General features: G+C 48.6%; 1 protein-coding gene across 2 annotated transcripts; it reads right to left on the reverse strand.

Annotated features, from left to right (window-relative positions):
• Positions 1-2,582: 2,582 nt before the first annotated feature.
• Mras (muscle RAS oncogene homolog) lies at positions 2,583-55,327 on the reverse strand. Of its 2 annotated transcripts, none has more exons than XM_032910138.1 (6): positions 54,902-55,327; positions 30,231-30,440; positions 11,623-11,776; positions 9,977-10,076; positions 6,826-6,905; positions 2,583-5,600 (listed from the first exon to the last, which is right to left on the reverse strand). In XM_032910138.1, the coding sequence occupies exons 2-6, from the start codon at positions 30,421-30,423 to the stop codon at positions 5,501-5,503; spliced, it is 627 nt and encodes a 208-aa protein (XP_032766029.1). In that variant the 5' UTR covers positions 30,424-30,440; positions 54,902-55,327; the 3' UTR covers positions 2,583-5,500. The 2 variants fall into 2 exon arrangements, with proteins under 2 accessions (XP_032766029.1, XP_032766030.1); XM_032910139.1 differs by lacking the exon at positions 54,902-55,327 and adding an exon at positions 51,924-52,008.
• Between the last annotated feature and the right edge of the window lie 14,873 nt (positions 55,328-70,200).

Raw genomic sequence — 70,200 nt, forward strand, 5'->3', positions numbered from 1 at the left:
AGAGGGAACTGGGAAAAAGGCAGCTTGACCCCTGTCCCTCCCTCAGGATGTCGTGGGAGGGCACGCAGGGACATGTCCACTCAGTTAACAATTTTGTCAGCGCTTCTTCAGAGTAGCTGGATCTCCTCTCCTTTCGTTTCCTCTTCCTGTTCTCCGTGGCTGTGAGCCTGCCAGAAGAGCCTGACTGACATCAGAGAAGAGCGCTGGAGAGGCTGCTACATCTCCTCACAGCAGCACCCCAGGCCCAGTGAGAACCCAACACAATGTGACGGTCACGAACCCAGAGGTGTTCGCCATCCTACTTGCAACTGTGTGGAGTTAAGGTCAATAACCCTGCTCCTGGGAAGGATCTTTAGTTCCAGATGTTGGAGAATCCTTATTAGATGTGGGAAGGAAAGAGGTCCTCCCACAGGACCACAGCTGCCTTGCAGATGAATCACCCCTGTAGCTGTTCATGTCTGCAGGCTGGAACCGTGGTGACTGGGTGATTCTCAAACTTCAGGGAGCATCAGAGTGCCATGGAGGCCTTGTCAAATACAGCGCAGGGCTTCAGCTCAACTGGAGGTCTGGGGTGAGGCAGGATGGTGGATATTTCTAATAAGTAGGCTGTTGATGCTGAAGCCACTAGTCTGGGGGACACACCGAGAAGCACTTGTCCCAGGACCTTAGCTCTGCTTGTCAGCCCAGGCATGGGTTTGGGAAAGCGTGGTCAGCTGTTCCCTGTACTGAAAGCCCATAGCGTCTTCGCCTGGTGTGACTCAGTCCTCTGTATACGCTTAAATATCTGTATTTCCTGATAGTCCTTGGTGACCTCTGTGAAAGGTCATTGACTCCCGAAGAAGTCGAGAGCCACAGGTTGAGAGACAATGCAGGTTGGATATGGGGAGCTTGGCTCAGAGGCTGAGAGGCAGCAAACCTGGGCTGAATGTTGCTAAGTTACTGTGCACGCAAACCATTTCAACGCTTGCTGAAATGAAGATTCTGATTGAGAAATTTGTGACAGGGCCCAGGGTAATGACAATGTCAATGTCTGTGACCCAGGGTCCTTTTATCCACGGCCTCTTCAAACGAAATCAACGTGGACTCTTCAAATAGTCCTTCTGGCGATGCAGGGTGTCTCCGTTGGTAGTGTTCGTTGTGCGAGCATGAACACCTGAATGCCAGGGCCCGTGTGAAAGCTGGGTGAGCCGTGTGCCATCTGTCAGCACAGCACTGGTGAGGCAGACAACCAGAGCTTACCGGCCGGGTAGCCTAGCACAGCGGGTGAGTGAGAGACCCCGTCTCAGGACAAGTAGAGAGCAGTTGAGGAAGACATCTGCTGTTAACCGCTCCTCTTCAAAAGCACATGCACACAGTGCTTGTGCACCAGCATGTACATAGACCGTACAGATGGGGGAGGGAGGGAAGGAGGGAGGAAGGAAAGGAGGAAGGGAGGAAAGGAGGGGGGGAAAGAAGGGTGACTTTGAAGGCAAATCTTCACTCCTTAACAGTGATGTAATTAGCGAATCCAATGTGGCTGTGGTTTTCAACTAGTCAGGGGAACAACCTTCTGGTTCTGATGTCTCTGGGACCTTGCTGTGGGGCTCAGAACTCAGTGTTTGACATCAAGTGAAGGAACACGTTAGGCTGCTCTTCTAGCTAATGCCCACCTGCTCATTCCTTACTTATGTGCAATGGCATAGCCCACCTTGGCATGGCTGGAAAAGGGGATTGGGGGAGCTACTGGGTGATGGTGGGGTAGACAGAGTGGAGACGTGAATTCGCTTTAAAGTTCCCCAGAACTTCTGTGCTGGCTGTGTTGAGAGTGAACTGTGAGACGACAAGAGCAAGACATGAAGAGTAGCATCGTCGACTCACCTGTCCGCTGGGAGGTAGAGGAAACAGGTAGATTCTAGACACATTCGCAGGGTGACATCGACAACCTTCGCTTACAAGACAGGGTGGAGGGGGATGAGAGCAAGTCCAAGACTTGAGAACCAGAAGCAAGGAGCTGGGTGATATTGGCACGAAGAATGACAGGGATCAGGAATTCCATTTGAATACAAGAAAAACAGTTTCCCACAAGAGGCAGAGGGACAAGTGGAATCCCACTGAGGAAGTGGCCTTTATAGGAAAAAAAAGGGGTCTGGTTCTTTCTCTCAGCCACAAGCTTCCAGAAATCAAACTCAGACTTTAAATATATTTACAAATACCTTGGCCATATAGCTAGGCTCTTCTCTGACAAGTTATAACTGAAAATAACCCACTTGTTCTAATCTAAATTCTGCCACATGATCATCTCAGCACATCTTCCCTGGTGAAACTCCCGCCCCCAGAATCCTTCTGTCTCCTGGATGTCCCACCTCCTATTTCCTGTCAAGGCATAGGCCATCAGATTTATAAATGACAGGTGCCACGTCCATACAGACATAAGATATTCTCTCTCGGGCTCCTGCAGGGAAAGATACCTCCATGGCCACCAGTAGGCTCCCTCTTTACCTGAGGTTTGACTAAGTCCAAGGCTGTGCTCTGAAAGAGGTTCATGTTTTAGTAAAGAGCTGAAAACTCCTCGCAAAGCCAGGAGTGTTTGAGGAAGAGGAAAGAAGACAGGATCTCTGTTTGTTTCTTTATTAATAAGTGGAGATACACAAAGACTTGATAAAAAGTACATAAAAGGCTCAAGCATCAACAAGATGTCCAGGCATCATCATTCTTGCTTGCCGCACAACAACGGCCACCTGCTAATACTGTCACACAAAGGGCTCAGTGTTTCAAGTATCTGGCATTCTGGGTAAACCCGACCCAATGTGGAGTCTCCAACCAGGTGGGCTGCTAAAAGAAGAGACCCCTCTGTGGCTCTGGACTTAGTGTGGTGGGTCTGAGGGGCTTTGGGATTAGAGCTGGCATGGTCAGTGGGTCATCTCTCCTGGGAGGCAAGACAGGCCGCACTAATCCAATCAGGTACTCCACGTCGAGAGTCATGGGGAGATGGGGAAGTCCTAAAGGCAACATCCAGATGTTCCCCATGTGGCAAGGTGCTTGAGAAGGAGGGGGTCACAGCATAGCCCTATACTTGGGGAGAGGGGATGGCTAGGGGGAGAAACGAACCTATGAAGAAATGGCAGAGTAATGGAAGAAAATCAGCACACAATAGAAGCCAGGGGTGAGGGGATCGCAGGGGTGCATCGGATGTGATGGGAACACAGGTTTCTGGCTAGAGGGGACCTCGGAATGACAGCTCAATACAGACCCAAAGGATCCTCAGTCCTATGGTGTCCCGGCCAACAGTTTCCCGATGTCCCCTGTCAGCTGGTGATGGGGACTCACTGGGCATACTCTGCCTCCCTGGAAACTCTGTCAGAGGGCTCATTTCTAATTCTGATGTGTCAGCTATGCATGTCACACACGGGGGGTGGGGGGATTGTGGAAAATGAAAGCCCTGCTCTAGAGACTGCACAAGGCGGGATGTCAGCCGGTTTGTCCATCCGCATGTGCAGTCAGTTTAGGACGTGGGCAGTTTAGAATGGATGCCCTGGATGATGGGTCTGAATGCACTGCTGCTTCGGAGAGGGGCGGGAGTGCTGGGAGCCTCCCTTCTGGTTATCTGTGTGACTTGGGGGCTTTGGTCTAGGCAACTGTTCTGCTTCCGGGGAGACTCCCCACTCTGCACAGTGGAGGTGCTGGTCCACAGAAGCAGGGGTGTGCCGGGAGCAGGTGGCAGGACATGGCTTCTCTGGCAGTGGCTGCTGCCCTGAGTGTAGACTATCCTGACCTTTCTTCCATCTGTCCTCTCTCCAGGCTGCAGCTACTATGGGTGTGGCCCGAGGCTGGAGAAAGCCTGGTCCTTTTAGTGTTGAAAATAATCGTAAGGATTACAGGATCCGAGAAATGGTGTGGTACCTCACCTGGCATCCTTTTAAGGAATAGAAATAAAAATCGGGGTGGGTGGCAGTTTGGTAAGTAGGAAGTTTGACCTCTAGCTGGCACAAGCGTGGGGTCATTTCCTTCTGCAGCAGAATTGTCCCTTGAATGGGGGCCTTCTGTCCTGATGACCCTGTGTTTGAACAACTTAGGACTTTCTGGGTTGAAAAAGAATCACGAGGCTGGACATCCTTTCGGTGCCTGATTTCCTTGGACTTCCTTCCACCTGTTTCTTTCTCCACATTGGCCCAGCCACTGAGGGGAGCTGACAGGTCACTAACTACGCTGCCACCTCCGCTTCTGACCCCCTCACAGGGTGTACTTTGTTCTTGCTGTTCCTCCATGGGGATCTTAGCTGGAAAAAGGCAATCTCTACCCCACTAGCAGCACCAGAGAGGGAGGGGTGCATCATGGCGGGAGGTGTCCCTGCTGAAATAAGTGTATGGGCCATGTCACCGGCTCAGCTTTTCTTCCCCTTTGACCAAAGAGAGCAAAGGAAGTGTGTCCCAAAAGGCAGCCATACCACTCGTGCTAGAAGGCGCTTGCTCATTGGCCGGACCAATAAAGGTGATGGTCAGCTGACCCAGGTGGAGATGGCTTCAGTCCTGGGGCTTCCCAGACAGCAGTGCCTTCGGTTCAGAGCTGTCACATTCGATTCCTTGAACATGTCCCTATGTTTGTGTCAGAGGCACAGCAACACACAGTCTGAGAGCAAACAGGGACACTTTCGAGAAGCCCAAGGTCCTGTCCACATCTGAACACAGAATTTATCCACTGCCCAGAAAGCAGGAAAGCAAATGAGTACTTGTGCAAAACCAGTCAGTGGCCTCTCCACACTCAGGAGAGAGAATCCCCTCCAGGGGTGAAGCGGGTCCAGCTGGCTCTCACTTCAGTGTGGGCGGGGAGGTATTGGCGAGGGGGGTTTATTTTCTAATCTCTGACATTTTCAACCACACCAAAGCCCTCAAGGTAAATCCACCCCAGTCTCTGGGGTCTGTTTGCTTCCTGGGTTTGACTCCAGGCTTCTGATAAGAATCCACTCGCTTCGGCCGGCCGTCTTTCATCCATCCATGGAGTTTGGCACTGCTAGGAACACTCAGTTAAGAAGACAACAGCCCTGTTCCAGACATTTATCGGAGGTCTGCCAAAGACTTGGGGCTTTGCCAGGCAATGGGCACAGACCTCTTTAATAAAATAATCATTACTCAAATAATTTAAAAATCTACAAAAGACACAAGAGCTCAGACACTGGGGACGGGGTCAGGGAGGAAGCTTGCTCATGGCTTGTCTGGTGCGTTGAACGTGGATAAAAGCACTTCCACAGCAAACCAGCCCTATGGAGTTAAAAGAAACAACAAGCCCACCAAGAGACTGGGAACTGGGCTCACTCAACAACAAGGGTTTGGAAGCTGTCTCCATGTCTCCATGGGAGAGGCAGCGAAGCCAGCCCCTGCCTGCTCCTGCCCCTCCTCCCTTGTTCTCTTCCTGTGCCCAGTCCAGAGCCAAGGGCTGTGGTTAGAAATGGTTCTCAGTGCAGTTAGGCAGTGGGCTGGTCCCAGGGCTGGCAGTTCACGGTTGCTATGCCCAGGGCTTCAGGCTGTCACAAGATGACACACTGTAGTTTGTGAGTGCCGGTGGCCCTGTCCCCTCGCCATTTTGTCTTCTTTTTCTTCTTCTGGTTTTTCTCTGGAACCTGTTGCCTATTGAACAACAAAGGAAGCAAAGACGATGTCAGAGTAAGCCTTCTGCTTCCTTTGTACTGTGACTCCCTCTCTGTCCTCTCTGTGACTCCCAGTCTCTGACAGCCCTAGGCTGAAGGACAGCTTGAGGGTGCTGCTGTCCTAGCCACACAAGGAGACCAGGCTGGGTGGCATCTCTTAGTTGGAGAAAGCAAAAGCCAAAGAGGAAGGGAAGGGAAAATGAAACCCTCTGCCGTCTGGTGGTGACTACATTTATTCGTAGTGAGCCCACGGGCTTTATAACGGAGTTGGCGTTTGTGCCCAGTTCTCTTTTCCATAGTTTAGATAAAATAACTGGCCAACCGGGTACCAATGTTTTTCCATGTTTTCTGTTAACATTTCCTAGGCCCAAGGGTTGCTTTTGGTGTTACGGCTCCATGATCAATTCACGGCAGCATGGGAAGTCCATCAACAGCCAACACATACGTGAAGTGAGGGCTGTGCAGGGAAACGAGGGTGAACTCAGGCTGTGGAGGAAGCGTGTGTGGGTGTGTGCAGGGGTGTGCACATGGCAGGGGACCAAGAGGCGGTAAACAAGGGGCACCTTTACAGACCTAGGTCTGAGTCACAGCTGACCTGATTCAACAGCCTGAATCATCACATAAGGTACCGAAGACAGGGCTTTAACTGTTGGGGATGATAAAGGTTTAGAAACTGGATTGGATGTGGTGGGGCCAGAGCCAGGACTCAGCTTCCATCCTCCAGCCGGAAGTGAATACTGTCTTAAAGGAATGAACATCCAGAGTCTGTTCTCAGGGCTACTGGCACTTGAAGACCCCCAGGTCTTGGAAGGCACACACAGTGTCTCTGGAATTTGAGTTCAGGGACCATACTTGGCTATCTTGGGGCCTCTAATATCAAGGGCAGTAGAAAAAGGGGCTTGTTCTTTGCTGTGTTGGATATGTTGAAAGTTTGGGGTTCTAAGGTACTAGGATACCTGATCTCCACTGCATGCCTATAGCCCCACAACACCCCCAGCCCCCACTTATACCTGGGGGCAGTGTAGAGGTAGGAGGGCAAAGGGCAGAGGGGAACTGTAAGGTCACAGGAAATGGCGAATGAGGCCTGGGCATGCCCAGTCTCTCGGGAGTTCTGTTCCTCACGTGTTCCTGCTGTAGTCTGGCTTCCCCCTTTCCACCATAGAGGGTGTAGCCAGGGAGGAGCAAGGGGAGGGTACAGTGCTTACCTAATTACTCTAACTAGGTCATGGAAGGTTTTGTCCACGTTGAGAGGCGGGTCCTTGGCACTGGTTTCTATATATGGGATCTGGAAAGCAAAGCTCAGCTTGGTCAACCTGGCACCTTGACCCACAGGGCCCTCTTCCACCTTTAAATATACGGGTGTAAGCCGGGTGGTGGCTGCTCATACCTTCAACCCAGAACTCGGGAGGCAAGGGTAGGTGGAGCTCTGTGAGTTCGAGGCCAGCCTGGTCTACAGAGCTAGTGCCAAGACAGACAGAGCTGCACAGAGAAACTGTCCCAAAACCAAAACAAAACTCCAGAGGTTCCAAGGATCTGACAGAACCCCAAGGCTCTTCTTGCCTTGTAAGGCTGGAGAGTTTGGCTAATGGCTTCTCTAACTCTCTCTTGTTCTCTGGTCACAGAGAGATACTTAATAGCTCCCTAGAATGGAATCCAAACACCCTTTTTATTCTCAAGAGCAAACTGTTTCGCTGCGCACACTGAGTTCTCTCATTCTTTTGGGGATGACCTCTGACCTTTTCCCTGGACTCCTCCGGAGTGAACTTCGGTGGGGAAGGCAGGCTGAGGAGGTGTGAGCTAAGAAGGACCCTGGACCTAGGTCACCCTGGTCTCTTACCTCCAGCTCTCCAGCCCAGCCTTGCTCTTGTTTGCTCTAGAAGCCTAGGACCTTGGCCATGTTTACTCAAGGATGATGCTTTGATGATAGTCTCTCCCTGGAACCAGAGCTGCACCGGGAAGCTATGGCTGACAGGACCCCATGGGCCATGCCCCCACCAAACCTCAGACCAGCAGGGCGGAACAAAGGCTCAGGGAGGATAACACACAATTCTAGGTCCTGTGATGGGTATCCCAGGAAACTAGGAAGTCCTCCACACACAGGGCTTGGGAGTTCAAGAAAACATGCCCTGGCCTCCTGGATGTGAATGACTTTGCACCTTCCCAAAACTTATTGTTCCTGATCACAAAATTGGTGCCTTTTATTCTAATACATTTGAAGAAGCTAAGTATGGTGGAGAGGGTAAGTCATCCATTCCTTAAATGCATGGGGAGGGTGGCAGAGCAAGCTTCGTAGCTGATAGTTAGGGAGTTGACGGAGTTAGGGCAGTCAACGTTGCCTAGGGAAGCTTTGCCCAGGACACACAGGGGTCAATATCCATGTTACCACCCTGTGAGGTCAGATGCTAGCAGGTTGCAGGCTTCAAGCAGAGGTCTTACTGTAATGCAGAGACAAACAAAGGCCCCAGGTCAAGCCTTTGACATTTTTATTTGAGCCTCTGCTAACTCTAAAAGGACAGTGCCCTCCACAGTGGAATAACCATTTGGCTTCCCAGTCTCCCTTTCCCCACCTTTGCTGAATTAACCAGCAGAGGCAAGCACCGTCCTGCTGTGAGGAGACTGAACTCAGAAAGACAGGCCTGCAAGAACTCTACACTGCTGGGTCAACAGAGAATCAGTGTCAGCCTTCTACTTGGCCTCCCACAGGCACCTGTGTGGTAGGTCAGCTTTGGAGCGTCTCGTGAGCTGGGCACCACCCCTGCGCATGGCAGGCATTCCTGATAAGAACCAGGTAGAACCCTACCTATGGCTGGAGACACTGTGCAGCCCTGGATACATGCAGAAGCGAGGTAGGAAACCACGCACAGCCAGATCCCCTCAATAGCCCTCCCTTCTGGGAGTTCAGCCAGCCCCAGCATCTAGGGGTCTGCTATCACAGATGCCTGCGGATCCACCTTTCTCTCTCTTGCCCCATATCCAATCTGTGAGCAAATGCTGTGGGTTCTAAGACATTCAGCCCAAATCTTGCCACCCTCACGTGCTTCTCAGCCTCTCGTGGGGCACTGGGGCAGCCCCTGCATGACTCTCTGTGCGTCTCTTCTTTCCCAGCGGACTATTGTCAACAATGTCGCAGGAGAGAAGCTGCTCATCTACAAGTCACATCTCTCTTAAACCCTCCAGGGGCCATAACTGCTTCAGTCACACTGCACTTCTCGGGACTCACCCGCAGGTACCTGTTCCACCACCATGGCTGGTTTGCCGACTCGCAAACTCCAACCCTGGGGCTCACAGATAACAATCCTTTGCTAGGATGTTCTTTTCTCAGATACCTGTCTGGCCATTCCTCTGTCTCCTTAAGTCCCTGCTAAGGTGGACCCAACCCACCTGTTTAAAAAGGCACTTCCTCTTCCCATCCCCCCATTTGTTTGTTTCCGTAGGACCTGTCACCTCCAGACAAATGGTAATTTACTTTGCTTATTACCTGTCTCCATCACTAAGCACCTAAAGACAGGGAATCATTGCTCTCCAGGACCAAGGATGATGGAATTAATAAAGGAATTAATACAGAAGACAGACAGACAAAACTGCTCCCAGCATGCCTTTCTCTATGTGTAGTCCACTGGGTAGTGATAGGGCTACCCTGCAGCTGACTTTCCAGCTGGTAGGCAGGCCCCAAGGAGACCGGCGCACTGTGCCAACATAGGGTTGGGGAGCAGAGACCTGACCCAGCACTGTGGAGAGGGCAAGGACACTACAGTGACCTAAGAAAGCTAAAATTCTTATGATAGGGTACAGCTGAAGCAACCTCAGTGCCAATGTCTACCAAGTAGGGATAATGATGGCTGTAAGGGTAGAGGACTTGATATCTATGCTTCCCTAGTACACTGCTGGACCTGGAGGGGGCGGGGGCTCCTCAGTGAACACAGCAGGTAGCAGCAACTCAGCATAAGCAGGTGCTAGCTCTCAAGCAGGAAGAGCTGACACCTTCGTATAGCCCGTTGCTGGATACGTGCTACCTCAGGCAGGACGGCTCTCAGCCAGGAAAGCCCTGAATACCACAGCTACCAGGTCAATCTGAAGGCAGCTGTTCACACCTCTACCCCAGAGCCTCTCATGGCTGCAGAGGGTGTTTTCTCTGCTTGTTTCAAATAATATCCCTCAACACTGCACCCTGTGGCCTCCCTGTGGCGTCTCAGTAGGAGGCCTTGGTCCTATTTCCAAAGACCAGCACTGCAGGAGGGATGGCATATGGGCTTTCACACATAGCCCTGAGGCCCAAACACATAACACACAGGCACGCACGCACGCACGCACGCACGCACGCACGCACGCTCGCTCGCTCCCATGCACGTCACCTACATTGTATTTGGTCGCCATTTCTTTTCCTTGGTCCCTGGTGATTTTCCTTAGGTGCATCAGGTCCACTTTGTTGGCCACGAGGATCATTGGGAATGACTCCCTGGGAAGGAGGAGAATTCAGATAATAGCAGTGAGAGTCATGCGTCTACACCAGCAGGGGATGCCAGCCAGACAGTGAGCCAGCCTCCTCCCACAGCATTTCCCCAGTGGGCCTCCTCTTGTCCACAGGAGACAGGGGCCCAGGCAGGAGGAGCCTGGGTTCTGTTACGAGGCTAGCCTGGAGGTCGAGGCTAGCCTGGAGGTCGGCCTGAGGCTGTTGCTGTGGGACCTGGCTTCCCAGACTCTACTCAGCTCTCCAAGGCTCTGATATACAAACCATGCAGGCCTCAGCCAGGATCCATGAAGAGCAGCAGGGACAGGGGCTGGCACAGCACATAAATGGCAGCAGCAAAATGAGAACGGAGAAGAGAGACCTCCAGAAGTGGGGCACGGCGAGGCACGCCCCCATCAGCACCTTACTGACTTTTGAATGAAACAAAACAGCAGCCCATGGCATTTGGGGTAATGTTGAATATTTTCACATTAAAAAAAAGAAGAAACCTAAAATTTGAAATGTGAAAAGTGCTACTTTTTATTTCTTTGATTAGCGAGTAAATTAAGATTTTCCCACCTCTGGAACACTTAGGGTGTCTCGTTGGAGGGTGTCTTATATCTGTGGGCTGAACTCATGTTAATCAGCTGCCGATCACTCTGGGTGTCTGTGTCCCCCTGCCAGGCAACGTTTTAAGCCCTTCCTGCTGTGGAATGGCCATTGCCTGGGTTTCTCCATCTTTGCTGGGATTCAGTCAAAGCTTGTTCTTCTGCATTTACATTTTCGTTTTGCACTGCTTCTTTGACTGGCAGCATTAGACGGGCTTAAGCCAGACACTAGGCTTTGATTTGTTATAGATTTGATTTGATTATGTCATAGAGTATGAAGAAAAAAAAGCCGTTAACGAGGGACTTGTAAACCTTGTTGCCAAATGCAATTTAATCAATTTCAATGTGTTCCGGAGAGGAAATTCACTTTCTCTTTGCATATAATGCAATTGGGTTAAATCGGGCCTGGGTGGGAAACAGAGCTGTTAACAATGATTCCTTGATTGAGGGAGTTTATGAAAATGGGAGGGGCTAAGGCCTGGTGCCTTTGGAGCGGCTTAGAGAGCCAGGAAAGAGTCAGGGGAGACCTTAGAGCAGTGGTTCTCGACCTTCCTAATAACCCTTCAGTGCAGCTCCTCATGTTGTGGGGACCCTCCCCCTCCGACCAAAACATTATTTTGTTGCTACTTTGTAACTGTAATTTTGCTACCGTTATGAATCACAATGTAAATATCTGATATTCAACCCCCAAAGGGATTGTGACCAACAGGTTGAGAACTGCTGCCTTAGAGGAAATAACAGAGAAATCTGTAGCGGGAGGGAAAGAAGAGGAGAGGGAGGGAAGAGGAGAAAGAAGAGGGGGAGGAGGAGGAGGAGGAGGAGGAGGAGGAGGAGGAGGAGGAGGAGGAGGAGGAGGAGGAGGAGGAGGGAGGAGGAGGAGGAGGAGGAGGAGGAGGATCCCCATAAGCCAAGGAGGAGAGTAGGGAGGCCCTGTTTGCTGCCCTCACCTGTCCTTGACACGCAGAATGAGCTGGTGGAAGCGGTCCACGTGCTCGAAGCTGGCCTTGTCGGTGACAGAGTAGACGATGAGGAAGCCATCCCCTGTGCGCATGTATTGCTCCCGCATGGCACTGAACTCCTCCTGCCCAGCTGTGTCCAGAACTGGAGAGGAATGAGATCATTCAGAGACTGCCCCCGCTCCCATTGAAGTCACTACAGACTATAGAACCCCAAGCTACTGCTGCTGTCCCCACTGTGGCTGGCTCAGACCCAGCTGTCCTCACAGGAGGAGTTTCAGCCACCTCATAGCCTGCTTCAGTGTAAGCCTCTTCCTGGCTCATTTCAACCTCCTTGCTCACTGGACGGACCACAGTGCTGTGGCCCAAGGACAAACCTCATGAAGTCAGAGATCAACTTTCACAAGGCCCTCTGGGAAACCCCAGAGCTGGGTTTGGATTCCGAGGTTTAGCTCTTTCAAACGGAGGTTCTCTGTGGGGTGTGCCTGCCTCTCTGTGCTTCTACTTCCTCCTGCACAGGTATGGAAACAGGGCCTCCACCTTGAAGCTCTCAGGTGGGGAGGGCTCCAAAGACACCAGGCCAGTTAGAAGGGCCTCTTTAAGCCCTGTGTGTGTGGACGCATGCAGAGCTTGGAGGAGGACAAGCCTTCAGACGTCAAGGTCCACATCACAGGATGGAAATGGCAGGAAGAGGCATCTGGGGCAGGCATCAGGTATAGGTAGGAAGGCACTGCAACCCTCAGCCATCCTCAAGACTCCGCACTGCACAGACCCCTGACGCCCACTTTTCATTCCCTGACATACAGTGCTCGTGTCTAATTGAGACCTAACCCCAAATGTACCCATTTTGTATGTGAATAATTAAAGGCACATGCAGCTAGGCAACTTCGTCTATTCACTTAGGAGATATTTGAGAGCCTACTGTACGCCAGGCAGGCTGTGGGCCCTTTGGTTGCAGGGTGAAGGAGGCCAAAACTTAGCAACGAAGCCACAGAATGATTGCTATAACCTTACTACACATAAATACATAGACTAAATGTTGATCTAGTCAGGTGAAGGTCGGTGCAGATTTTATTATCGTTCTGGACAGGTCAAGAAGCTACTCTTCAGTAGGTGACCTTTGAGCAATGACTAAGTACAGGACGAATCAGAGCCTCATGATCTGGGGAGCAACATTCCAACAGGGGGATACCCCGAAACTTCAGAGGTAGAGGTGTGGTCAGTACCTGCTGGTCCAAGGTCAGAGTCTGTTGCCCTATGCCCTTCCTCCTGCTGAGCATGATAAGGCCCAGTGGAGAATGTGGGCAAAGAAAGATGTCATCCGGAGGACATTGTGCAAAGGCTAGCCCAATGCTGGGGGTCAGAGGGCAAGCCATGAGTGGAAGCGGAGAACTAGTTAGGAGCCTCATGGTAATCTAGGCAAGCCAGTGACTGGACCACGTTGGGAAGAGAAGTGACCAGATGCTGAACACTTTCTAAGACATAGCTGCACTGAGGGTGCTGCTGGGCCCTGAGCTGAGCAACTGAGGAAAAGACAATGAATCTTGTGGGGCTCAGATTCTCACATGCGCTGATCCTGGCGGACCACATGTAACCAGTCAGATCCCGAGAAGAAAAGAGGTGAGAGATTCTCGTGTAGAGTCAGTGGTGGGCAGGGGGCAAGGACAGCCACAGAGTGAGGAATCTGGGGACCCCCAGATTCTAAGGCAGGCTGGATTCCTCCAGTTCTGCCCCTTACCCTACACGGCAATCCACAAAATGTGTGAAAGTGAAATGGTTTCTCATGCACGGGAAGAGATGAATGCGAGATCAGAAATCATGATACTAATGTAGTTGATGTGCTCGCAGACTTTGAAGGTCTCTGTTATAAAAAGGCAGACATCATTCAAAAGTTAATATAAATCTAGAAATAAGAGCGACTCCTCTGAAGCCAGCATCCCTGTACCCCCAGCACTTGGGAGGTAGAAGGAGGAACGGGAGTTCAAGGTCGTTCTTGGCTACACAGGGATTTCAAGGCCAGCCTGGGGTACAAGAAAAGCCTATCTTCAAAACAGTAATGCCAACACAGGAACCCTCTGTGAAGGGAAATGCTCATGTCTGACATTGCAGGAACCCCCTCATGCTTTCTAGAGGGAACGTAAGTCATTAAAGTGAAAACTAAATCCACAGAAGAGAAACGGCAGCAGCAGCGGCGGGCAAACGGAAGGGCAAACATTTGGATGCAGTAAAACTTGTCACTCAATTAGAAGACTGTGGAAGCCAGCAGGCTTGGTGGTCGGGTGTGTCCTCTCCACCACTTATGAGGCTGAGAGAGGAGGATGAGACGTTTATGTTGATCCCTTGCAGGCAACTTACCAGGACCCCATCTCAAAATAAAGGTAAAAAAAAGTTAAAAGGGGGGTGGGGGGGCACTGGGATGTAGCTCAGTGGCAGAGAACTTGCCTGACATGTGTGAGGTACCAGGTTTAAACTGCAGCAGCATAGATACAGAGCAAGAGGATGCGTGATCATCTGAAACTGAAATCTACGGTGACTCCTGAGCGAGGGCCAGGAAACGGTGACGGTTACAGGCTGAACGGACCTAACCAGCAAGTTCGACATCTGAAGGGCTCTGAAGTAAGAAATGCCTTCTTTCCAAATATAAAACCCCCTCAAATCTAAAGCAATTATGGTATTTAAAAACCGCTTGTTGAGAAGAGGAGGGGAGCATTAGTTTAAATTTTTAAATTATTCTCATTTTTGTTTGTTTGGTTTTTTTTTTTTTTCCGGAGCTGGGGACTGAACCCAGGGCCTTGTGCTTGCTAGGCAAGTGTTCTACCACTGAGCTAAATACCCAACCCCAATTATTCTCATTTTTAATTGTCTGTCTGTCTGTCTCTGTGTGTGTGTGTTGGGGTTTCACTAGAGTACAGTGCCCAGAGGGGCCGTAAGCAGACATCAGAAGCTCTGGTCTGAACTCTGGCTGCCGTGAATCCCTCAGCATGAGCTCTAGGACCCCAACTCAGCTCCCTACAAGAGCAATCTTTTCCCTTACCTCCGAGCCATCTCTGCAGCCTCAAACCCTCTGGTCTCAATGTGCTGTCCTTATTCTGGTAATGGTTAAAGGGTATTTAGCCCCACCTGAAGGCCTCACTTTGTTGGGGAAGAGGCTCCGGGTCCTGATTATATCCTGATACTGATGGAAAAATACAAGTTGACACACTCTTGTGTCTGTGCCGTAACTTTCCGAAGAACAGAGATAAAGTCTCAAGCTTCCTAGTCAATAGAAGAGAGAGAGGCATAGAGACTCTCTCTCTCTCTCTCTCCCCCCCCCCCACACACACACACACACACACACAGACACACACACACACACACACACACACACGTAAAAAGGAGACTATCTGAAATTTTTAAAAAAGGGGTGGGGGGACAAGAGAGGATCATGGGAGTAATTGCATACGTGCATGAAGGTGTCATGACAAAGTCTGTTATTTTGTGCAATGTATGCTATTAACACTTAAATAATTATAGAAAATTACGAATGATCAAAACACATATGGCCTGATATACCAGTAACAACCAGTATATAAAACTGAAGACACACATGGCTGAAAGTTATTCTTGGCCCGAGGGGACATGCAGCCAGGAGGAGGTGGCAGCCTCTGCTTTGACTCACGTGCCTGGAAACACCTGAGACAGACCCGACTCCATGCCCTGCCACCCAGCCTTCCTGGGGCAGCTGAAGGTCCCCAACTTACACTCTCAGGAAAGCAACTCTGCCTGCTTCCCTCCCTGGCTCATGAAGGTGGGAGGCCTCTGGATAAGTAAGAAGCCTTAATCACTGTGGGGAAGAGGTGTTCTGCCAGCATGTGGTGGTGCAGGCAGCACTGGGAGGCAGAGAGAGTCTCCAGATGGAAAACACCAGAACAGCAGGATCATGTGGAGCTGCTCTAAGCTCTAATCCCACATGCTAACACTGCACAAGTCTCGGGTGGGCGGACAGCCAGCATGGGCACCCGCCAGACTGGGTCTTTGATGGATCTGTCAAGACTGGCTCCTCCCTTCCTACTTCCCTTTTTCCTTTCTCCTTTTCCCTTTCTCCTCTCTTCTTCCTGTTCTTTATCTAGGGTCTGGCCGCCTAGACCCAGACTGGTTGTCCAGATTCCAAACACATGCTGAAACTATGGCCTCCAAGCCTATTCCCTCCTCTCTGGTTTGTCCCAGCCACCCTTGCTCAGAGGCAGACCTATGAAGAGGTCTCCCTCATGGACATGGACCTGTGTCTCGTAACCTGGCTCAGCCCTGAACTTACTTCACAGTGAGTGGCAGAGATCAGGAGCCAGGCACTGTTCTCTCTCTCTCTCTCTCTCTCTCTCTCTCTCTCTCTCTCTCTCTCTCTCTCTCTGTCTCTCTCTCTGTGTGTGTGTGTGTGTGTGTGTGTGTGTACACATGGGTGATGCCCTCCCCTGAGGCCCTGGGGTCATGACACTGGGTGAGCTGGCCCTGTCTCTAGTGGCTGCACCACTTGGGAGAGCTGGCCCTGCTCCTGTCCTGGGCAGTACAGTGGAGCTGGTCCTAATGGCGAAGGCACAGGTGAGCCAGTGTGAGGGTGTGAGAGCAGGAGAGCTGATCCTGCTTCCTGCTGACGGCAGCATGATGGGTGAGCAAATCCGGGCTGGGCTCCACGTGGTAGTGTGAATAAGGGAGAGGGGGCCGGCTGACCAGCTCATCTACCACCTAGGCCCAGACCCAGGGCTCCGAGTTGGTCCACCCCAAAATCTCTATCATCTCTGAATGGTTGGGACTCAGGAAAGGCCAGTCCTGCTGACTCAAAGCTGCAGGATCTTCATGACGCAGGGTAACAACAGGATACTCGGGAGGAGTCCCAGTGAGGATTCAATATTGATGATGTCACGGAAGCCAGAGACCTCACTCGAACCAGACCAATGACTCATTGCAATGAGCACCTGCAAGTGAAGATGCGTGGCCAGAGGGATAAACTGTGGGACACACTGTGACACACTACAGATGATGACACACTTGATGACACACTACAATGAGATGTTTTCTGTGCTGTGCGTGTGTGTGTGTGTGTGTGTGTGTGTGTGTGTGTGTGTGTGTGCGCGCGCGCGCGCGAGCTATTTGGGGGGGACTGCAAGAGCAAAGGGTGGATTTGAAGGGATAGGGAGATGAGCAGGACTAGGGTGTATGATGTGAAACTCACAAAGAATCAATAAAAAGTTAGCATATAGATATAGATATATAGATTTCTAGAGATGATATATCCCCAAGGACCGCATCTAAAGTTTGTTCTTTCTGTAATCCAGGCCTACTATGGGTAGGGAGGACAATCAAGCCTATTTTCCAGGCAAGTTAGGTGGGAAAGCCTGTGTCTCCACAGCTATAATCCATCCGCATCAAGCCACAGCACCTCGCAGAGCATACATACACAGCGACAGGCTTGCTCCTTCCTGTCAGCACTGTGCTCCCTCTCTAGGTCAAGGTTGGGTGCCAGGAATCATGGCTGGGTGCACCAACCACTCACTATCCCTAAAGAGGAACTGCTTTTCTTTTCAGCTGCAAAGCCCTGGCAGGCTGTGAAAGCCAGGCCACCATGGACCGTCTCCAGGGAAGGAGCCAAATTTTTACAGAGCCTCCAGCTGGCTTCCTGGCCATGAGGAAGGATTCCCTCTGGCAAGGACACCAGCTTTCTCAACACAATGGCCAAAGGACAACAGTAAGTAATATTCCACAGCTACTAGCCCCAGGGATACCTGTTCACGATGCTATACTATTCCAACTGTGAGGAGACTATGGGGTAGGTGTGTATGAGGCCTGAGATTCCCCTAGGTTGGTGTACAAATTGTAGGTGTGAGCGCCCCCATTCTGGGAACTCCATGACTTTGCAGAGTTCTTAGAGGAGCCAGGGACACTCGTCCTCTGATGCTGCTCTCAGGGATGGGGATGTTATGGCTTGAATATAAAACACACTGAAGGCTCGGCTCCCAGCTGGTCGCTCTATTTTGGGAGGTGGTGAAAACTTCAGGCAGTAGGGCCTAGGTAAAGAAAGTAGGTCACTGGGGACAGGCCCTTGAAGGGACTCTTGCCCCAGGTCCCTTTTTCCCCCACCTCTCTCCCCCTCCTTGCTTCCTGACAGGGAGGAGGAGAAGGTGCAGAGGTCAGCAAAGGCCTCAGTGGCATGACCAGGATCCAGGAGCATCACGAGAACACAACAGAGCCCTGGCAGCTGGGAAGAGTGGAGAGACACCACGCCGGTCCGCAACCTGGATTCCGTCTCAGGGCCACTCTGGGAGGCCAGTCAATTACAGTGAGGAAACTAAGCCTGCTGAGCCCGGGAAACTTCAGGCTGGTGTGCCAATGAACCATGGAGGAGGTTTTGAACTCACCTTTGCATCTTGTTCCTGATGCCTTCCTGCCTCTGAGCATGTCCAGATCTTCACAGCAGACGGGTAGTAAAGGGAGGGTAAGGACAGATGCCTTGGCTGTGGAGGGCTTAAGGCTGCTCTCCCAACACCCACTCCCAAATAGCTTCACCACCCTCTCCCCAGACTTACACCTGTGGGCAGACATGTAGACCTGGGAAGAGAAGCTGTGTGGCTGTGCCTGGTGGAGTCCAGAGAGCCTAAGGATTCTAAACACAGTCGCCTCCATCTAGTCCCCTGTCGCCACTTTCTCCTCTGTTCTCACCTCCATTCTTTTTTTTTATAAATTCTTTTTTTTTTTTTTTTTTCCGGAGCTGAGGACCAAACCCAGGGCCTTGTGCTTGCTAGGCAAGCGCTCTACCACTGAGCTAAATCCCCAACCCCTTCTCACCTCCATTCTTATCCTAGAAACAAGGGTAAGTTTCAGTCTCCCTCTCCTCCCAGAACAGCTCACCAAGCGGGCCCCTCATACACTGTGGGAGGGACACAATGTTAAACACGTGACCCCTAGCAGTACACCCAGGAGAACCGAAAACGTTAAACCCACAGAGAAACAAGAAGCTGGGTGTTCCAGCAACACTTTCCACCCAGAGCAGACCGAGTGTCATGCCAGTGCCGTCCAAGGGGAGACAGTCCCAGGAACTAATGGAAGAGTGAACAGAGCCCGTGTATCTGTACACCAGAATGTCAGCCATACCCGAAAGAGATGAATCTGAATGCCTTCTGCAACTCAAAGAACCTTCCAAGCACCAAAACTATGCACGAGGCTCATGCCATATAATTCCATGCATACGAGACGTGAGAGCAGGTAACCACACAAGGGCAGAGAGTAGAGTTTGGGGCCTGGGGGAGGGAGGATGAGGAGTAGCTGCTCAAGTATGAATGTCTGGGGGATACAAAAACATCCAGGAATTAATGGCTGTAATCTTAGTGATTATTAATTTGTGAATTGATTGGTGATTTATAAGTGCACAACTTTGATAGGCGTGGCGGTTTGGATAGGTATGGCCCCTGTAGACTCATCTGTTGAATGGGTTGGCATGGGGGGAGGGTAGCACATTTCAGAGGGGTGTCGCTGTGGAGTCGAGCTTTGAGGTCTCCTATGCTCGAGCTATGCCTAGTGTGGTACGCAGTCTCCTTCTGCTGTCTGCGAATCAAGACGGAGGATTTAGGCTCCTCAAGCAACATGTCTGCCTGTATGCTGCTGTGCTTCCAACCCCTGAAACTAAACCCCTGAAACTGTAAGCCTGCCCAATTAAAGTTTTCCCTTATAAGAATTACCATGGTCTCGGTGTCTTTTCACAGCAATGAAACCCAAGTTAAGGCAATAAGCATGCTAAAAATTGCAATTGTGCATGTGGACTATATGTTTTTCTTCCTTCCTTCCCTTTTTCTTTTCTTTTTTTCCCATCATCACCATTGTCGTCGTCGTCGTCATCATCATCATCATCATCATCATCATCATCATCGTCGTCGTCGTCGTCATTTCAAGACAGGGTTTTTCTATGTGGTCCTGTTGTCCGGGAACTCACTCTGTAGCCTAGGCTGTCCTCAGACTCACATAGATCCGGTGCCTCTGCCTCCCGGGTGCTGTGGCTAAGATGTGCACCAGCACTACCCAGCTGACATCTTAATGAAAACTTATATGAGAAAAGAAAATCAGCCTCCCTCCTCTTCTCTGAAACCCACGCTCCACCCCTCCTCTCCTGGTGGTAGATATCAGTCTACGGTTCTAAGTCCGTCCATCGCTTCCTCTAGAAACACCTTGATTCTGCTCTTGATATGAAAGGCAGTCCATATATGATAAGCCCCTCGATTCCCAGTTCCACTCCATAATTTTCTTCTCTTTCCCCATCCCACGCCATTCTCGATCTCTGGAACCTTCTCCTTCTTGTTTCCTCCCCCATAGTCCTAGGCTACCACCTCATCGTACCCCAGTTTTATTCCTCTACACACAGACCAAAGCAAACCTGAACCAGTCAGATCACATGCCTCCCTTATTGAAACCATCGTCCCATCTTGTCATCTCCTCAACTCACCTGCCTGTCCCCTTTTATTATCTGTGCAGAGCACCTGTGTTTACCTCAAGGCGAGCTCATCTTACCCGTTAGCTCTCTACATGCTACCTAACCTAGTGGAGCTGCCAAGGACTCGCAGGAACAATCTTTGCAAGACCTGGTAGCCAGCAAAGAAAGCCTGGTCAATAGCCTTCTGCTAGCATAGCTCGGAGAGTCAAATACCAGCAAGAAAGGATTTAGGAGCTGGCCCATGTGAGGAGAGTTCTCTACCTGCAAAGCCTGCCCCAGGCCATTGGAAGCATTCCTGCAGGAATGGCTCACATGATCAGGAGAACAGGTCAGGCACAGACCCGTAAGTCTGGATTCAACACTTGAGGTCAGTGACCATACTTACTCCCACAGGGGAAGGGGGAAATCCCCCCAAATCACTGTCTTTAGGAAAGAGTACAGAGAGTAGAGGACATGCTGACTCTACTCCATTCTTGCTTGGAGGCACTTGATGTGCCCCCTGTATTGCTGGCCGCGGGGTGGCCAAATGGGTCAAAGCTCCAGCCCAGAAAAATCTCTCAATACGCTCTCTAGTTCCTTCCTGCCCTTCCCATGTCCTCCTCTCTTCCTGCTCTCCACAAAGAATGTGGACTCAAATGTTCAGGGAAAAGCCAGGTCCAGGCCCCCCAAAGAAGACAAGAGCACTTGTGTCTAGCTTTGGTCAGAGGCCAGGGTGGAAATGTCCTGGTTTCCGAGGGTGCCAGAGGACACATGGCCAGGCTTTTGCTCTTCACAAAGAACGAGCCCTTGCTAAGGAGAGAGGCACAGCAAGGTTATGAGCCTGGGTCCAAGAGCTCCTGGGCAGGAAGGCTCTGGAGAATGGCTCTTTGATGTTTTGTGGCAATGGATGTCCCAAAGGCTGGCAGGCAGAGTGAGCCTGGAGTCAGATGGGGAGGGGAGGCCCAGAAACACTTGCTTCTCCTGTGAGTGGACAGAGGTGTGTGCCAACTGCTGTTCTGCATGCTTAAAGCTTGTGTCAAAGCAGAAGTCAACACGAGAAGATGGAGAACAGACTTGGTGGGGTCTGGAGGCTGAGGCCTGGCTCGGCCATTAGTCACACAGGTGTGGTTCCAGGTTCAGGTCACTTCTCCATCGCACTGGGTTGAAGGAAGAGGCTGATCTGATGAGCTCAGCAGCCTTCGGACTCTAGCCCGGCAGAATCAACAGGGACACAACATTGCTAAGACAAGGGACTGGACAGAGGAGCCCAAAGAGATACAGGCCACATTCATAGCGATGCTTTTCATAGCGGTGTTTTGCATAGCGGTCACAAGAGGGGAAGGCACAGGCGTCTATCATTAGAGGGCGTGGCATCGGCTAGTGATATACAATGCAGTGTGGTATTATCCACCTCATAAAGGGAAGGGAAGTCAATGCTAAGTAGAAGAAGCCAGCTATGACAGGACAAGCACACAACCTCACAGATGCTCAGCACACGTATGAGGCATGTAGCGCTCCCGAGACAGGAAGGAGAATGCCATGATTGGGTAAAACAGGAAGTGTGTATGTAGATAGCTAAGCAGGTGTCAGTGTGGGGAGGGTGAAAAAGTTCTGGAAATGGGTGGTGATACACTGGATAATATATCCAAGGTTATACACTGAACAACACATACAAGTACATTTCAATGTAGTTCCAATAGTAGATTTTATGGTATAGATATATAGATATAGATAGATATAGGTGTGTGTATGCATACATATATGCGTATGTATATATGTATATATATATATATATTTGAGTATACATATACACATACACATATACACACACACACACACAACAGAAAACCTCAAACATACAACTCCAAGACTCTGCTGAGCTTCCTGATTCAGAACTGGAATGAAGTGAGAGCCACACAGGTACAAGCCGGGGTAAGGAAGGGTCCAAGAGACCAGGAGAGAATCCAGACAGCCAGGAGGAAGCACTGAAGAGCATCCACAGTCGATGGGTGGACAGACTGTATAGAAACGTTCACAGCTCCAACCATGGGCTGTGAAATGAGGGTCTCCAGCCCTATGGGAAAGAAGTCAAAGGCATCTAGATCCCAGGGGCTACACAGAGAGGGCTGAAATGGCCTTCTGCCTCCACCCTCCAGGTTCTGGAGGACACTGCTTCTGTAGCTCCTTGAAATAAAACAAGAAACAGGTTTGTAATATGGCAAGAACCATGAGAACCTCCTGGCAGTGGAACCTCAGAGGCATTCTCCTGATGAGCCTGCACACATGACCACAGACATGGGGAGAAGAGCACAGGAAGACAGGCCAGGGGTGGGATGGGACCCCGACAATCCAGCTGTGTGTCTTCTCCCTACAGCCACCAGAATTGGCTGTCACATTGGAGACGATTCTCATGCCCAACTGATTATGCAGTGTGGGGGGGTCTCTGGGTGTCTGAGCCAGTGTTAGCTGTCACAGAACCAATGTATGGGTTGGTTTCACCAGCACTGACCAAGAACCTGAGAAAACCAGCTCAAGGGAGGAAGGATTTACTCTGATATTTTTAGTTCACATTCCTTGCTTCTATTGGTCACGGGACTGTGCTGAGGCCAAATCATGGTGACAAGGATATGTGGAGGGTAAAGCTGTTTGTCTCATGGTGGACAGGAAGCAAAGAGCAAGGGAGGGACTGGAGACTTCAGTCTCACCTCCAGTGACTGCTTCCTCCAAGAAGCTCCCACCTCCACAAAGATTGCCACTATCTAGTGACCAAGCATTCAACACAGGAGCCTGTGGCAGCCAGACATTGTCAACCTTATTTTCATCTGCAACAGGGGTCACCATGACAGCATGTGTAAGAGGTAAGGAATGCGTTCATGGGTTTTCTAGCAGTAACGGTTGATGACATCACCACTATCATGATGACCCCACCCCATGACATCACCACTATCATGATGACCCCACCCCCATGACATCATCACTATCACGATGACCCCACCCCCACCACGACCGTCACTGCCGTCATTGCTTAGTGCCATGTCACCATGCTTTTACCCTTCCTCAGTCTAGGACAAGAAAAAAGCAAGATCCAGAGCACTTTGAGATTGGTGGGGTACAGGGCGACTGAAGGCATCTACCCCCAGATTTAGCACATCCCCAGATGGTACCCAGCAGAGAAGCAAGACCCCAGATTACTTCCACTCAGGAAAAGCATAGGTCCTCCAAGGTTTGCAAACCTCCCTGAAAGAGACTGACCCCAGAAAGGGTCAGTGATGTTCAGGCCTAAATATAACAGGTGTTTGATTAAGGTTCTCTGTTGAGGTTTGATCTGTTGCTGTGTACTATAGTGCTAAATACTGGCCCTGGTTGCCTCAGGGATGCAAAAATCAACACGCAAACCAAGTGATGTTATGTGACCTTACTCCTTAATTTAAAACTATTGGTTGATTAAAGATGCCTACAGTCTATAGATGGGCAGAAGAGAGGTAGGTAGGTGGGGTTTCAGTTCCAGGACTTGGGATCTGAGGCAGAGACCAGCAGAGGAGAAGAAGGGGGTGGAGAGGAGAACATGCCATGGGGTAAGAATCTTGAAAACATGGCCACGAGGCCCAGCCAATTGAAGTTAAGAGCTGCCCAGGTGGAACGTGGCAAGTTATAACTCGGGGTTATTGATGGGGAAGTAGATTTTAAAGCTGAGAGGGTAGATATCTACCAGCTCTAGTGTATTAGAGGCTTGTAATAAACATAGACGTTTTGTGTCTTCTATCTGGGAACTGTATGATCAGGGAGGGGTAGAAACCCCTGACTGAGATTTATTATTATTACAGCATTTTCTATATATGGGGGACGCTTTTAAAAAGCCGTACTCAGCTGAAATGTTTTCAGCCTTGTTTAAAGTAGGAGAATTTATGTTGTGGAGTGTGCTAGTCTGGGCATCTAGTATCTATTCTTAGGAAGGCCTAGGTGGGCAATGCCATATGCTAAGTGTGTTGGCTCGTTTTATGTCAACATGACACAAGCTAGAGTTGGCAGAGAGGACGGAGGCTCAAATGAGGAAAACGCCCCCATAGGACTGGCTCTGGGTATGCCTGGAGGGCATTTTCTACATTAGTGATTGATTAAGGAGCACCAAGCCCATCGTGGGAGGGGCCACCATCCCTGGGCTGGTGGTCCTGGGTTCTATGAGGAAGCAGGCTGAGCAAGTATGGGAAGCAAGCCAGTGAGCAGCGCCCCTCCATGGCCTGTGCATCAGCTCCTGCCTCCAGGTTCCTGCCCTAACTGACTCTTCCCATCCTGACTTCCTTCAGTGGTGCACTGTGATGTGGAAGTGGAAGCCAAATGAACCTTTCCTTCCCAACTTGGCTTTGGTTAGAGTGTTTTATCACATAAAAACCCGATCCCATTAAAACACAGAGAAAACCCAAGACACTAAGTCAGGTCTGGTCTCACGGATCTGAGCTTCTGAAGTAATCCTATGACCGGGCTTAGCCTGTCTTTGCTGTGAAGAAATGTTATCGCAACATCTAAAAGGCACTCTGGAAAACACTGGTTTCTCCCTGAGAAGCAAATGTTCAAAGTTACTTAGAAAAACATTAAAGAAGCTTACATGGCAATAAAAAGAAATAACATTGACTGAGCCACAACTTGTACCAGGAGGTGTTCTCTCCATGTATTATGCAACATTTCTCTGAATGTTTTCTGTGGAACACAGCCCAAAACGAAGTGCCAAAAAATGGTTCTTTTGGGGGAATCCTAACAATATACTCTACTAATGTGCTCCTAATATACACTTTATGGGAAAGGGTTTTTATAAGACCTGCAGTTAGGAAACTTACTTCCCTGTATTTAACTTAGCCTGTCCTAAAGTGTAGTATATATTCCAGGAGATGGTGCCTGCAATTATCTTAGAAAGTGTGAGCTGGGTAGGACAGTGCAAGGCTTTCGTCCAGCACTCTGGAATCAAAGGCAAGCAGGTCTCTGTGAGTTCAAGGTCATCTTGGTCTCCATAGAGAGTTCTAGGCTAGCCAAAGCTACATAGTGAGCCCTCATATATTGAGGAGGAGGAAGGAGAGGAGGAAGAGAAGGAGGAGGAGAGGAAGAAGAAGAAAGGAAGGAAGCAACAACAAAGAACGTGCATAAATGTAAATTTTTAATAGTTACATTGTATTCTTTATTAAGAATTAGGAAAACAAAGAGAATAATGTAACTAATCCACTGAGCCTGTTACTGCTTATACATGGTCAGTGTTTGATAATTCATCTACTTCTTAAAGAGTATTTAGTGATGGAAGTAACAGGGGTGGGTTGATACTAGTGTAGCTGTCTTGGTCATAGAAGACCTTACAAATAGTGACATTTAAGAGGCTGTGACTGTAGCTCAGTTGGTAAAGTTCTTGTCTACCGTGCCAGCAGGCCTATAGGCGTACTATCCTAGAACTCAGGAGGCAGAGGCAGTAGGGTCAGAAACTTCAGCTACACAGCGGGTTCAAAGCCAGCATGCCACACAAGACCTGCCTTTAAAAAGAGAGAGAGACAAAATCTTAAAGGATTATTTCTTCAGGAAGAACATGCTAGAAGAGAGAAGAGCACATGCAAATTTCCGAGTAGGGACCCATCTGGCTACCTGTCACCCAGTGAAACTGTTTGCAGACAAGGTCCCAAAGGCTGATGTGCTTTCCGTGAGATGAGTTTCATACCATAGCATGTATGAAGTGCCCAGCTCAAGGTCCTCACGGTTTCAAGGTGCAGCGTAGGGAGCACAAAGTCAGGAATGATGAAAGCCATTTTAATATGACTAAAGGGCCATTTGTCAGGTGCATAAATCAGCCCTAAATCAGGCAAAAGCCCAGTAGAAAATAAGGAAACTTGCAATTACAGCCTGACACATGCAACACGCCCCTCTCAATAACTGCCAGTTAAGTATTCAGAAAACCAGTGAAGATGCAGAAGACCAACAATGTTATCCACCGGTGTGGGAAGCACTCACAGAGCATCCCATCCAGTGACAGCAGACTCTGGGAAGGTCTATGAAGACAGCCTCAATAAAGGCTTCAAATAATGTACTGTATGTTCCCTGACACGCTGGAACACAGAGACTTTTGGACAATTCCCAAACACTTGAAAACTAAATAAGATACTTCTAAATAACCTAGGGGTCAGAGAGGAAATCTGAAGAGAAACTAGAATTTGAACTGACTAGAACGAAAACACGAGCCACGCACATGCTTTTAACCCACCCAGCACTCAGAAGGCAGAGGCGGGAAGATCTTTATGAATTGAAGGCCAGCCTGGTTTACCAGTGAGTTCCAGGGCAGACAGAGGTCTATACAGTGAGACACTACCTCAGGGATTGGGGGCGGTGGAAGGAAGGAAGGAAGGAAGGAAGGAAAGAAGGATGGAAGGAAGGAAGGAAACATAGCTAGCATGCTACAATTTGTGGAATACAGCTAAAGGAGTAATTCCAAGAATTCATAGCACCAAATGAATATCCCAAGTTAAAAAATAAAATGACTCAAATCAACAATATCTGCTTGCATTTCTGGCAATTAGAATAAGGCGGGGCACTGAGCTGTGTCCCTGCAGTCTCAGGTACTTGGGATGCTGAGGTAGAAGGATGATTATTGAGCCCAGGAGGAGACTAGCCTGGGTGGGACAGAAAGACATTGCTCTTTGGGGACAGGAGAACAAGAGAAACTTAAATCCAAAGTACGAACGGAAGCAGAAGCAATGGCTGTGAGTAAAAACCAATGGGACCAAATGAGAGGACAAAAAACCCAACCGTGCCTAATCAGGAAAAGGAAGGGAAAAAAGATACAAACCACCAGTATTGAGGATGAGAGATGACATCACTGTAGAATTTATGAGCATTAAAAAGATAATAAAAGAATATTATCAAAAACTGAAACTGATAAGCTGAGCAAATGTAAAAAAAAATCACAAACTACCAAAGTTCACTGAAGGGTAAAAAGGTGACTCGATGACCATGTATCTGTTAAACACATTTAATTTATAGTTTAAAAGCTTCTCCATACAGCTCAGAGTCCAGATGGCCAGTAAATTCTACCGAACACACAAGACAGAAATTAGAAGAGGTTTGCTTAAACTCTCCCAGAGAAATTTAAAAAGAAAGGTTCATTTCTAAACCATTTTTGAAGGCCAGAATTAGTTCCATATGAAAGTTAGTCAGATAAATTATAATAAGAAATATGGCCTAAAATCACTCAAGAACAGAAGTAAAACATTTCCGCATCAAATCCTTTCAACTGAAGGTACATAAGATTCGTCATCGAATTCATCATAACCACATACCATTTATTTCAGGGATGAAAAATTACTTACACATTGAGGAAGGCGCCAGCAGGGGGGTTCAGTGCATAGAAGCACTTGCCACCACGCCTGATGACGTGAGTTAATCTCCAGGACCCGCATGGCGGGAACGAGAACGGATCCCCGAAGTTGGGCTCCCACTTCATATACAAGCAATAGCTGTACCCCCCAACATATACCCTAAATAAAAGTAACTTAAAAAGCACGGGGGAAAAGTCAACATAATTTTCTACATTAACAAATATTTTTTAAAAAGTCACACGATTATATCAGCCAGAGAAGGCGTTGGACCGCATCAGCATCCTTTCCTGATTGAAACTCCTCTGCAAATGACAGAAAGGAGCTTCCTTAACCTGATAAAGAGCATCTCCACCAAACAGATCTACTGTTACCATTCAACTCGGGCCAGAAGACCGACCACTCCCTTAGGATCACGGCAGGGATATCTTATTAGGTCACTCAGCATAGAGCTGTGAGACTGAGTCACTTAAATAAGGCAAGAAAAAGAAGTAAAAACCATTCAGATCAGAAAAGAAAACTGCCTCTACCACAGCTTGATCATCTCAGGAAACGGAATCTCACAAAGAGCCACTAAAGCCAATAACCAGCAGGCTGTGTGATTAATATAAAGACACCAGTTAATATAAAGACACCAATTCCAGTGGGGAGAGGGGGTCAGCAGGCACAGGGAATGCAGTGCAGGGCAAGGAATCGAGTAGAACAAATTACATATAATGAAATATGTTAAAAATGCCTCAATGAAACCCGTTCCTTCACAAGCTATCTTAAACTCATTTTAAAAATTAATTAGAAATCATTTGTTATCTATTCTAATAGCAAACAACCATAGCTGAAATTAAAAACATTTACCACAACATCAATGCAGATGTAAGTAGAACTCTGACAAAATGTACATAAGAGACCTAAGTGTCTGAAGGTATAAAACAATTGAAAGATTATTTAAAAAGATGTAAATAAACGGAGAGTCAGAAGTGTCCACAGGTTAAAAGGCTCGGCGCTGTCAGCTAAGACATCAATCAGTTCTCAAGGCTGAGGATGTGGCTCAGGGCTCTGTCCTTTGCACAGCTTGAGTTAAAGTCCCAGACTCAGTACCAAACAATACAAAAACTCCTTCAGGTTGTATACAAATTTAACATTATCCCGAACAAAATCAGAAACTTTAACTGCGTCTATAATCCATTCTCACGGCTTTGACTACTGAGTTTATTATAACGTTATAACTGTTAAGGCGATGGTAACTTGTCTTAAATTAGACATCCAGACCAAAGACAGATTGCACAGGGAATTGGTTGTCAGTAGAGGGACGAAGGCAACTGGGAGCTGGAAGGAAGAATCTCTTCGACAGGGAACTCTGGGAGACTTGTTCCACCCCCATGCCCCACGCAAAGTATACAGAATAGGCCAAAACCGAAATGAAAAACCCCAACAAACTCAAGGAGAAACCATGAGAAGTACTGTTGTGACCTTGGGTTAAGCAAAGATTTCTTAGACAAAATACCAAGAGCACACTCTGTAAAAGAACGAATAAACTAAACATCGTCAAAACAGAGACGTCTAGTCTTTGAAAGAAACTGTCTTGAGAATGGGAAACAAGACACAGACTGAGAAAAATATTTGGAAACCGCATTTATCTGAAAGAAAGAACCTTGTAAGTCGGCAGCTTCCCAAGTTCTCTTAGACCAGCAGCCTGGGATTAATGGGCCTTTGTTTAGGAAAGAGACTTGGGCAATAGAAAATCATGACCAGAGGGAATCTAGAGCAGTGAGTGGCCTCCAGCTTCAGCAGTCCCTGCAGGGTGTGCTAAAAACAAGCCACAGTCCTTTATCCTCCAGGTTTCAGAATGAGAAGGGGCCTGGGAATTCACGTTTCCAGTAAGTTCCTTGATCACCACACTAATTTTGACCAGATGTAAGATCTCCCAACAAAGGAGATCCAACACTTCCTATTTAGTGTACTGGCTGATTTTATGTGTCAACTTGACACAAGCTGGAGTTATCACAGAGAAAGGAGCCTCAGTTGAGGAAATGCCTCCATAAGACCCAGTTGTAAGACGTTTTCTCAACTAGTGATCATTGGGGGAGGACTCAACCCATTGTGGGTGGTGCCATCCCTGGACTGGTGGTCCTGGGTTCTATAAGAAAGCAAGCTGAGCAAGCCAGGGGAAGCAAGCCAGTGGCCTCTGCATCAGCTCCTGCTTCCTGACCTGCTTGAGTTCTAGTCCTGACTTCCTTTGGTGATGAACAGCAATGTGGAAGTGTAAGCTGAATAAACCCTTTCCTCCCCAACTTGCTTCTTGATCATGATGTTTGTGCAGGAGTAGGAACCCTGACTAAGACATTAAGAAATAATTTTTCAGGCATTTTGAGCACCTCCTATTCTTGGGAGTTCTTTCTCAGCTTTCCTTAATAAATCTGAGAGAGAGAGAGAGAGAGAGAGAGAGGGAGAGAGAAAAAGAGAGAGAGAGAGAGAGAGAGAGAGAGAGAGAACGAACTCACTCCAGTTTCTCTACTTTTATTAGTTTGAACTTCTATACTTATCATCAGTACGTCTGCTCAAGCAAGCAACACCTGACATAGCATTTCTGAGCTGTCAGGATCCCACCCTGGCCTTCTTGTTTGGTGTCCACTTTTATTGCCACTAAGGTCTTTAAGCACTCTAGCAAGATATGAGCTCTATCTAGCATTCTCCCCAGGAAGCTGCATATTACCTCATAACAACCATCTTATAATAACAGGAAACCATGTTGCCCCACTAAAGCCTATCAAATTTCCCAGATCTTCCCCATGTAACCACCCACCCCATGCAAGGCGGCCATCAAGTCTCACCGTCCAAGATGGCCCATTGATTGTCGATCTCTGTATGCTTCAGGTAGGAGTCTTCAATGGTGGGGTCGTAGTCAGGCACGAAGATCTTCTGGAAAAACTGAATAGTGAGAGCACTCTTGCCCACACCGCCATCTCCCACCACTACCAGTTTATATGTGGGAAGGTTGTCACTGGGAACAGCGCTGGTCGCCATGCTTCTGGTAGTCAGACCTAGGGAAGAAGGACACATGAAATGAGGGAAGGAACTTCTCCTTTTGAACTAGGCGAAAATATTCATGGGCTATCTTTCCTGAGTTGAGAAGAACTATTCATCTGTTTGGTTCTTCTAAAGGAACACAGACTCCCAACAGTAGATTTGAAAATGAAGCAAGGCAAAGGAGTGTGAGCTTTGTCACGCATGGCCTTACCACATCGAGACGGCCGCTGTTCAAACGGTCCATTCACCATTATATGCTGAACAGCAACTACACGCCAGTTCTGGTCTTATTCACACCATACTACCGATCTTTAATGAGTACAGCCAAAAGCCGTGCCAAGGGACTTCCCTCACAGCTAGGCTCTGCCCCCAGAATGGTGCGTGTAAGGAAGAGGGCTCTGGGCTGAGCAGATAGAGCAGACATGTTCACCTCTCACATCTTATCAACTAGAGCATCTCTCATCGACTGGAATGTGCTGCTGAGAAAGTGCTGAGGCCATTGTTGAGTGCAGAGGACAAAGAGGTGGTGTCCATTAGCACGGCTGTGCTCTGGGAGGTCCCTCCCAACTCAGCCCTGCTGCCTTTCCCTCCACCTTTTAGTACTTTATCCTACGAGTCAGGGATCTCACCTGGAGCCCTTGCTCTGCCTTGCCCTGCCACATGACTTAGAGTAGAACATACCTAGGCTGACTTTTGCATAGCGATGACTGTTAAGTGTGATCTGCACTGTATGGGTTTCCACTCAGGGCAGTAGAGAGGAAGCAGGAACTGGGCACAGAGGGATGCAAAGTGCACAAAAGAGGTAGGGGGAAAAAAATCACACATTCGGATGCTTGCCGCGCAGAACCTAGGCCAAGGGTGTGTGCTGTCTGTGAAACATCGGGAAATGTATGATGTTCAGCTCTCATCAGTAATGCTACATGCTACATGCTGTATGCTACATGGGGTCCCACAGCTAAGGCAGAGAGGAGAGAGCTGGAAATGTGAGTGGACGGTTCTGAAGAACAACGGGGTCTTCACAGGTCAGGACTGACTGATAGAGGTGACAGAGAGGGTGAAGAGTGAATGACCTTGGGCAATGGTGTCACAGGGTGCCAGAGAGAGGGGCTGGCAGGGATCATAGAAGGAACAATCAGAAAACCAAGAAGAGACCCAGTGGGAATGCCGTCAGCCTCCAGTAGTCCAGCAGCAGAATCAAAAGTGGCGAGGGGAAAACAGTCTGTACGATCCAGAGGTGGTGGATGGCTTCGATGAAAGTATTTTCCAGAGACAGCGGGGCACTTGCGTACATGTGCACAGCATGCTATGCACAGGATCTGAGCAAGGTCAAGCCAGGTAAATCCCACCAAATGCTACCATTAGCTTAGTAGGAACCATTGATGTGTGTGTGTGTGTGTGTGTGTGTGTGTGTGTGTGTGTTTATTATTTATTTTATGTGCATTGGTGTTTCGCCTGCATGCATGTCTGTGTGAGGGCATCAGATGCACTGGAACTGGAGTTACAGACAGTTGTGAGCTGTCATGTGAGGGCTGGGAATTGAAGCCCGGTCCTCTGGAAGAACAGTCACCACTCTTAACCTCTGAGGCACCTCTCCAGTCTGCTATTGACATCTGATAGCTGCTAGAAGGAGAGTCAGCCTTCTGGTGAGTTAACCACACACCAGAGCAGCCCCCACGCCCAAGAGTAGTTGGGTAACAAACCAGATTCCACAGAAAGAGGAGGAGGAAGAAGAGGAAGAAGAGAGATTCAAAGCTGAGTGGGTAGGGAGGTGAGGGTAGAGAGGGTAGTTGTGGGAGGAACCGGAAGGGGGGGTGAATATGATCAAGATGCACTGCATGAGAGTCTCGAAGAATTAATAACAATATTTTTAAAAGAACAATTAGGAGTGCTCGTAGGAACAAAAGCTGCCCACTGAAGGCCCTGGCAGGGAAAGCAGGACCTGCTGCTGGCTGGCCATGTCCAAGCAGCATAAAAAATAAAAAACAATTCTAACTGTTGAGGAAGTAGGAGCTTGCTCCTATCTTGTACAGATGAAACACACACACACACTCACACACACACACACACACACACACACACACACACTCACACACACACACACACACACTAGTGCTGCTCTGGGGTTAGAGAGAGGCTGGGGTGTAGCAGAGAAACCTATGCTTGTATAGAAAAGCAGGGGGCTGGGGTTCAGACCCTACTACATGGAAGACCACTGTACCTGCACCCCCGAATCACAGTCTCCTTCTGTGTCAAACTAGCAAGCTAGTTCAAGAGGTTTTTTTTATAATTCTTTCCAGCTCTACGAGATCTTCAACTCTAGGCTGTGACAAGCCAGTAGTCACAAAAAATGTGGGTTATGTGGCCGTGTTGATTTGCATGTGGCTAAAAGCCAGCACTGTTGCTGAACCTTTGCAGTCACCGAAACCTGATGTTGACATTTAGGACTCCCCCAAAGTGTGGGGGAAGTGCGTGCCTTGCTGAAGGGAGGAAGGAGATAAACCTCTCCAAGCTGGGCTGAGAATATGCCTTCGGAGACGGATCAAAATTAAAAAGGGGCATCCCCTCTTTTACACTCTTATCAGGTGAGAATTTATTGCAAGGAAAAAAATCTAGTCAGGGAATGTCACAAAAATGTTAGGAATGGGGAGACGGAGGTATGAATAATTTAAATGTTGGGGGAAAGAAGGGGAGGAAGGCAGATAAACATAGCAATCAGGCAACTGGGTGTGGCTCGGTACAACTGTACTGGTGAGGCTAAGGCAGTAGGTTCACAAGTTCAAGCTAACCTGGGATACACAGGGAACCCTTATGCATACATAGAGACAAAACCAAAACAGAATGGTTAGCAAACCTAAAAAAAAAAAAAAAAAGGTTTTTTTATTATGTATGGAAAAACACCAGATCTCAAAACAGCAGCAAAGTTACACTGTCACTCTTCCAGAAAGGCACCCATCCCTGACTGCCCCACCCAGGGGCGGATCCCAGAACAACAAAGTCTGGAAGGTGGCTATTCCAGAATCAGACTGCAGGGCACTTTGATTTCCCGTGCCTGTTTCCATGAGATACACACACACACACACACACACACACACACACACACACACAGTGAAACCTCCTTAGCCATGAGGTCCACATTTACAGATTCAGCCAACCATTTTGCAACTATTTTCGATTTTATTTGAAAGAGAAGCCCTGGAGATCTAGAATGGCCACTCTGACCTTCGTTGGTAAGGACAATGGGGAATCAGGTGCCCAGGTACCCGCTAAGGATGAGCAGCAGGCCTTAGACGGGAAATTACTGGTCTTAACACACCGTTAGTGAAAATGGCCAGTGTTTCACTGGCCTTAGCTGAAGCTGGCAGGCTTTGGGAACTGTCCACAGAACTAGAGAGAAACCAGGAAAGACTAAAGGCTCCCTCCTCAAACAATAGCAACCAACCTTCCCTGGGAATCAGATCACTGAGAAGCGGAAAGCTTCCCTCTTGGTTCTAAGCACAGAAGCAGCAGGGCTCTTTCCCTCCAGCCTGACGGACTGAGATCAGCGTGGACCAGACTTGAAAAGATGCTGCACCTGGGCCCTCGGTCTAAGAGGATCACCGTGGGAACAGTCTGTTGTACTCCTCAGCCTTCCCTCCACCCTGGATGCTGAATTACTACCATTGTGTCACGATACAGACACTCAGGCTTGTCACTCTGCTATCGCTTGTATATGTGGTAATAAAGCAAAGTCTCTGAGGTTGGCTCTGTAGCTGGGTTGGCAGAGCGCTCACTTAGCTCACTTAGCGCTCACCTAACCCCCAGCACCTGCAAACCGGATGTGTGATGCCTGCCTGTGACTCCAGTGCCGGGGAGGTGGATGCAAGAAGGTCAAAAGTCTGAGGTAGCCCTTAGAGTAAATTGGAGCCTAGCCTAAAATACGTGATAACCTGCCTTTAAATATTTTTTCCCCTGACATATATGGACCATTTTTCTTCCCATTATTCCTTAAGTGCTGTGATATCATTATTTACGTAGCATATACACTGTATTGGGCATGTAAGTAATACAGAGGCAATATTAAAGTATATGAGAAGGTACCATAATATTTTACATGAGGGACTTGAGGGTCTACAGATGTGGGGGTCTTGAAACCACCTGACCCTGCCTTGGATACTAATGGATGACTTAGTAGATTTGCGTACCAAAACAATTTGACGGTATTAACATCCCTCACAAAATAAAACGTTCAGCTACCTGAAAATATTCTTTCCTCTTTCATTTAAGCTCTTTGAGTGTTGGAGTTGGGTGTGGCTGCAGCCCCGGAATCAACAATGGGGATGAGCTATGGTAGGGTCTGTGCCCATACACAAGGGTCGCAGGAGAGTCGTGGGACCATAGAAACACGGCAGGTAGGAAAGACAGACATCTTTTCTTTGCCTCTCTGGTCAGGGAAGCCTGGTGCCCCTGCCCCTTTTTAACAGCTACTGTCCTCTCCCCTGTGGACAGCGACAAGGCCAGGGCTCAAGGGCTGTGAAGAAGAAATGTTTCCATTCTCTGCTGGAAGCCACATGAGTGAGCGTCTCTAAGAGATGGAAAAGGATGAGGAAATACAGCCATTTCTGTTGGGTTCTTCAGAGAACACAGGATAAGACACACATTAGTCACAGAGGACTCAAACTTGACCTTCGAGTCAGAGTTCAGACCACCCACAGCAGAACTACCTGAGGACTTGCCATAAACAGCCTCTCGTTGCTAAGGCAGCTGGTAGGAAGTGGTCAGATGAGGGCCCCCTCCTTTTTGTGGTACTCTGGTCAGCCTCAGAGATGGAGGAACCCCAGGCTACAGGGAACCTCATCAGACCCGGGGTTCCTGTCTATGGGAGTTTCCTTCTAAGTGGGGCTCAGTAGAACAGGGTCTCACAGGCTAAAAATCCTTTCATATCATCCACATCTGATGGGTCACCTAGGCGTTACTGAGCATTTAACCTGTCACCAGTAACCCTCAGTGACCACTCCAGCCATGCCTGTGCAGCAGACACACGCTTCTGTCACCCCAACCAGCTTTTGCTCTCCCGGTGTGTCCCTATAGTCATAATGCCCAGTGTATGTAAAACAACAGTATGCAGAGGGGACATAGCCAACTCAGTCAGCCCAGGCCCAGGACGCACATTCCAGAGCAGACATAGCCTCCACTTCGTGCTTTGAGCTCCATGGTCCCCATAAGAAGCCACCATCACACTGGGAATCTTCTACACACTAATTATCACCCAAGGGCATGGGCTCTTGGTGTCCCCTACCCCTACCCTACCCCCTGTCCTCCCAAAACCTGACACAGAACAGACTGAATGCACTCAGGCTTAAAAGCTCTGGCATTAAAAAAAAAAAAAAAAACTTAGACAAACTGCCAACCTCAGAGCTGGCCTCAGCATACACAGGACTAAGGGAAATCCTCTCGGCCAGGCACTGGGACTGTATCCAAGGGGTCAGATGAATCGCACAGATAAGGAACAAGTGTAAAAGCCAAAAGGCTCGCCAGGACAAAATGGATCCGGAAAGCCCCCCAATACAGAAGTGTTTTTAGCTGTGTGTCTTCTCTTGGTGTGGGGTGGGGGAGATGGGGATATGTTTTTCACCCAGAAAAAAAAATCAGATCAAATGAAGTCTTCGTAAATGGAGTCATGAAGATGACAGGCTACACGCCTTACTTCTACAAAATAAGCTGGTCTCCCGTATGGTACAGGGAAAGAGATTCTTAAATCCCACTCAAAGGCTCTGACTAAAGTCACCACGGCAAACTCGGTTGCTAGATAGCCGTGGAGCAAACTGCTTATAGCCCCAGTGCTCTGCTCTTCTGGTGGAAATCACTGTTGAGTGTTCGTCCTTTGCTTTGCGGAACTGTAGGTGGCCCTTGAAGGTAGGGAGGAAGCTTAAGTATGGTTTCTCATCACAGTTTGCCACTCATCTTTCGTGTTTCTTTCCAGTTGTATAATCTCGGGCAAGCTTCCTTTCCAGGCCTTGGGATCTGCTCTAAGCATGAAACGAAATGGCGCTAAAAAATGTCAAACTCAGAGAAGGCACACATTCTCTCTCGCCTGCTTACTTTGCTCCCAGGAACAAGAACGGCCCATCTCAGTCACGTGATTCCTAGCCGCGGCCTCTTCCCTCATTCGAAGTCGCGGGGCCACTTCATCTCCATTACAGCAAGATGATGTGGGCCTGTGTGGGAATGTCGCCCACCATTTAGGGCATTGTTTCCATGGGAAAGGCTCTGAGGTTCCAACACCCTCCACATAGGAACCAACTTTTGGAACAGCAGCCAATTGGCAGTGAAGGTAGCTGAGCTGGTTCCCACGGCAACCGTTGCTCCCAGAGCCCCACCCAGCCCACAGGCTGCACCAGCAGCCTAAACCATTACTCCACTGGAAACTTCCTCCTAAAAGGCCCTCCATGTTCCTTTTGAAAATGATTTTAATAACATGTATAGAAAACCTCAAGCATCTTTAAATTGAGAAGTACGCTTTGGGGGAGGGGTACTGTCATTGGTGTCATGTCCCCTCTAACCCCTTTTTCTTTACTCATAAAACCATTTTACATGGAATTATTTTCTGAATTCCAGAACCACCTTCCCAAGCAGAACATCAGCTCCATTGGGATGACAGCTATACCTTGCCACTGTCTCACAGGGCTGGAGGGGTCTGTGTACCCCCTAGCCACTCCATCCTGCCCCATTTAGCCTTCTACCCTCTCTGCCCTCTCTTGTGCCAAGAAGGGACAAAATGTCCCTTTTTTCACAGGAGGCCAGCTCCCCCCCCCCTCTCTCTCTCTCTCAGAAGCAGGTGACGCCAACTTAACCTTGTCACTCAGCAAGTTTCAAAGCATGGTGGGTACAGAGGGCCATAGAGATGGTTCTGCTATTAAGATCACTGGCTGCTCTTTCAGAGGACCCAGGATCGATTCCCAAAATCTACATGGTGGCTCACAAACATCTGCAACTCTAGTTCAGGAGATCCAATGCCCTCTTCTGTCTTTCTTGGGCACACGTGGTACACATATGGTGCAGAGCCACCAATGCAAGCAAAATAGTCACGCACATATAATAAAAGTGGGTAGATAGATGATATAGATAGATAGATAATAGATAGATGGATAGATAATAGATAGATAGATAGATAGATAGATAGATAGATAGATAGATAGATAGATAGAAGATAGACAGGCAGGCAGGCAGACAGACAGAAAGACAGACAAAGGAAGTGTAGAGGGTACGTCTGAGACAATCTGGAAACAAGAGCTCAGTGGCTGTCAGTATGGCAGCCTAGGGGGTCAGTAGCAGACTTGATTCTGTGGCCGGGCAGATGATGCCCCATGATGAAACTTCTTCATCTCTTAGAGCCTCCATTTCCCCAGTGGAAATAGCATGGAAGGTGCCAGAGCAAAGGCATATGTGCAATGACAGGGAAACTAACCTGCCCTGCTTTCTCTTCCAACCTACTAGGTTCCGGTGACTTGGTTGAATTCCTTGTCCTGCATGGGTCTGAGGGTACCTGTGCACAGGAAGGAGAGAGGATGCCCAGGACAACAGTCTGCTCCCTTCTTCCCAGGTTCTATAGATTCCACAGAGCTTGTTTCCCAGAAGACTAGCCCCAAACCACTGTCCACTGTCCCAAGAGAGCTGTGCACGCAAAAGAAACAGTGCTGGCGGCAGACACCATCAAATGGGTCTGAGGAGGTCCCTGGACACCCAGGGACCCACCTACCACCTACCACTAAAACCAACAGTGCCCAGAGTGGTAGCAACTGTCATTCCTTAGCTGACCTTTGCTGTGGACTGATCAGATGCTAAAAGTTGTGCTTTGAAGTGCCATTCGTCACTGGACCTTGAATTCATTTGTAGCCTCACACAGATTCACCTGCCACTGTGATTCAAACCAGGGCCATTGTCCACCCTGTGGTAGCTTCCCTGACATTGACAACAAGGCCACAGATTGTTAAGAGGCCGAGGCAAGGGTACAAGTACCCCAGAGATGCCACCAACTGATACTCAACATTCTTTTAACCTCTCTATTTTGGCACTAGTGATTTTAAAGATTCCCCCTCAGCCCAGCAGTTGGGCTGGGTTTTCTAAGTAACGCAGGCTGGGAGAGGAGGAGAGCACGTTCACAGGGAACTGAATCAGTCCTGAGAAGCTAGTCTCATCTCTGTGATGTCTGGGTGTGCCCAGCACTGGGGGATGAGGACACGCTAGGGGGAGCGACCCAACCCGTGTGGAGGAAACAGCTCTGCATTCCAGGAGCTGCCCTTCCCTTCTGTACAATTCCCAGAAATGGGATGCTTCCCCTGCTGACCCACAGCCTGTGTGTTAGTAATGCAAGACCCATCAGGGGTTTGGGGCACTTGGCATCTCTCCCTAAGACATTCCCCCTCTCCTCTTGCCAACTCAGCCAGCACTGCCCCTGGACCACTCATCATCTCCCAGCAGCCACCACTGCACCCAGCTCCCTCCATCCCCACAGCCTTGTATGTGTGTAAGTCTCGTTACTGAGGACCTTAAGCCCAAGTCCATATGATGAGTGTGTGGCTGAGAGCTACTCCTTCCCAAAGCCATGGCAGATGCCCCTGACCCGGGGTGGGCCCCTTCCTTCCTTCCTCTTCTGTCCCTTTCTACCTAGTGCTCCTGACAGGCAGAAACAAGGTGATTGGCATGGATAGAAAACATATTTGGCACTCCGGATCTAACCCACTGCCCCTCTTGTTCTCTCCCAAGCAACTCATGTAGCTGTCATCCTTTTTCTTGGGAAGGGCTTGGGGCCTTCACAGGCATCTTGCTTGGTCATCTTTGGATGGCTCTATCATTGGCTCATGTTAACTCAACAGCTCCTCTTTCTCCCAGTATCCCCCACCACCAAGAGAACCAGAAGGACAACACTGGAAACAAACAAGGAAGAGGGCCCTAGCGACCTGGTTCACCCTGTACCTTAGGTTTATTCTATCATAGCCATTAACATTTGGGTTCTCCTCACAGGTCTAAGGTGTCTTCTCACAGGGCCTGGGCACCCATCTACCATCTAGCACTGACTCTGAGCGGTGTGGGGGACCCTCTGGCTGCAGTCGCAACATTATGGTCATGTCAACGGTCAACGTTTTACATAAACAATGTGTCGGAAACCGTTGGGAGACTCTGCTGTCCAATTAAGTCACTTAATGCTCAAGTACTGGTTCGATTAATCTAATTTTACAGTTCCAGAAACACAGGGCCAATGAGACGGCTCGGTGAGCAAAAGCATCTGCTACTAAGCCAGACAACCTGAGTTCGATCCCTGAGACCTACATGGTAAAAAGAGAGATCTGACTTTCACAAGCTATGCACACCGGGTGCCCTGTGTGTGCACATACACATGAGCTAAATAAATAAATAAATAAATAAATAAATAAATAAATAAATGTAATTTAAAATTAGAACAAAAACAACTGAGACACGAGAGAAGTTAATATAACATCACCAAGGTCTCCCAGCTGAAAAGGAGCAATGTGGTTCCAGAGCCCCCACTAGCTCACCACTTTGGGCATCCCCCAGTGGCTCAGTGAGCTAGGGAGGGGGTGTCAGAGTCAAAAGGCCATATCATTGGCCTCACAGACACAGAACAGCAAAGCAGGCAAGAATAGGCCAGACATAAGGATCTTTGACTAGGCACCCAGCTCCACTGTAGGACAAAGCCTGCTGCACAGATGTGGTCCCACCTTGTGATCCAGAGAGGAAGTGGGAGAAACCCCTCCTTCGGTGTGGCATCACTCTCCTGTGGAACTTTGTCTATTCTCCGCGTTCCTGCCCCAGCCCACCCACATACAGAGTTGTTGCTTCCTGCTGAGCCCCTCACCTGGAACTCCAGACCAAGGAATGGGCGGGCGCTATGGCTTGCAAACTGGGAAGCTTGGGCAGTCACTCACCCTCTGGAAAAGTGGCAAGAGCAGCAACACTTGTCTCAGGGTGCTAGGAGAAGCTACATTTTGTTTGCTAGTTTGACCCAGTTCTGACAGAGTAACTCTTTAGGATGCACCAGGTAATCAGCAGCAGCAGCAGCAGCAGCAGCAGCAGCAGCCGCCTTCCAAACCCATTCCAGTCCTTCCTCCTGCAGGAAGAATCCCTACTCTTCGGAGAGCTCAGGGGTGGCGTGCAAACTAGAGGTTCAACAGACAGCTAGGTATAACTCAGTCCCTCACTACCCCACTGTTGGAAGGTTCTCACCATAGTCTGTCCTAGCTTCATTGCGGAATCCATGCTGGAGGGTAGCATCTATCTCAGCCTGCAAGGTCCTTACAGTAACTCCCTAGGACAGCCAGCCTGCAAGTGCTCACTGACTTGACAGGAACCACGATGTCTTCCGCATGTCTCCAAGAGCTTGGCAGACAGCTGCTCTCACAGCGGAGTATGCAGAAGATGGCACATTGCTAGTGGGTTCCGCGATCAACAGTGTCTCTCTCAAGTTATTAAATACCAGTGCTCTCTACCAGAAAAGTAAGCTGTCTTGGTTTGTTGGATGTTTTGGAGAGTATATCACTGGGGAGATTAAAAAGTGACAAGCCGGGGTTGGGATTTAGCTCAGTGGTAGAGCGCTTGCCTAGCAAGCGCAAGGCCCTGGGTTCGGTCCCCAGCTCTGAAAAAAAGAAAAAAAAAAGTGACAAGCCACAGGACATAAGAAATAGCAAAATTACACCCGAGTTCTAAGAACAGTCGACTGGGTAAGGAGCCAGTGAAGGCAACTTCTCAGGACTCAAATCTGCTCACAGTCTAGAGCACTGGTTCTCAACCTTCCTAATGCTATGACTCTTTACCACAGTTCCTGTTGTGGTGACCCTAACCACAAAATTATTTCACTGCTACTTCTTAACGGTAACGTTGCTACCGTTGTGAATAGTAATTTAAACATCTGATATGTGGGATATCTGATATGCAACATCAAAAGGGGTCATAGCCCACAGACTGAGAACCACTCACTGGTCTGTACCCTGATGCTGTAATGCAAAAGTCTGGGAATAGGGGCATCGTAGCCATGCTGGGAGCTATGGGGATGTCTTCTGGTAAAGGAAATGCCAGAATGGAGTCTTGGAGACCTGTAAACAATAAGCAAGCATGTCCCAGGCAAGGAACAGAAGCTGCAAAGCCAGGAAGCTCAGAAGCATGAAGCCAAGGGCACGGGGAATGCTATAAGCTGTGAGACATGGCTCAGTGGAGAACGTCAATATGATCACACGGGATAGCGAGGGTCGGAGAGAAGCCAGGTGTCATTATCTTTGCACTTTTACACTAGTGTGGTGCAACAGCATCCGTCAATGAAGGAACCAGTGGCCAGGGCTGCAGGGCTGGACAGGTGAGGCTGAGCCTGCACACGCTAGAGGCTGGTGGATCCTTTCCTACCCACAGGCCAACAGTCCTGCAATTTGGCTTGCGGCATAGCTGCCAGTGACCCAGGGCCCCAATTCATTGTGAAAGCCACAGGGAGATTACACAGTAGGCAAATCCCAGCAGAGCCTGTGTGAGGCTGGATAGAGCACACAATACAAACTCAAAGTACTAGAAGCTTAGAGAAAGGAGGCTCAGGGGAAAGACTAGAGAGTGGGGAAGGGTTGGCTGGTAACCCAGGCAAGGTCCAGTGGGCTCACCCGGGTCTGAGGCAGAAGCCAAGGGAGGATTGCCACTCCATTTTATGAAGGGACTTGTGGTACTGAGGCATTTGCCCAAAGGTAGCAAGTTAGTAAAGGGAGAGGCTAAAGCTTTTGCTGTCCCCCGAGCCCTGGCAAGTTGCAAGACTACAAGTTACTCTCTCTTCCTAGAGTCGAAGGGTTGACAGGGGCCTCACGTCTCAGGATCCATGCAGCCTTCAAGTCATGGTCCTTACCTGGCCTCTGGAACTCCAGCTCTGCTTCTCATTGTGTCTCTTAATATCTCATCAAAAAGGGTGTGTGCGTGCATGTGTGTGCATGCGTGTGCGTGTGTGTGTGTGTGTGTGTGCAGGGAATGGGAGGATTGCAGCCCAAAGGTGAGGAACAGAGCTCCCCTTGAAGTGCAAGCTCTGTGAGGGTGAGGCTCCAACTTGAGCAGCCACTGACAGGAGAGGCAGACGTGGTTTGCTTTGTAAATCAAAGTTCTCAGTCCCTGGAGGTGGGGGCGGGCAGCAGTTAATATTTTCCTAGTACTGGGACAGTCTCACCTGCAGCTAAGGGACAGAATTTCTTTAGCCTGTCACGGGAATCTGCATGTGACCAGGGAGGTCGCCCTGGTGGGCCTTGCACAGGAAGGGTTCCCCATACTTAGGGCTTCCCACACCACAGCCAAGCAAGCTGCAGTGCTACCCCTGCCTGCACTGAACCCTCGTGGCTCCTTTTACCTCTTCACTGCTACTCCACAGTCCTGCCCAGCTCAACCGTGTACAGACTAGATCCAGATAACATCTTCCTGATGCTGTGACCCTTCTAATACAGACCCTCCACCACCATAAAATTACTTTGTTGCTACTTTATAACTGTATGTAGTTTTCCCACTGTTATGAATCGTAATGTAAACCTCTGTGTCCTCCCATGGTCTTAGGTGAGCCCTGTGGAGTGGGTCTCACTGACTGAGAACTAGTGAAAGAGTTAGCGCCCCTTCCCACGCACTCAGGCAGGCCCCTTTCCCGCCTCCCCCACTCCAAACTAAATCTCTTCTGCTTTCTTCCACTTCTAAATCTCTTCCTCATTTCTTCCATTTACCTCAAATTCAAAACCAAGGTCTGGGAACTCTGCTGCATGTGGCTTTCCTACTCAGTCTGCTCCAAACTTGGGCTCCCCTTTCCAGCCCCGTCCCCCAGTCCTTCAGTCCTGTTACTCCTTAGCTGCCCTTGAACACAAAGACCCTCCCGGAAGATGGTGCATGGGAACCTGAGGCTTTCAGAACAGAGCCTTCTAGACTTTCCTTCTGCTGCTCAGCACCCCTCCCCGCATATAGCCTGTGTCCAGACAAAGTCCTAGCAGGGTGCCCTTAGGGGGCAGGGACAGTGCCCAGGCCTCAGGTTGTTAGTACCTGTAGGCAGCTTTCCAGTGAGGGCCTTCTAACTAAACTCCCTCCAATCTCTCTTGAAGGAGCTGCCTCTCTCTTCTCAGGCCCTTCTGCACTATACCTCAGAAAGGCTTCTTTCTCTGGGTCCCACTCTCCCTCATCCTGTGGAGCCCTTTCTTTCAGTCTATGGAATTTTGGGCAGACCCCCAGTGGCAGCCATTATTCACTGCCCCACCCCCACCCCCAAATCCTAAAGAATAGGGTTCTGCGGCTTGGTACATGTCTAGCTGAGGCCTGACCCCACGCAGCCATACTGCCTCTCTTAAGGAACATGTCCCTCTGTACCACCCCCCACTGTCAGATTCCTTGGCTAGCATGGAGAAAGGGACTAAAGGCAGACGCTCAACGACTCTGACCCAGCTGACAACTGCAGCCGGAGAATGCCTGTGCAGGGGCAGATGTTTTGTTTGGGTCCTTATTTGAGGCAGGGTCTCCCTGAATGGCCTAGGCTGGCTAGTAGTTTGTTATTCTGCCTGCACCTCTCAACAGATAGCTCACCCTTTTAGGGTACCTAGAAGTCTAGGTTTTTGTATCAGAACTCGTGATTTTAAACCACTGTATAAGCCAAACAAATGACCCCCCCTACCTTATGATGGTTCTGCCCTGGGTCAGTGGCTACTTCCTTGGCCCTTTTCATCGTGTACACAATCCTAGAGCTGAGGTGGCCTGGGACAGATGTCTCTTTACTGCTGGCCTGGCTTGGATCTGGCTGCAAGGAGCCAGAAGAGGAAAGCAGTGGACTTGACCCCATGCAGCTATGAGGTTTCCTCAGCCTGAAGGAAAATTTCCAGGGGCGTGTTCTCCACAGAGAGGGCATGCAGCCTGCCCCAGGAGTGGCTCAGACCCAGGGAGGTGGAGGGCAAAAGGCACATTCAAAAAAGATACTGTTTTCCTCATTTATTTTCAAAGCATCCAACGCTATTATCAAAGAATGTGAACATTTTTTAATGCTTGACCAAAAAAAGGGAAGAAACAGGGACGAGGCTCTTCCCAGAGGTAGAGTGAGGTAATCTAATTTCCATTTTTAAAGAGTAACCAGATGGATGGGCCAAATAAAGGGGAAACTTCCTGGGCATGAGACGAATGGGCTGATGGGATTTTCCTATGTCGCGGGTCACATAGAGGAGAACCAGCTACCGGGCTCTGAGCACCCAACCAGGGCTCAGGAAAGGGAGAGTCCTTTCTCTGTGACTCTAACAACCCAGGATTCTAAGTTTTCTAGCTGAAAAAGCAGGGAGCAGCTTGCCACACGTCCTCCTGCAAGCTCTATGGATTTCTCTGTTCTCCCAGTTCTCTCTCTGCCTCCCTAACCAAGCAGATCTGACTTGGAAAGGAGAGGGAGAACAGGCAGAATGGTCATCACTGACTGGGTGGCCAGTCTTCCCCCCACCTCTGTGGTTATTTTGTTTTTGTTTTCTTTTTTAAGACAGGTCTCACTGAGCGGCCCTGATGACCAGGCTGGCCTCAAACTCACAGAGATCCACCTGTCTCTGCCTCCCAAGTGCTGGGGTTAAAGGTGTGCACCTCACACTTTGCTCCCTCTGCTTTCCACATAGCACTTCCATTCAAAACCATTCATCTGGGGGCTGGAGTTGCAGTTCAGTCAGAGTGTTTGCCAAGCGTGCATGAAATCCTGGGCTTGACCCCCAGCGCTTTGTGAACCACACAAAGCAGCTTACATCTATATCCCATAACTTGGAAAGTAGAGACAAAAAGATCAGGAGTTCATGGTCATTCTTGGCTACACAGCAAGTCTAAAAGCAGCCTAGGATACATGAGATGCTGTAGTGGCAAAAAATAAAGAAATAAATAGTGCCTATCTGCCAGCTGTACAATCTACAGCAAAGTAACAAGTGTGCGAAACTATTATTGGTGAGTGTCAGACAGCAGCAGTCCATTGAAAGTAGAACCAGGCTGAGGCCTATGGCCAGAACATATCATTATAATACCTGTTTACTAACTCCTAACCACATACCAAGCTCTGTAATAGTAACTCCCCAAACTTTCAATGTGCCTTGGACTTGGTGAGATTCCAGTTAGAGAGCCCTGTGCTCTACCATGATCAAATTTCACATGCTGGTACCTCAGGCTTAGTTGTACACGATATCGTGTGACTTCCCCACGCCATGGCCAATGCACATCCCCTACAGGGTCCCATGGAACATCCGTGGACTCACCAATGTTCCTCACAGATCCTCTATCACAAAGAAACTCCAGCCCAGGTTTGGTGGTTAGGGAGACAGTCTGACTTTAGAATTTACGCTAGCCTTATTAATGGCAGTACCCATCCTACAGCACCCGTGCTCTCACTGTGGATCTACCATACTGAATCCTGCTTAGAGGAACTTCTTAACAGACCTTTTTGGGTTTAAAGGGTGTGGCTCCAGCTTGGTCTAAAGTTACCGACGCTCTGCTATCAAGTGGTGGAAGCTTAGAGTTTTCACCTCTGGAAGAAAGCATCCAGGAAAATGGATCCCTGGGAAATTGTAGTAAATGAGGTTTGAGAAAGAGAGGGACAGCCGCTGGAGAAGTTCTCCAAGGGTGTGACCAAGCAAGAGGAGAATATCGCTCATTGCTACCTCTGGCTCTTGTGAGCCATGGGCACTCCCTAAGCTCTTGGCAAAAGCCTGTTGTATAACACAGTACTTGGTCAGTAGGACTTAAGGAGCAAAGAAGCCAAGAGTACTGGACACACATGGGGCACAGCAGGTAGCTGGCCCTGGAATTCAGACAGTCACTAGGCATGGTCCTCAGCCTCCAATACTCAGAAATACTGTGGATATGGGTTTGTTTGCTTTTGGCCTTTTTCACTGATGCTTAGGTAATTTTTAAAAAATGCTACCCTTGGAGAACTTTAGTAACTTCCTTAGGAAGAACTGAGAAGTGCTGGGTGCCCGCCTCCCCCAACACATGCGAAATTGAGGTCCCACCCCAGGGAAACTGGATTAGAAAGGAAAGGGATGGGGGCAGCTCTTCTATTATACATGTGGAAGGCTCACAGGAATAGAGAACTCACTTCAGATCGCATAGACAACAGAGAGTAGGCAGAAATGAGAGCTGAGGCTTCTTCCAAGAAAGACAAGCCAGACAGTCCCTAAGGGCAGGTTGCCTACTCTGAAGCCTAACTGGGTGGCCCAGGCCCCTGTCTGACACTGATGGAGACCCCGCCTGGGGCACAGCCACTCCACCCTGTCCTATGACATTCCGCCCACTCCAAGGCTTTCTCCAAACTCTCTGCCCATCCTTCCTATTCGCCCACACCAACCCTAAATAGAACAGTGCCTCTGAACGCTTGCCCTATTAGAATGGTTATTTTGTTACAGTGCCAAGTGGCCAGTCCCTGCACCCCTTACCATCCTTCCAGCCATCCCCAGTTGGAGTCCACATTGGAGTAAGACAAAAGCTTTGTTCTTTATTTTTATTTCCTCCATAAAATGTTAAACATGCAGGAAACACCCACCCAGTCCCAGATAAGTGGACTTGGGCCACCATCCATGGAGGGAGGGTGGAGCGTGGGTCAATGGGTGGAGAGGACAGGAGCTGGGAGGCCATCTGGCCTTAAATGCCAAGAGGGTACCTGACCTTTGGAGAAACTGATTTCCTCAGCAGGAAAAGGGCTTGGTGCGTGCAGTGCCTGACCTTCCCACCCTCTGCCAAGAACCTCAACCTGAAGAATGTGGGTGTGGAAGGATGGCTGAGGAGACACATCCTATACACATTTTCAAAATATATATATATATGTCCCCTAGGCATTGGGACATCGCCTCCACCCCTCTTCCCTCCTCTCCAATAAAGCAGGCTTTGAGAGAGCACACCACAGGCTATTTTGGGCTGTGGGAGTGATTCCTGAGGAGGTGGTCCTGGCTGAGAAAGGTGCATTGCTCTGGGTCTCTCCACTGAAGCTCTGGTTTCCACAGCCGCTAATTAAAACACGGAGAGGTGAATTTGGGGTTATCCACAGAAGAGGGGCAGTTTTCCAGAAAGTATGCTGGGATTCTAAAGGATGAAAGGAAGAAGAACAGTAGATAACTTGAAAGTGATTCTTCTTTTGAAATGAATGTAAACATGTAACACGTTGGGGAGGCAGGAGCCTATCCCCAGGTTCCTCTTAAAGAGCTGGGTGGCCCAAGTTCCCTCTCAATTGCTGGTGATTCTCCCAGTCTGTGTCCAGCTCCTCATAAGTACCAACGATTCTAATCTCAGTGTCGGTATATACTGTGGGCAGCCCAATACACCGTCCAGGTTCTTGTAAAGCCAAACTTTTCTTTGGAAATTAGGTCTGTAACACAGCACACGTTCATATATTTCTGTATAATCAAATAGAACTTAGTTCTAGAGCATATGCAACTGCTTTTGCTGGTGCCACCTGTATAAAAGACGACCTCTGGGTCCTTTCAGCCTTGGTGACTTTTGTAACACCTCCATCAGACAGAAGAGGATCCAGCAAGGCTGATGTCTTGCTGGCAACTCAGTAAAACGTATTTCATCTTCGACAGATCGTATTGAGGATATGCGGGCCCCCTCAGGTCCCCATAGCATATTGTAAGACTAGTTCAAACCTCAGCCCCCCATTAGTGTTGCGCTTGAAAAGATCTGCCAGCAGGGAAGGCCTTCCAGAACAGTCTGCGTCCCCACCAACAGCTCTACCAGAAAGCAGCACTCTGCTGTTCTTATAGAAGGCCCAGCTGAATGCAGATTCAGACTGTGGGTAGACAGGCGAGGTTGCCTCCAGTTGTCACCGGGAGCATCCACCCTCTGCAGCCGAACAGCTAGTTATCTGTGCTGGGCAGAGGAGAGAACCCCCTATCCCGGGGCCCATTCTAAATGAAAACCTAGAACATGCAGAGTTAGGGATCAGAAAGCGTCTCCACTGGACTTGGCCTGTCTCCTCAAAGGTAGGCCTATATGTCTGTTTATGGAGTTGGGATTTTTGGTTGGTTGGTTTGGTTCGGATTTTTTTTAAGACAGGGTCTTTGTAGAGTCCTGGCTGTCCTGGAACTCACTCTGTGGACCAAGCTGGCCTCGAACTCAGAGATCCACCTGCCTCTGCCTCCCAAGTGCTGGGATTAAAGATGTGTGCGGGCCACTATACCTGCCCTATACTTCTGTTTTGAGACAGGGTTTTATGTATTCCAAGCTGGCCTTGAACTCACTGTGTAACTCGGATGACCCTGAACCCCTGCCTTGACCTCTGAAGTGACAGGATTATAAGCATGTACCCCCATGCCCAGCTTGCACCTAACTGTGAGGTCAGAATATGGACATTGACAATGATTGTTCCAGATGGACTTCACAAATCATCAGGTTCTAAAAGGACAACCACAGTTCTTCTGTCTTTTCCAACCTCCTGCTCCAGTCTCCATTTAAATTACAGATGGTTTAAAAACACCGGCGACTAAAGTCTGCTCCGAAACCCAGTGATCGAGGCAGGTACTTGTGAAGACAGATGGACAGGCTTGAAAAAGACCTTTGAGAAAAGTCAAAGCCCACCAGAGGAGGATGGCACTTCCCTCAGCATCTCAGTGGGGGACTCACTAGCATTTTCGGTGGCTTACCTGGACACGAGGGCAAAGAGAGGTTTAATACATGGAAACCAGCTACAGCCCTCGACAGGCTCATGCTGGGCCCAAACTCACCAGGCCAAATGACCAGGCTCTTTAAGGCCAGTGCTACCATGGGAAGGATCAAGTGCAGATAAAACAGTCATGACTTTCTGAGTCGTGAGTTCAGAGTGTTCGCTACGTTAGCCTTCATAGTTTTTTTTTTTTTTTTCAAGATTAAAAACCCTAAAGTGAGCAAGTGATTTAGGGGTTTATCTACGGCTGAGTAATAGAGCCAAGGTTACCGACCGTCTGTCCTCCCAGCCCTTTATGAATCAGCCACAGGTTCGCCTCTGTAGTTCCTGCTGCCTACGGTGTTTTTTTTTTGTTTGTTTGTTTGGTTCTTTTTTTCGGAGCTGGGGATCGAACACAGGGCCTTGCGCTTCCTAGGCAAGCGCTCTACCACTGAGCTATATCCCCAACCCCTGCTACGGTGTTTTCGTGTAAAAAGTATCCCGCTTCTCTCCGTACAGGCCCTGCCCCATGGCGTTGACTACGTAGAATCAAACCTCATAGCACCAGCAGAGCAGGGCTGTTGTTTGGTCTCCAGTTCTGGGAACAGCAGATGCAGCCGAAGTGACATGCGCCTGAAATGGAACATGCGCAGACGCCTCCCTGGCATTGCATCTCTGAGCTCCTGACGACCGAGACCGGTTTAACCTTCCAGTATCCTGGTTTCCACAACCATAAAAGGCTAACAGGATCCAGGGACACTGTCACGAGCGAGTGTCGCCACTAGAAAGTGTCCGGAACAGGGTTAAGTCCCCAGGTCGATGCTGAAGGGAAGATGGGTAGGCAGATGAGTGGGCAGGTGGATGACGGACAGACAGATGGATGGATAGAAAGACAGACAGGTGGGCAGATGGATCCGTGGGTGGATATATAGATGGCCACATAGACAGGATTATCTTTAAACCAAGCCACCGAGGAGAGGCTGAAGAAAGAAAACCCATCTATTCCATAAAACACTGAACTGAGCGGTTTCTGTGGGTCAGGGTAAGGGATGAAAGGAAAGACCTTTGATACAATGAGCAAACTTCCCAGTGGAGCAGCCCACCCTGAAGGGCAGTAGGTTCCTTGTCTCTACAAAGGTCCAGGAAGCAAAAGCTGACACAGATGAAGGAGTCCTCTATGGAGAGCGTCCTAGCCTTAACACAGGGGGACAACTTCACACTCAGGCCATATCTGACCATTCATAATCTTCACTTTAAAATTGTATTTCCCTAATAAAATTTTTTCTTGCGGGAGGAGGTGGGGGGGGGAGCACCCTCACAGAAGCAGGGAGAGGAGGAATGGGATAGGGGGTTCCAGAAGAGGAAACCAGGAGAAGGAATAACATTTGAAACGCAAATAAAGAAAATATCCAATGAAAGAAAAGAAAAAAAATTTTTTCCTTCCTTTCTGTTCTGATCAAACTTCATTTGTTCCTTTGCGTGTTTGTTTCTGGGTATGTGCACACAGAAGTCAGAGCAGGCTTTGCGGGAGTTGAGGCCTATCCATTTACCATGCAGGTCCCAGGGACTGAACTTAGGCCAACAGGCTTGGCAGCAAGTCCCTTTGCCTGCTGAGCCATCCCACTGGCCCTCTTTGTAGTTTCTGAGTCAATCTCATGTGGCCCAAGGCTGGCCTCAGACTCGCTGTGTAGTTTAGGATAAGGTTGAATCCCTGCTTCTACCTCAGGTCCTGGGATTACAGACGTCTATTACCACACCTGTCTCTAATTCTGTCTGGAGCATTAATCTGAGCAAGATAGCCATTTAAATAAACAAGTCTGGCGTGATGACTGCTGGTATTTTTTATTTTATTTTATTTTTAGTAAAGCATAGTAAGAACTACTAACTGTCCGAATGGGAGATCAGTCTGTCTGTCTGTGCCATGTCGTAAGTTAACTCCCCCATTCAGATGAGGAACGGTTCTGCTGGGTGTTACTCTACGTTAGATGTGCTGGAGGGGCCTGCTGAGTCAGGATTCTGTTATCTGAGACAGCCACAACACTGATTATGCCCTTTCTCCTGGCCTTTCTGGTCTCCCAGCAAATTTCATCTGTGTATTTCATCTAATCCCTATGACAACCCTGGGCAGAGAAGCCACAAACAGAGCCTAGGACTGCACAATGCACGATCCACCCAGGCCCTCAAGACAGAGCCAGGACCAGGACTGAAGTCAGAGCTTCCTTACTGCTCATTTTAGCCCACCACTCCTTGCTGCACAATGCACGATCCACCCAGGCCCTCAAGACAGAGCCAGGACCAGGACTGAAGTCAGAGCTTCCTTACTGCTCATTTTAGCCCACCACTCCTTGCTACAGCATCAATTCCATCCTTGGTGGTCTTCAAAATCTTACTAAGGGAACGATCAAAATACAGATGATGAGAGGTAGTCTCAGGCCAGGCTATGCAGACTTCTCAAGCCCTTCTGAGACTCACTGTGTCACCTTAGCAGCTGAGGAGACCCAGACTTGCATTTGGCCATCTGGCCATCCTCAAGCCCATCTAATGAAGCTGCCGGGCATATTAAAGAAAAACAACAGGCTAAATTCATGGGGTGGTTTCATGCCTCCCATGGGAGAAATGCCTGAAGAAAACTCTTGGAGCACACAAGTCAGCTACAAAGGTTCACAGGGGAGTCTGGAGGTGTGGAAGGCAGATTAAGCAGGGCTGATGAGGTGACACTATCAAGGACCTATGGAACAAAAGATGCCACTGTGACCTGCGTAGCCGCTAGTATGGACTCCAGCCTGACTCCTGGCCCTGCATCCAGGACACAGCTCCTGTCTCAGACCCTCCCAAGGAAGGCTGCAGGTTGAGAGCACAACAGCACAGACCTTACCTCAGCCTGAGGGCGGTATCCCAGCCGCTGTAGATTCTGGATTCTGTCTCTGTCCCTTCAGGAATCTCTAGAGATGAGTAGTAACTAGCTGTGACAAAGGGACACACAACAAGTCTCCAAACACCATTGCTGAAACAATGGGCATTAGACCAGGGGTGGCCAACCCGTGGCTCATTTTCTGAGATTCGTAACTGCCCCAGTTATATGCTATGACTGCTAATCTTGTTACCTTGACAAGATTTAGAATCATCTAAAAATCTAACCCCGCCTCCCAGGCATGTCTATGAGGGTGTTTCTAGAGATGTTTAATGCAGGAGGGAATACAGACATCAGAATGAGCTGGTGCCCCTGAACTAAATAAGGAGGAAGCACGTAGAAAGCCAGCATTCATCTCTCCTGCTCTCTACCTACGGATGCAGCATGACCAGCCAACTCTATTCTCCCTGTCCCAGCTAGAACCACTCTCATCACCGCGCCTTCTCTGTCAGGAGGGGCTGAACCCTCAAACTGTCCATCAGTCAGCATGAACCCTTCCTTAAGTCTCCTTTTCCAGTCTTTTTCCAGGTGACAAGTCTTTTGCCACGGTGACAAGGAAAGTAACCAACACTCACGCTTGACTCTGCACATCGAACAACATTCTCTGACGTTCTCGTACACATAAACAGCGGCTTCTCAAGATCATGAAAACCGTGAGTCTAAACTGCAAGCCTCATCCTTCTTGACTACCCACATAATAACTAACTGGAAGGGTACAAGGCTCTCCCAAGAGCCAAGCGTGCCTCTGGGAGATCTGAGCTGTGCCTAGCCTATCCTTACTTGTGTTTTGCTACTTGTAGCCCAATGCATCCCTGCAGATTTAGACCACAGGGCCTAGAAGCATCGTATTAAGCTCTAAGGGTAAGGCTTCAGAGTCTACGGACAAAGCGTATCGCGGCATCTGTATCATGGGCACCTGGTACGTGCTCCAAACTGCAAAATGCTCAAACCCAGCTCCTCCAGTTTCCCCATCTCTCCATAAGGGTCCGGATGCCTCATTGATGGCTTTCGCCTGCACTCGTACCCTTTAGATACTAGTGAGCATTCCAGCTTTGCACATGAACCTAGTATGTTTTCCGGTACCTCCAGGGAGGCGCACTGTCTGGGGCATTTCACTGGTAGACAGGATTACTGTGATAATAACACGTGTCCAGTATAGAATAGAGATCCCAGTTTTCTGAGAACCCAGTAGATCCAGGAGGCTGGCAAACATGTGATGTTAGGACCTGTCACTCAAAGGGCTCAATCCATTATCATCCTCCCTGGTTCTGAATGATGATCGCTGGAGCTCAGGGACCAAGCTCAGGGGGAAAGCGACTTGCCACCTTATAAAAGGGTATGAAATATCTGGGCCTAAAACTAGAAATAAATAAAAGTTATGTTTGTCACCAAAACAAAACAAACAAAAACAACCTTACAAACGCAGCCAAGAATACTATGTATGTGTCTCTAATCCCAGCACCCAAGAGGCAGAGGTCAGAGGATCTCTTGAGTGTCAGACCAGCCTGGTCTACACTAAGTTCCAGGCCAGCCAAGGCGTTGGAAATTGCTTTAGGCAGGAGCAAGGCCGACTGCTCTAGGGGGTAGTCAGTCACCTGCCTCCTCGGAGGGCCTCGCTTCTCCTTAAGGAAATGTCAAGGTCACATCTGGGGGGTGGGTGGCAGTTCCCAACAGAGCATTGGACTTGCTTAACCTCCCGCTACAGAGACCAACCTTGAATCCCACTGCAATGGAGCCCCAAACCTCCCATCCCCCGGCAGAGAAAGGCCAAACCATGCCATGAAACACAGACAGGGATGCTAACTGCCTGCTGGGTAGTATGAGCAGACCCATGAGTAAACACCAGGGCCTGAAACATTTTCAGCTCCAGTCAGCAGGGACATGCAATTTACAGGAAATAAGGAGGTTTACGGAATGTTAGCAGCTCAAATTTCTGCTCAGGGAAAAGGGGCAGGGGAAACTCTATGAACTGCCTCAGTGAAAGTGCTTTGTTCATAGCTAAGCCCTGACGTGCGTCAGTTATTAGCTGCCACCTCACATTTCAACCCACCCCTGCAGGACGTGCGTGCGGACTGGTACGCTGTAAATGCACAACACAGCCCACACAAGCCTCGCACCCCCAGCATCTTAGAGCCTCGCTCACAACAGGCCAGAATAGACACATGGTCAAAAGCACAGGCTTAGGCACAGTTCTGGGTAGGTTATCTTCCCATTTCCGGACACCATAGCAATAGCATCTTTCTGGAGGTGTCCTGTCTGAATATGGGCGAGTGTGAGGGCTTGGTCCTCTGCTTCTAAGTCTTATCTGCTCACTCCTCAGTCAGGCGGACCTCTGGAGGCCCCGTTTCTGAGCGTCATCAGACTCTCTAATTTGGTCCAGAGAATCAAAAACCATTGTAACCCAAGAAGACTCCCCACCGCCAGGAGCAGGCCCCAGTGCCTCAGGTCAGAGTTCAGGTGACACTGTCTTTGTCCTATTCTCCAGACTGCACTTTGTCCCCCAAGCCACCTCAGCTCTGCAGGGGGTTCTAATGTGATGTCAAGGGCCCTCTCAGATGGCCACATCTGCTCTTCTGAACAGCCGTCCCTGACCTAACCCTGGAGTAGAAGCTCTTAAGCTCTCCCACTGACCACCTTGAACTGTCACTCAGTTTGTGCCCCTGCTTTCCGAGCAGAACAGGATTTGGCATTGAGCCTGACACACGAAGAACACTGGGCCCACATCAGTTTAATGAGTGAGTGCAGGCCCCAGTTGTGACCAGAGAGCCAGCCCCAGCAACCCGAACCCGGGGCGCAGTAAAGAGTTGTTTATAAAGCAAGCTGTTTTTTATTATCCTCATGAATGTGCCATCCCTCCGCGGATCCTTACCCTGGTTTACGCCATTTTAAGCCAGGAGAGCCCCTACCCGACCCCGCAGCCCATCTCCCTGCCGAGTCCTTACCCCAGGATGATTACAATCAAAGGAGTCTGTCTGAGCGCCGGCCAGGCCCTCCCTACTTGGGTCGGAGTGACGAGCGACTTCTCCGCTGCACACCGTTACGCCAGAGCGGGTGGTAGGGACAGAGGCCACGCACAGCCGGAGCCCGCCGCCGCCCGGGTGCAGCCGGGTGCAGCGTAGCGCAGCAGGACGAGCGCGGAACGGGCCACAACGCCGGCCACACCTCCAGCCCCGGAACGGAACAAAGCGCCCGGCGGCCTCCTCACCGTAGGGCTGCCGGGTGGCTCACCGCGCGCTCCCGCCGGGGCTGGGCTCCCACCCTCGGCCACCGCCTCCTCGCTCGCACCGGGAGGAGGGAGCGCCTCGCCCGCGCCCGCCGGGCCCCGCGCTGCCGACTGACGGCTCCGCGCCAGCCAGAGGGGCCGCCGCCGCCGTCCCCGCCCCACTGCCGCCTTAAAGCGACCGCGCACCCCGCACCTCGGGCACTTTCTGAGTGGCTGCGACGACCACCCAAACACTGTGGGACCTGGAAGAGCTGGCACAGGGCAAGGGTCCCTCGCCTGCACGCACTCACCGCAGGGACCTACAGCCCGCGAGCCGCTGATGAGCCTGGGACACCTAATCGGAATTCGCCCCGGGCGGCTTTAAAGGAGCCAGAGCTTCAATCTTTAACTCTCTGCCTTGGGCTGCCAACTTCGGGACCTGCGGGACCAGCGAACGCCTTCCCAGTCCTAGAAGACTCCGGTCGCTTCAACCACGTCCCCAGAATCCCAGGTTTCCGAGGGCCTGCTGCTGGCGTTAGCTAGGTGCGAGGCTTCAGGCCTCAAAATTAGTGCGAACTGGCTAGCGACCTGGACAGGAGGCGGTGACGGTCACACACCATTTAGCTGTTACATTCAGTTTGGAGTCATCCCCTCACCCTGGCTTTCCCTTTTACAAGACTTGAGATATGATCATATAACGCTGAATATATGTTTTTAAAGGCGTACGGTTCAGTGGGGTTTTGGTATAACAAAGTTGTGCAGCCACAGTTATTTCTCTAATTCCAGAACATTTTGGTCACTACTCCCTTCCCCAATAAATAAAAAATCTCTGTGGGCAACCTTTCCCCAGTCTTCCCTCCTCCCAGCCTCTGGAAACCTCTAATCTGCTTTTCAGCCTTGGTAGATTTGCCTATTCAGAACATTTTCTATAAATGGAGTCATACAACATGTGGTCTCTGTGACTGGCTTCTTCCACAGCGTTTGCACACTGGATGCATGCGGTTCCATGCCTCAGACAGACTCATCTCCCACTTTGTGCATATGAAGCATTGGTTTAGCCATTCATTGATCGATGGTTATCTGCTTTTCCTCTTTCGTGTGTTGTAAATAAAGTGGCTAGAATGTTACCAGTCTTTATGTAAATACGTTGATTTCTCTTGGATACAAACACCTCCAGTGGAATTGCCAGGACAGTTGGGCACCTCCTTGGGGGGAATATATCTGTTCCCAAAGCAGCCACAACATACTACACTCCCACCACTTATTCTTTATGTGGGTAGTATACATAAGTGTGTACCTGTGCATGCAGTCACGTGCATGCACACAGCCATGGGGGACAGAGGACAGCATTGGGGGTTGCTTTTCAGGTGCCAGTCACCATTTTGCTTTGTTTTGATCTTTGGTTGGGGGTTTGTGGTTGTTGTTGTTGTTTATTTTGAGGGGTCTCATTGATCTGGAACAGAATGAGTAGGCTGAGCTACAAGCCTAGGGGATCTGGCTGCCTGCCTCCCTTCCTAGGTAGGGAGACCCTGACTTCTAGAGAGACCCTGGCTTCTAGAGCCTTCATTTCCATTTTGCGTTCTTGCCAACACTTGTAATTGTGTGTCTTTCAGATGATTACATGGGGGGTGGGGGGAGTGGTCTCTTGTTCAACGCAATTCTCTCCTCCCTCTCCCTCTTCCTCTCCTCCCCTCCCCTCTCTCCCCCGAGATAGGATCTCTGTACCATCACCTCCACTTCTAGGTCATTTCTGAGGACATTCTTTTATAAATGAGCCTTGTTGACTTGGAACTAGCTTTACTTATCCCAGACTGCCTGCCTTTGAATGCTTCCCGCCACCCCTAGCCTCAGGGAACCTCAAAGCTCTGTTATCTTGCTAGTGGAGTTAGAGATTCTGCCTAAGGCAGTTTTCCACCGGCCTCCCAGCCACCACCCATCTAAGGAGAGTGTAATCTTTACATCCCTACTCCTATCTGCTGCTCTAAAAGCCCAGGTGGCCTTCAAGAGCCTCAGGGCGGAGAGAGAACATACTGGATGCTACTGAAAGTGCCTTCCACTAGCTGTAGGGAGTGAAACCCTGGAGTAAGGAGAGGGGCCTTGAAGGTCAGAAGTCCACCTTGGCTGACTGGGTCCTGCCCTGGTACTGCCTTTCTCTCTCATTTTTGTTTAGCTCAGGCCTCAGGGAAGGAGGGCAGAGGGCTGGGTAGGTCCAGCTCCCCAGAAATCCTTCTCCCGTCTATACAGAACTGGGCCTCACACGGCTTCATCGTTGTATTCCTAGGAGTCTTCAACAGTGAGTCTGCAGCTTCAGGCTGTCGCTCAGGATGGGTATCTCATTTAGGCTGCCCCACCCCACCCCACCCGCTCCTGGAGCCCTGAAAGAAAGCTGTGGCTTAGTTACTGGTGAACAGACTTTAAAAAGAAATAGATGACTGCCCAGCCAACGTGAGTTCTCTGAGTTCATTGAGGGTGGAGTAGGGGACTGACAGAGCACCCACCGAGTGCCGGGATAGAAACAGGGGTGTTAGGGAGAGAGGGCTGTGTGGGGGCACAGAGAAGAGCCCCTAGTCCACGGTGCAGAGGGACCAAGTGAGAGCCGATGGCTGGGCTAGGTCAGAAGATGGTGTGTGGGCGTGGGGATGTGTGAAACTAAACCCAACCAACAGCCAGGCTAAGAGACATGAGACAAAGCCTGTATACCAAGGTATGACTGAGCTGAAGCCTTTGCAAATGGCAGATCAGGTGTGTCCGAAGCGTGGTGCACCAGAAACTTCTGGCCAAGGACCCAGAAAGAACACAGACCAGATTTCATGCCTTGAGGTCCATGGCCAGTCAGTGGGACAAGAGCCAATTCCTGGAATAGAATAAAGGTCGGAGCTGCTGGGCTAATACACAGTGAGACCTCCTAGTTAGTGACAAAGCAAGTGAGCTGTACCACTCTTCCCCCACTCCCCACCCCATCCTATCCCCACCACCCCCACCCCCATGCTGAACAATGGATTAGATCAGACCAGAGCTAAAGAGAAGCCTAGAGTGGGCGGGGCCTCCAGGTCCTTACAGACTCCAGGCTCAGCATGGTCTGTGTGGATAAAAGTAGCTCTGAGCCTCACAGGTGATGTGCAAGCTGCTGGAGACAATGATGGCCGCGTGGACCTCCCAGAGCCGAAGGCTTTACCAGCCTGAGGTTTCCAGTCCAATCCCACATAGCCCACAGAGGACCCAAATTCAATCCCAGCACTCACAGCCACCGAACAACCACCTGTAACTCTAGGGAATCTGATGTCCTCTCTCTATATGTGTGTGTGTGTGTGTGTGTGTTTGTGTGTGCACATGTATATATATATGTATATATGTGTATATATATGTGTATATATATATATGTGTGTGTGTATATAAATCTATATTCCCCACCCAGCACATGATGTTTAACATAAAATAAAATCTTAATAAAGCTACCTGATAGTGATAGCAGTTGGGACAGTAGGTCTGGCTCAAACAGGAGAGCCATAGAGAACCAAGTGAGAAACACAGTGTCAGACGTGTGCTACATCCGGGCAGCAATCACACCTGCCCATGGAAATCTGTAAGCATTCTGTGCTACGCAGTAATAATTCTAAATATCCCATGAATGATCAATACACGGAGGAAAGTGCCCATAGGGTTGATTAAGGGGGGAGAATGAAATACCCCAAAGGGTCCAAAAAGTATATAATTATAACTAATTATATTGCGTTAAGTCGTTTAATGGGAGATTGGGCACAGTCGTGTGGAGACTTGACAGTCTAGATGACAGTCCCAGGATGACAGTCTAGATGACAGTCCCGGGATGACAGTCTAGATGACAGTCCCAGGACGACACTGAAACTAAAGCGCAGGGAGAAAAGCAGAAGCCCAAGTGACCGCAGCACAGAGGTTACACAGGACGCACTCAAATGTCTACTGTAGCACCAGGATCCTGAGGGAGGGGCAGGGAAGGAGTGACAGAGAATTCTGTTGGCAAAGGGAGAGCTACGGGGAGAGGATTTTCTACAGTTCACGAGATCAACACAGATTCGAGGACTGTGATGACAAGTGTCACCAAAGACAAGTGCTGGTGCGATGTGGGGAAAGGACCCCCTTACCCACTGCTGCTGGGAGTGTATACAGCACAACTGCTATGGAAATCGGTGTGGAGGCTCCTCCAAAAGCTAAAAATAGAATTCCCATATGGCACAGCTATACCACGCCTGGGCACATTCCCAAAGGACTCTGTGCTACCACAGAGATGCGTGCACATCCCTGTTTATAGATGGTCTATTCGCCATGGCGAGGAAATGGACCCAGCCTAGACGCCAATCTACAGATGAATGGATACTGAAAAACCGATGTGCACACAACGGCATTGTATTCAGCTGTTAAGGAATTGAAACTCGCTGGGAAATAAATGGATCTGGAAAGTATTACAGTAAGTGATGGGACTTAGTCACAGAAAAGGAAAAACAAGTTCATATGCAGATCCTAATTCTTATGTATTTGCGTGTGTAAATGGGGTCTATCCAAGTGAATACAGACTGGGGAACTGGATAGGAGACCAGGAGTGGGGAGTGAGAGGCGTTGGTAAAGTGGGCAGGGGGGTCATAAAGCTGCACAGGACATGAAAGCAAACAGGTGGGGGGTAGAAGGAAGATGAGGGGTAAAAAAAAAAAAATGAAAAAAAAATGTCAAAATGAAAATGCATTTTTTGGAAGCTAGTGCAAATATTTTAAATCTATTTTCCAAAACGAAAACAAAACCTCACATGCATGTCTATTACAGCTAAACCACTGAAAAATGAAAGATATTTGAAAAAGCAATGAACAAAACAAACTCCAAAACTGTCAGCCAGATGACTCCATGCTGAAGGATCTCCACAATGCCTGTGCATAATCCGTATGTGAGTGTGCACACACAGTACATGTGCACACACAGTGGATATGCACACAGTGCATGTGCACACACAGTAAGTGTGCATACACAGTGGGTGCACATACACAGTGGGTGTGCATACACAGTACTTGTGCATACACAGTGGGTGTGCATACACAGTACATTTGCATACACAGTGCATGTGCACACACAGTGGGTGTGCGTACAGTACAGATGCACATACAGTGCATGTGCACACATGCATGTACAAAAGTAGGCGTAAGTGAAGTTTAAGTTGAGAATACAGTGGGACTGAGGAAAGCTAGGAAATGGAGTGGTTTATTTAAGGTGCAAAAGGTAGGAAACCCTAACTTTGAATCTCATGGTTACTGACCATATCCTCCAACGAGGAAGTGAAATAAACTTTCAAATGGACCTAAACTGAGGAAATTGATTACACACCGGCAGTAAAAGAAATAGTTTCTAGCCAGAAAGAAACAGTTCCAGGCAGAAATGTGGACGTGTAGGAGGAACTGGGGGGCACCTGGAAGAGCACCACTGAGGATGAACTGTGTTGTGAGCATGTCCGGTCTGCAGCCTGCAGGCCAACGCGAGCTTTCGATGCAGCCCAATGCAAAGTCATAGACTTGGTTAAAGCACTGTCTGATGTATTGTGGTAACTCCATTGCACAGCTCTTATGAACTTTGTAGATGACAACGCGTCACAGTGGCAAGCAGTTAAACATATCTGAGGGGTCAAGAAAGGAAGAAGACAGGCCAAAGGCCCCTCCAACGTTGTCACTAGCACAACGGGATGTAGTAGCCAGTGCAGCTGCAGAAACTGGAGCAGTGAGGCGGCAGGTACCACGAATACCTAGTGCCTCTCTCCTGAGCAGTGACCTGGTAACTCCAAGGTAACTCCAACAATGGGGTTTGTGTTAGGAGGAAGCCCCGAGTAACGGTAAGTAACTGAGACCAACCCGACTTTACCAGCCAGGCATGCAACTGGCCAGAGCTTAACTCTAACACCAGAGGGAAGGATGTTTCGAACACAAATCAGCTGTGTGGGAATTTCATCATTGCAAAGTGGGAAAGGGAAGAAAGGTGAGTGCTTGCCATGGAGGGTCAGGAAGCTTCTGGGAGAGGTGATCACTTATCAGCATGTAGAGCTCTTGGAAACATCACTAAGAAAGTAAGAAACTGAAATGAACGCATAAGTCTGTTGTAGGCTGAAGTACACACACACACACACACACACACACACACACACACACACACACACGCACACACACAAGCACGCACGCACGACATGGAAATGCATCAGAAGGTTTTCTGTGCGTGGTCGGAAGAGGAAAGAGGGTTTCCTACCTATTATCTAGAAGACAGAGCCCAACCAAACCGTATGTACTAACAGTCCTCGGAATCTCAGAGTGGCAGAAGTGAAAGGTTAAGGCTAGTGGGGCTGAGGAGTTGGGGGAGTGTGTGAAAAAAATGTCTCCACTCACTGCTCCAAGCTGGGTGAGCAATGGCTTTCAACCTGTACCTTGCCCTGGGGATTCCATTTGACACAGCAGCATCTGGCCCCGTTTTGAGCGCAATTGCAGGGGGTGGGATGGATGTAGTAGACACGACCACCTGCCTGACACCATCCCTAAAGGTGTTAGAAAGGAATCCTAACATGGCAATGTTATGCTATAATGACTTGTCATGTGACCATCTGATACCCATGTTAAGAACACAATAGGCAGAGAACTTCCAACTTCCCCCCAGAGGTATGTGTATGTGAGTGTATGTGTGTGTACATGCACACACATACTTTGTGTGAAGAGTAAGGTGTGGTCAAAGAGTTAATATTAGTAATTACGATTGGAAGGAAAGAATCTACAAGTAACTAGATAGGTGCTGAGTGGTTGAAGGCACTGGCTGCTCTTTCCGAGGATCTGGGTTCAAGTCCCAGCACTTACACACAGTGGCTCAAAAATGTGTGCAACTCCAGTTCCAGAGGATCCAATACCCTCTTGTGCCTTCTTTGAGCATCAGGCATGCACTTGGTGCACAGACATACATGCGGGCAAAACATTCATGCACATAAAATAAAAAATAAGAATTCCTGATTGCCAATGCCACGTTATCAAGGAAAAACATGGTTAATTGCAGCTAACAAAACTAAATGTAACTATTGTGTGACAAACTTTTCCTGGAGAGAAGAAACACACAGGTCTACTCACCCCAGACAGAGAACCAGACAGACCAAAGAATGGATCCCATGGAAGTCCAGCTTGGTGAACCACTGAGTTTTACTGGGGTTACTTACAGAAGTCTGTTTGAAGAGTTACAGAGTCTCAGAAATGACTCAGAGACAGCTGCATCACCCAGGACCACCAAGCATGGGTGACAGCTCACAAAGCTGGGAACCTGGAGCTCACTGTGCAGCGTGTAGACAGCTCAACAGGCTGGAGAATATTCTTTTCAGGTGCCTCAGTTGGCCTAAACCTGGCTTCTGCTTCTTTCAAGTAGCTTGTCTGATTTCAGAGTCTTCTTTGCAACTCAGCTCTTTTTCATTTGAGAGGTATTCTCAGCTTGTAAATTGCTTGCTCTGGCAGGGAAGGGCCTAGTGAATCTGGTCAGCTTCAGGGATTTCCTGAAGCTATTTGGAGCATACTTCCTGGAGTTACATTCCTGGAGCATGGAATGTTTCAATCTCAGAGGAAACGTATGAGGAAGCTAGTGAATTTAATGTTACTCAATAAACTATGACATTGTGGAAAAACACTAAGGTGCCTATATTTCTGACAGTGTTTTCAAACTCACAGGTTCCTAAGAAAACAAGTGCTTTTGGTCGATATTGTATGACAATTGGAGCCCTTGAGCCTTAGAGAATGCCACTAGGGAGCAGCTCCCAGCCTGTAGGTCACAACCCCTTTGGAGGGGCAGGAATGTGGAACAACCTTTTCACAGCTTTGCCTAAGATGAGAAAGAAAACCAAAAAACACAGATACATACAGTAGGATTCATAACGGTAGCAAAATCACAGTGATGAAGTATCAATTAAAATAATCTTATGGTTGGCAGAGTCACCTCAACAAAAGGAACTGTATTAAAGGGCCACTGGACTAGAAGAGTTGAGAACAATTGTACTAGGGGAAAGGGAAAGTGGGCCACTTCTGTCTCTCAGGGTCAACGTTATCCTCAAGATGGATTCGACCATGATTCTGGCTTCGATCATTCAGCTTCGCCATGCATTGGGGCTTCGCCTGCCTTCAGAGGTGTTAAAACAGACCAGAATAAGATCTGGGAGCAGAGACTGGTTGCCAGGGCTACCACAACTCCTACCACAGTGCATACAACAAAAGCCCTGGCAGGACTTGGTTCTCCCCAAGCTGGAGGCTGGGACAGACCGTGGCGTGGGATAGGAGGCGGTGTGGTGGTAGCTGGGGAGTTGATTGGGTAAATGGACAACAACGCTGGGCCCAGTAAATGCCTTTGCACAGGTTTCCTATGCACAATTCTGCTCAAGATCACTACATGCTTAGGACAGACTTGCAAGTTTGCCTGCCCAATCCATTGAAGTCACAGCCTGATCCTGCATGTGAGCAGGGGACCGAGCCCCTGCACATCCTGGTCCTGATCCTACTGTCACCGAGGCTCAGTTTCTCTCCCTCGCCTTTCCTCAGGAACAGCTCTTCTCTGGGATTGCATACCTTTTCACTTCATGCTGGGAAATACAAACGAGACCCGGGTCCAGCACTGAGATGAACTCATATTTTAAATATAGCCACCATGGCCAGAGTGTTAATAAACTAACCTTCCCACGCTCCCTCTGTAACAAAATGAGTTGGAGCAGAGGCCAGAGGGACAGTGGCAGAGCAAGGAGCCTTTGGCCTCCAGACCAGGGCTGGTTCTTATATTTGTGCTTCCCCATGCCGGCTCAGTCTTAGGCTGTTAAGGAATGGGCTTGCTTTGCTAAAATATTGGTTTCATTATAAGAGTTAAAAGAACGAAATTTTGCAATTCCATTCCCTTTTTCGTTTGTCTGTTTTTTAAACAAAGATTCTCTTCATTTTTATTTTATGTCGTTGAGCATGTTTGTACACCATGTGAGTGCCTCCTATTCTCAGAGAAAGGAACTCCATCTGCAGCTGGGGTTACCCATAGTTCTAAGCCACCATGTGGGTGTTGGGGGTTGAACCTAGTCCTCTTCAAGAACCGCAAGCTGCCTTAAGCACCAAGACACCTCTCCAACCCCTATTTATTTATTCACAGCAGACAGTATTGGTCTTGAACTTGCTGAGTTGCCAAGGATCACCTTGAACTTTTTCTGGCCTCTGCTTCCTGAACGATGGATTTCGGTATTGCTTTTCATCCGCCTTTGTCAGTGGCCGTGCTGCCGGCAGTTGCAAACCAGATACCTAGTGCCTTCTTGTCTCCTTTCTGTGACTCGCACTTCCAGAGACTCCTCCAAAGGCAGGATACAGCGAATGCCGTGAAAGCCTGGAGCTTTGATTCCCTGGGAATTTGCGGAGATTGCTTTTATGGACACAATGAGGAGAGTGGGTGTGGTTCCAGAGTAGGTGCCTTTAGGAGAACGGGTTTCTACTGGCCTCTCTGTACACACCAGTGTTGTGCCTGGTGGGGGCAGGGGGATGGGACGGCTAATTTTCTAGATGGCAAATTTGATGTCTTTAGACATTAATGTCATCACTCCCCAAACCTTGAGAGTTGGGTAAAGAGGAGTATGAGTCATTTGAGAAACATGTATTTACTCAGAACCCGACATTTTGGGTAATTTACATTTGATAAAAATGATAGCATGAAAATTAAGCAATATTTTTAAAAAGCATCCGATGGCTTTCCTTACTGAAAACTAAAATCCTTGGCGAACATTTCCTGGTAGCTGCAGAGAGACTGAGCCAGAGCGAAGGCTATGGCCTGCCGCGTGGGCAGTGTCTGGTCCTCGAGACACGAGTCAGTCTAAATGATACTCTAAATACAGCGTGTAATACTCAAAAATGCACACAAATCTTTGAGATAAATATTAATGAGGTTTGGAGATCCCAGAGGGCCATTTAGTACAGTGCACTCAACTCCAGGGCAACTTGAGGAAGCTTGTGGGGTTGTGAGGGAGGAAGTCCTCATAATGAAGCCTGTGGAGTGGCTGATTTAAAGCCCTGCCTCAGAAGCTTGTCGGGCGCCACCTAGCTGGGAAAGGAGTTGTGAATAGAGCCCAGAAGGTCGCGCTCTCCCTAACCGGTCAATAGACAACTGATCATTGCCTCTCTCTAGTTGTCGAGAGTTATGAAGTGGGTGCCACCGTGGTGGCTCATGCCCGGTTATTTGGGAAGATAAGGCAGAGGTTCACTTGAGTTTGAGGTCACCCTGGGCAAATACTCTGAGCCCGTCCCAAACAAACCACGGTGATCTGTGATTCTTACCTTCTTTGCAAGCGAACAATTAGCTTTCCGTAGTATCATGGGTGCGGGCAGAAGATGTGAATGGTCTAGGTCAGGGACAAAGAAGAATTTATTAGTCAAAACAAAAACGGTAGGGGAAGGAGGGAGGGGCGAGGGGAGGGAGGAGAGGGGAGAAACCATACCAAGGTCGCTGAACCTACTCCGTTCCCCACAGGACCATGAAAAAGAGGCTGGGGTGTGTCATGGGATAGGAATTCTAGTTCCAATAAACCAATGCTCCTACATAGAGAGTAAATGTGCTTCTGGAAAGGGTGCTTTGCTCTAGAAAAGCATTCTATCTTTCTTTTTTAATGTTTATTTATTTTATATATTTATTGTATGAGTACACTGTAGCTGTCTTCAGATACACCGGAAGAGGGCATAGGATCCCATTACAGGTGGTTGTGAACCACCATGTGGTTGCTGGGAATTGGACTCAGGACCTCTGGAAGAGCAGTAGTCAGTGCTCTAACCACTGAGCCATCTCTCCGGCCCGCATTCTATCTTTCAAGGCTGTAAAACATTCCTGGAAAGATTATAAAGGAATAAAGACATCCAGCACTTCTGTTTGCACAGCGTGCAGAACATGAGGGGTTGTTAGGAAAACATCTGCCCCTGGGTTAGAAGGTATACAGTTTCCAGGACCACTCTTTGCCTCTCTAATGTTGAAGAAGCCAGGACAGTGGGCAGCACAGGGCTCTGGTCTCGATGGCGACCTATGGCTCTGGTAGCAAGTGCACTAGGAAGCCCCACCTGGACTCAGCACTTGGATGTCAAGCTAAGTAACTTTGCAGCTTGAGGAAAACGCAACGCAATGAATATAGGTTGTCAGGCTCAGAGAAATATTTTGTGGCTGGCTTACTATCTTCTTGGCAAAGTCATCCCCACATATCACATGCCTTTAATCCCAGTGCTGGGGGGAAGGGGGGCAGAGGCTGAAAGATCTCTGTGAGTTCAAGGTCAGTCTGGTCTACATAACCCCATCTCAAACAACATGAACAATGAAAGTCACCCCAGCAAACACCAGCAAAATACTGTATATGTAAAGTGCTAATTAGACTAATAAGGAGTTTATTAATAACAATAAGAAATGAAGGAGGAGCAAGACAAGATGGGGGCACTAGGCTGGAGGGAGATAATCGTGGATGGATATGATAAAAAGTGTATATGGTTTATACATTGTGTAAATGTATGAGATTGTCATAGAATAAATAAACGTGTTTCTTAAAACTAATAGCAGTCAAGAGATGGCTCTTCCAGAGGTCCTGAGTTCAATTCCCAGCAATCACATGATGGCTCACAACCATCTGTAATGGGATCTGATGCCCTCTCTGGTGTGTCTGAAGACAGCAACAGTGTAGTCATATACATGAAATAAATAAATGAATCTTTAAAAAAAAAAAAAAACTACTAGCCATCAACAGTAAGTTTAGCAAGATCTCAGAATATCAGTCCATATGCAAAACAAATGAATGCATCTCCATGTTCTACCAGCAATTAACTGAAAATGAAGTTAAGAAACTATTTCAGAGCTGGAGAGATAGCTCACTGGTTAAGAGCGCTGGCTGCTTTCCCAGAGGACCTGAGTCCAGTTCTCAGGTCCAGCTCCAGCTTCAAGGGGGGAATCTGAGTCTTCTGCTCTCCACAGACACTACCCCAATACGTAATTAAAAATAAATCTCTTTTTTTTTTCTTTTCTTTTTTTTTTCGGAGCTGGGGATCGAACCCAGGGCCTTGTGCTTGCTAGGCAAGCGCTCTACCACTGAGCTAAATCCCCAACCCCAAAAATAAATCTCTTTAAAATAAATAGAATATTTCAATAATAACGTAGAGGAACACAAAACGCAAAATGGCTTTTGATTTTCCAACAACTAGAAAACATCGTTGAAACAAAAGAAAAACAGAAGTCTGATGATTTAGCCTGATCTACATGCTCGAGACCCTGGGTTCTATCCCCAGCACTGGCAAGAAGAAATAAAAAGGTCACTCTGTTTGTAGATTTGGTGACTCACCGTCAACAAAATGCCAGTTCTCCCTGAGCTAATCCTAGAGTCGGCACAATTCTACTCAAATTTAACAGAATTAAAAATAAAAAAAGTAACAGGCTGACTCTGAAATTGATATAAAAAGCAAAGTGATTTGAAAATAACCAAAGGGCTATTGAAAAGGAAAACAACATGTATGAAAAACGCTGTAAACATAGTGTTTCATATACTAAGCTAAAAGATAAAATAAAATTGAACTACTTTGATGAGGTGATGATCAAAATAATCTTGATTGTTATCTAACAATTAAAGACAGCAACAACAACAAAGTCCTAAGACACATACACACCAGTACAATTAATGGATGTGTGTGTGTGTGTGTGTGTGTGTGTGTGTGTGTGTGTGTGTGTGTGTGTTGTTTGTGTGTGTGTGTGTTTTTTTCACACAGAATTTCTCAGTGTAACCAGCCCTGACTGTCCTGGACTTGCTTTGTAGACCAGGCTGCTTCAAACTCACAGAGATCCGCCAGCCTCTCCTGCCTCTGCCCCAAGTGCGCCATCACACCCAGCAGTGGATTTTTTTTTTTTTTTTTTCAAATACAGGGTCTCACTCTATAGCCCTGGCTGGCCTGAAAGTTGCTACATAGACCAGGCTGACCTGGATCTGAGAGAGTCACTCACTCTGCCGCCTCAGTGCTAGGAATTAAATGTGTGCCACCATGGCTGGCCTAGCCCTTTGGGTTTCTTGTTTTGTTTTGTTTTGGGTTTTTGTTTTTTGTTTGTTTGTTTTTGGTTGGTTGGTTTTGGCTCTTTGTTTATTTTATTTTTGTTTGCAAAAGAGAAAGTAATTCAGTGAAATAAAGGTAACCCTTTTCAACATCAGTTCACACAGGCAGAAATATATTGGGGAGGATAAGCCTTGACCCTTACCTCACATCCCCCACAAAAGCTAGTTTGAAACAAAGTATGGTGCTCCAAGACTGTGGAATGCACAGCCATGCAGAAGAATTAAATTATGAATACACACAACAACTGGGATGCTGGCCAGGGGAATTTCAAATTCCGAGGGAATTATACCAGATGAACAAGCTGGTCCTCAAAAGATTACATATTGTTTGATATTATTTATATAATTTTTATATAACTTTTTCTAATGACAAAAGTTTAGATACAGGCTACGGGAAGGGCTGGGAAGAGATCCAGGAAGAAGGTGGGAGTGGCTAAAAAGGGCAACATAGTGTTCCTTGTGTTCAAAATACTGAATAGTAGTGAATACATGGACTTGTACGATTTATAACATGTTTCTAGAACACACACACACACACACACACAGAGACAGAGACAGAGACAGAGACAGACAGAGACAGAGACAGAGAACGGCAATCTGAGATGAGTAAATTGTGTCACCATCACTAATCTCTTTATGATACTGTATTATATTTTTTTAAAAATTGTTACCATTGAGAGAAACACCTCGCAGAGCACACAAAGAATTTCTCTGTGCTATTTGCTACAACCACAGAAAGAACACAAGAATCAGAGTAAAACCTAAAATTAATTGGGCAGAATCCTGTGCACTTCGAATGGCAGCTTCTTGGAAGGCTAAAGGGTCATTTGAACTCATAAGTTCAACCAGCCTGAGCAACAGAGGAAGACTAAAATGACAAGGAACTGGGTGCCCAAAAGTAGCAGAAACCCGTTCTGGTTACATGTGTGCATCTGAGTGCATGGATACGCCCACGTGTGCAGGAGCTGTGCTCAGAAGAGACCATGGCATCTCCTGAAGGGAGTTTCAGGTAGTTGGGTGCTGCTCTGTGGGTGTCAGGAAATGAAATCAGGTCCTCTGCGAGAGCAGCAAATGTCCTAAACCATTTCGACATCTGTCCAACCCTGAGAGGCCCCTAGAGGTAATTTTGTAATGCTTACTTTCCTTATACTTTTTCTTAAATTTTCAAGAATTGGAGCTTTTTATAACTTGTAGAAAACAATAATAGTAATGACCTGTGGGTAGGCAAGGATTTGCTAAGGACAAAAAAAGCTATGAATCTGGCATACATGCAAGTCAGGTAAATTGTAGTTCATCAAGCTATGGTTGTTCATACCTGTCATCCCAGAGCCATGAGAATCACGAATTAAGGCCAGCCTGGGCTACATAATGAAAGAAAAGAGTGGTACCCACCTCTCCCAATCTGACTGAGGAAACTTAATCAAATAGCTCCATCAGAATGCAAGGGATGGACGGCCACTGTGGTCCTTGCCTGGGAAGAGGACATGATTCCACAGCAGGGGCAACACTGCTGTTAGTGTCCACAAATTCGAAGAATCATCTTTTCTACACCATTCCGGGATGCCAAGAATTAGAGTTCTCATTAGAAATCAGAAGCCAAGGCTGCCCCTTGTCCAGGCTTACAGAGGGGAAGGTACTAGAATTGGGAGCTAGCTAAGTTGCTCTGGCTGAGAAGTTTTCAATTCTCCTTCTGAGTTTCTATTTCCTTATCCTTTAAGATGAAAAGCTAGAAGATGACACATGGTCAGACAAGATTTAGTCTCCTCCTCCTCCTCCTCCTCCTCCTCCTCCTCCTCCTCCTCCTCCTCCTCCTCCTCCTCCCTCCTCTCCCTCCTCCTCCTCCTCTTTCTTCTCTCCTCCTCCTCTCCCCTTCCTCTTCCTCCTCCCCCTCCTTCTCCTCCTCCTCTTCTCTCCTCCCCCTCCCCCCTCCTCCA

Source organism: Rattus rattus, chromosome 8 (genome assembly GCF_011064425.1).
Source record: "Rattus rattus isolate New Zealand chromosome 8, Rrattus_CSIRO_v1, whole genome shotgun sequence".
Lineage (NCBI taxonomy): Eukaryota > Metazoa > Chordata > Mammalia > Rodentia > Muridae > Rattus > Rattus rattus.

Bases quoted from the DNA above. Each gene is read 5' to 3' on its own strand.
- Mras (XM_032910138.1), bottom strand. From the start codon at position 30,423: ATGGCGACCAGCGCTGTTCCCAGTGACAACCTTCCCACATATAAACTG. The intron at 10,077-11,622 runs GTGAGGGCAGCA...CCTCCTTCCCAG, and splicing joins ATTCTGCGTGTCAAGGACAG to GGAGTCATTCCCAATGATCC. The intron at 5,601-6,825 runs GTAAGCACTGTA...GTTGTTCAATAG, and splicing joins GACCTAGTTAGAGTAATTAG to GCAACAGGTTCCAGAGAAAA.